This window comes from Lemur catta, chromosome 5 (assembly GCF_020740605.2).
Source record: "Lemur catta isolate mLemCat1 chromosome 5, mLemCat1.pri, whole genome shotgun sequence".
NCBI classification, from domain to species: domain Eukaryota; kingdom Metazoa; phylum Chordata; class Mammalia; order Primates; family Lemuridae; genus Lemur; species Lemur catta.
Window position 1 is genome coordinate 90,483,887 of NC_059132.1, and position 72,089 is coordinate 90,555,975.

The following is a 72,089-nucleotide window of genomic DNA, read 5'->3' on the forward strand; positions in this document are numbered from 1 at the left end:
ATGAGATCATGGGACTTCTTTCCTGGCCCTTCATAATCATTGCATGAGCCAATTTCAATAATAAATCAATCTCTCTCTCTCTCTGCACCCCATATATGTGTGTGTGTGTGTGTGTGTGTGTGTGTATACGTATGTATAAAATAGAGTTTGTGTGTGTACAGAGATGCTGGTGGCATGGACTATATATATATATAGATAGATATGTATCTCCTATTTCTTAATATAGGAGATATATATCTATATATATCTCCTACTTGTCCCGTTTGTCTGGAGAAAACTTGGTGCTTCCAAGATGACTTTCAGTTTATATATGCGTTCTTATTAACTACTCTTATTAAAGAAGAGGAAGTGCAAACACACAGGGTATAATCTCTGCCAGAATATTCCCTCTGGTAGCTTCCTTCAGAGCTTCTCTGCCAAGTGCCTGGCAAATTTATTTTGGCATCAATAACAAGATATCCTTATTTCAGAAAACATATGAGAAATATGCTACTTAGACTTTGGCAACATATTATGTAGAGTCACCACTTTTATATTATGTCCCCAGGCTGAATTTGGAAATGTTGACTTAAGTCCTGAAAGAAATTGAACGGAAAAAAAGAAGAGATAAATCTTTTGATTAGCAGCTCTTCTCACTCCTTAAGGGAAAGTGGCACTGCTATCTTCCCACTTATTCAAGCCAGAAAACTGTGTCTCATCAGACATCTGCTTTCTCATTTTTCCTGTCTCCTACACCTAATCCATCACCAAATTGTGTCAAAGCTGTCTCCTAAATATGATTCACATTGTTCTATTTCTCTTCCATTTCTCTGATATACTTTAGTCCATGCCACCAGTATCTCCGGCTTGAATTGCCCTAATAGCCTCCAACTAGTGTTTCTGCCTCCAGCCGTGTTTGCAAATCAAATCCGTTTTCCACACTATAGCCGAAATGTTCTTTTTGAAGTACAAATCTGATCTAGTCACATCTCTGGTTAAGCTATGCTATTGGCTTCCCCATGTTTCCAGAATAAATCTCTACACGGTTTACTAGGCTCTTCGTGTTCTGGGCCCTATTTGCCTTCCCAACTTAAGCTGTTAGCACTTCTCTTCTCAAAGCCAATAGTATAGTAAAGTGAAGTTGTCTCCAGGTAATTTCACGCGCCGTTGTTCTCTCCGAATGGAATGCTCTTCTGCCTTCCTCCTCTATCAAGCCCCAACTGGTCCTTCTAGCCCTCAACCAAGATGCCATTGCTTCAGGAAAGCCTTCCCCAACTCTCCCAAATTTGACTCCATGCATGACCCTAATTGTATTGCTTGTTTTATTAATACTAACTTATTTTTCCCTATAGTATCTCTGGGGTCTGACAGAATGTTGTGGAAAGACTTACATTCTGTAGCCTTTAATTTATTTTAAATACTCTCCATCTTAATGCCATTAGTTGGGCAGATTTCCCACAATCTTCACCACTGTGTTTCTCCTTTTCCATGAGAGGTTTGTCTGTTTTAGTTTAGTTTTGTTTTTAATTTGTAAGACTTTATTATTTATTTTGGATGTATGTAGATATAAAGGGAAATGATCCTTTGTTGGTTGTTTATGTTGCAAATATATTTCACTCCATGGCTGGCCTTCTACCACCATAATCTATGAATTGGTGATCATATAATTCTTAATTTTAATTTTGAAATTATATTTTTAATGCCTTTTTTCTTGCTTAATGACACTTTCTAAAGTCATGAAGACATTCTCTTATAATATTATCTTTATTATTATGCCTTTAATAGTTGAGATTTTGCCTTTGACAATATATCACATTTTGCCTTTGTGATTTGCCATTGATATCTACAATCCCCATGGGACTGGTTTTGTTTATGGTAGGAGATATAGGTCAAGTTACATATTCTTAACTGTAGATAGTGAATTCACCCAGCACAGTTGACTACAAACACTGTCCTTTACCCAGTGCACTTGTCATAAATTAACTATACAAGTGTATAGTATATGTATGAGTTTTCTACCTCTGTAGTCTGTCCTGCTCTGGTATTTGTCTGTCTTTGAATCAAAATCACCATGTTTTTTATCACTGTAGCATTTTAATAAGTTTTGATAACTGATTAGAACAATTTCCTCAACCTTGTAATTATTCTTCCAGAGTGTCTTGAATATTTTTGTTTCTTTGAGTGTCTATATAAGTTTTAGAATCAGCTTGATTAATTAAAACTATAGATAATTTTGGACAGATTTGATATCTTAACAATATCTGATTTTTCAGTTCATGATAATTTTGTATTTCTCCACTTAGGCATCCTTTAATTTCTCTCAAAAAAGATGTATATTAATAGAGTCATAAGACTTGTTTTTTATTGTTCCATAGATATGTTGTATTTTGATACTGTTCATATTACATATAAAATACAACTTCATTTTATTACTGGCTTGTATGAAATTACTACTAAATTGACTTGTTAAAGAGATAATTTTTTTGAAAATTGTTTTATGTTGTTTTTATATACAATTATGTATCTGCACATAACAATTGTTTCTTTATTTTATTACACTCCCTAAGAACTATAGTACAGTTCAGAAAATAAGTGGTGATAGGAGACATTCTTTTTATTTCTGATTTCTGGTGAAGTTTTTATTCTATAGTTTTTTGTAGCTACCCTTATCAGATTTTATACATTCTTTATTATTTTTAGATTGTTCAAGCTATTTATCAAAATTTTTAGAATTTTATCAAAATTTTGGATGTTTTTAACTGCAATTATTTTTATGCTGTATTACATTAATATGTTGAATTACATTGATTTAATTTAAATGTTAAATCAACTTTACATTTCTAGAGTAACTAAATTTAGTTGTAATATATTTCTCTTTTTATTATTGGATTTTTTATTATTTATTTGCTAATATTTTGTTAAAGATTTTTGAAAACATGTTTATGAATAAGATTAGTCTGCATATTCTTTGACAACTTACTATCAAGGCTATTCTAACCTCATAAAATAAATTTAAAAGTGTTCCCTCTTTTTTTATACTCTGGCCAACTTTGAGAAAAATTGGTATTATTTCTTTAAATGTGACAGTGAATAAACCTTGTTATGAACTATATGTTTGTTTCTGATGAGAAGATTTTTAAATATTCTATTTTTAAAAATATATATATATAGGATTAATGTAGTGTTCTATTTATTTCTGGCTCAATTATAAGTTACATTTTCCAGGAGATTATCTATTTCATCTAGAATTTCAAATTTATTGATGTATTATTATTCATGATATCCTATTTTAATAGCTGAAAATAACTTTTTATTGTTAAATATAACACAAATAGAAAAAAAATAAGTAAGACAAATATAGAGTTTGTATATTACTATTAAGCAAACACCATTATGGCCATCACAGTTTTTAACATTTCTCAACACCTTTGATCATGGCATGGGGATATTAATATCAATTTGTCAGGATATCTACAAAGGAGTACAAAGTCCATCTCCAGAAAGCGTAGCAGAAAGGTACAGCGGTCAGAGTGACCAAGATTGGTGGCTATATACATGGAGGAAATTATGGAGATTTCAATAAGAGGCGGTTTTTGACACTGCTTGAAAGAAAATTCAGCTATATAAATTGGCGAGAGAGTTTAGAAAGCAATGAAGATCTAGAATTATTTTGAAGGCATTGTTTGATTTTCAGTTATATAGGATATTTAGTATTTTTAATCTTTTGTTCTAACAAAGTTCTTATGAAGATAGCTCTTTCTACCTTTTACTATGGATTCCCTTTTGTAACATGATTTCTAGTTGGAAATACAATGGAAAACGTGCAAAATCAATATATTATTTATTTCTAACAGTGTTTCTACCCTAGTGAGGCTTCCTTGATTGGAATTTTTTAACCAAAGAAACTATTTAGGCTAATTCAAGTTATGCTATGTGAATTATATACATCATTACTAAACAATGACATAAACTCTGGTAAACAGATGTTTACCTGGAACAGACATATTTTGGCTACTAATCCCTCTAGGCTTGCAAGATCCATCTGGTCAAATGCTTTTACAGTATTTTATATTAGTTAGATGATGTTAGTCTGTGAGAACTGACAGGTACAGATGAAAATCTTATTTCTGTCACTACCAGTGGTACCTCAAATGTATCATCTGCCTCTGTTTGTTCATATGTAACATCCAGATAATATTATGTCATAGTTTTGTGGTAAAATGAATAACAATATCTATCATTTATTGATTTCTTACTATGTGTGCAAAGCTCTGCTAAGTTACTTACATATGCTAATCCTCACGAAGTATATTATGATTTAGGCTGTCACTCTAGAAAGAAGAGAAGAAATTAGACATAGGATGATATATGTCTGTTTTCATTTTGGTTCTTCTATTTCTCATTGGTCTATTTAGTGGACAGGAAAAAAATTACTGGCAAGAGAAGGTGTTTTAGCCTTCTGAAGATGGTGGGCAAGTGCAAAGAATGTAAATCATGCAAATTACCTTTAACTTATTTGAGAAAGGAAAAGCAGCTGAAATCAGAGGTGCTAATGAGCAACTTTAAAGGTATAGAAACATTTAGGGAACGGTTTTTTGATACCAAAACGTTATTATAATCTCAATTTTAAAAATTTGAGGGTTTTCATGGTATTTTATTTTATTTATGGTATTATATCAAACACATTTGCCATTCTATCCACCAAATTGATGCCGAATCCATCATGTGGCATTGCAAAATTTAAATAATGTACAATAATATATATAGGGCACCTCTTAATTTCTCTTAATGTAGAATTATAGGTGAGCATTGTGGCAACTGAATTTCTTAGAGAAAATTAGACAATTGTCATAAAATGTGGGTTTTATAGTGTTTATTTGTATTTTTTGTTTTACTGGAAAACAGGTGTTTTGGTTTTAGCAAATTTTTATTTCCTCATATTACCAGCAATTTATAAGCTACGGGTATTAATAAGGAAGGCTTTATTATCCAGAAACAGGCAATATCTTTAATATGTTATTATGGATTTAAAAAATTATGAATGTGTAGCAAATAATTTAGTGAATATTTAGGACTATATACATGAAGCACTCATAAGATCAGAATTGAACCTTCAAATAGCCAGGTTATAGAATGTACTACAACATTTTCAAAGCCTCCTTTGCTTTTCTTCCCGTGCAAAAAGGATATAAAAGCTCTTATAAGCCACGAGCCAAAGACGCTGTACCTAGGAAATTATTTTTTTAAAGCCCTATGAAAATAAAGCAGAGCTTTTCAAAGCTACGTATTCATAATATTTATTTTACTGTTAGAGAACAAATAAAGAATGATTATAAAAAAATCAAATTTTAAGCTAGTTCAGAGAAAGTACTTGCCAGTGTTTGATTTTATCCCTGTGATCCTGTAAAAGAATGATAATTAAAGAAATCTTCCCACCCTTTTGTGTTCCAGGAAACTATTTATTACAAAGAAACACCCTTCCTCTATGACTTAGATAAGATTCAAGGATGCCATTTTGTTTACTTATGACAAGGCCAGATGCAGACCTTCTAAATTCTCATTCTTTGCCTAATAAGTTATTAGCTCAACCATTTTTGTCCCCACTGATCAATGAAAACAGAATGCTTGTTAATTAAACTTCGGTTAAACTTTTCAGCTTCTCCCCAGGCCCCTAAATTTTGACCACTTCAGCTTGAGCCCAGCATACAAGCCCTCCTTAACAGACCCTCCAAGAATAAGCTGGCTTCGGGGTCAAACATGCTCTGATAAACTGTCCTATCACTGCCACCTCTAACTTTTATTCCCCTTCATCTCCATTGTCCACACCATATTCTTTCTAGACCTTTTTATCCCTCTCTATGTAAGTGATCTCAAGGATCTAAGTTACATACAAATCCAACCTAAAGATATTCTCAGGATTGTTTCTCATCCATAACCCATCGACCACCTGTATATTGAAAAGATATCTGCACTCCCATGTTTACTGCAGAACTATTCACAATAGACAAGATTTGGGAGCAATCTAAGTGTCCATCAGCAGATTAATGGATCAATAAATCATGGTACATATGCACAGTGGAATATTATACAGCCATAAAGAAGAATGAAATCCTGCCATTTGCAACAACATGGGTAGGACTCCAGAACATTAAGTGAAATAAGCCAAGCAGAGATAAACAAATCTCACATTTTCTTACTCATATGTGGGAGCTAAATATTAAAACAATTGATCTCATGGAGATACAAAGTAGAATGATGGTTACCAGAGGCTGGGAAGAGTAGCGGAGAGAGGGGATAAAGTGGGAGTGGTTAATGGGAGCAAAATAGTACAGCAAAGTGACTATAATCAACAATAAGTTAGGGTATACTTTAAAAATAACTAAAAACTTGGAATTGGAATGTTCCTAGGACAAGGAAATGATAAATGATTGAGATGATGGATACCCCAATTACTATGATTTTATTAATACACATGCCTGTATAAAATCATCACATGTACCCTATTACATGTGAAATATGTACAACTATTATATACCATCAATAATTACAAAATTAAAAAATATAATAGCTATTAATAAGAATTAATTATTTTTTTCCAGTATAATCACCTCCCTTAGCAGTCACACTAACCCTAACACCTTTGAATAGCATTAGGTTATTTATAAAATAATTTCCATATTTCTCTTTTCAACCTCTGTAAAAGTCTTAGCATGTAGCAGTTCTAGTGTTATCTGCTGTTTATCAAGAAAAAAAAGTTCAGTGAAGCTAAATGCATGTTTCAAGTTCACCTAGACATAGTGAAGTATTAATTCTTCTGATTAATATATGTTTTCTGTATTACAAAGTAAGTGAGAACATTGTATGCAATAGAACCTAGTAGTTAGATTTTTTTAAAATGGATTTTTTTTTCCTTTTTGACTGGGCTGCTAGGGAAATCTGGTTCAGCTAGCACTCTACTGGGTTGCAGCAACTGTCCTTAACCTAAACGTTTGCTACCGTCTTTACCTTGGCCTACTGCATTTTGTTCTTCCTAAAATTTTTCCTTTTTGTTTCTTTTAGGTAAGTGAAAATAGAGTAATAAACACACCAAATTATATTTACTTATAAATACTTTTTAAGTATTTTTCTTTAGTGTCCTGATAAACTTTTTCAACGTGTTACTAAGACAGTCTTTATAACGGGAATTCTTTTTCTTTCAACTTTTAATCATTCATTGATCAGAAGTCAAAAACATTTTTTTAAAGCCTCATATCAAATGTTCTTTGTAGTTAGAACATCTTATTCGGAATTCTGGTTCAATCACTCATTATCTAAGTGTCTTTTAATGAATCCTTTAATGTCTTCCTTAAACTTGATTCTCTCATCTGTGAAATGGGGCTGATAATAATCACTACTTCAGAGAGTTTTTGTGAATATAAAAATGAAAGCAGAAGCAGAAGTATTTTTTCAAATGACACGTTTTACAAACGTTACTTTTGATTGTACTTTAAAGAGCTTAAAGGACTAAGGAATTCCTCCAGCAATTTAATATGTCACTTAAAATGTATTTTAAGCATATTTTGCTTTCACAAATCAATCTGTATAATGTGAAAACAGAACTTATTGATCAGATAACAATATGAATATATTCCACTAGTGATTTTTTATATTTTTCAGGTGAGGGTAATGAGAGAGAGAGAGAGAGAGAGAGAGAGAGAGAGAGAGAGAGAGAGAGAGAGAGAGAGAGAGTGTGTGTGTGTGTGTGTGTGTGTGTGTGTGTGTGTGTGTGTGCGCGCGCGCGTCTGAGCGCGCGCCTGCGTCGAGGGGAGGAGTGGCCAACGTAAAACACTTCTCACACGCCCACATCCCACTATTTACTGTGATGTTGTCCTCTGCCACTTTGGTCATGGTACTTGGACTTATACATTGTCACTGGAATTTAAGTGGGATTATTTGCATAATAGTTAAGCTGTCAAGGCTCTGATGTGATTTCTTTCTTGAGCAATTCAGCTCCTATAACAGGTTATTGTGTTTTATAGTGGGCATCTGAAAATCTACAATTCAGCTTCATATTCTACGCCCCATGCATGTACTATATGGTTTTAACTGACTTACTTTAGAAGGATCCCAGGAGTTTCTAGGAAATCTTTCTGTGTTCTTCTTACTTTTCCTAAGCATTAGTGTTTCAAATGATAAGGCCGTACCTGTGGGTGCTGCAGGATATAAGCAGAATCAAACAATGACAGCAAGGCTATGGCATAGGTAACCACCCCCTCAAAGTTTCTTTTTCTTCATATAGCTAATAAGGGATTGTACAAGTAAAGAAAAAACATTACATGTTTCCTTTAATACAAAATATTTAGCAAATAAAAGAATTTCAAGGTTTCAAGGAAAAAAATATATAGTTATCTGCTGCTCTTATTCTTTGGATTCTGGTATTCTCTTAGATCTCTCCAGTGCTGCAAGGCAAAGGAGTGCTGAGACAAAGATGACTGAGAACTTCTAGAGCTTTAAACAGATATTCCCGTCGAAAATATCTGTCATTTATACACTTTGTATATGAACTTTATTTATATTCTTTGGTACAAAATTATTTTTTGTTATTTTGTAGGTTTCTATTTCTTAAAAAAAAAAAAGATAATATCCAAATAGCAGAATGAATAGTTCTAATTTATGAAAACTTTTTAACACAGCAGGTCAATCTGATGTTGTTACCTTTTAACATTCTTGATTATGTGATATTTTTTTTTTTACACCTCAAGTAAGTAAACACAGCAGTCATAAAAAATACTTGAAATAAAATTCACATAAAAAACAGTGATAGAAGAGGCGATTGCTGCTATATAATTTCTGTTCTTCATTAGAATAAACAACAAACTTTATTTTGTTTGTTTCACTTTCAGAAAAGTAATACTCTTCAATTTTGTGCAAAATATGGATGTGTATGCATTCTGGATAGAAAAACTAGTTCAATCAGGAATATTTTTCAGAATAACATTTCATAATGACACGTTTTTCTTAAACTACCGTATTGGTTCTTTTCAATAGCTTCAAATGTCATTTTTAAAGGTTAACTGCAAGAAGCCTGTTGAATCTATTTCAGTTTCAAGTCTTTTATTATTTTCTCATGGATGTTTCAAAGTCTTTGTAATACTGCCGAAGCTGTTCATCTGTGATTACACTGCACTGAGCTATGTTATGTGTCAACTCATTATCCCAAACAATAGTTAATATAGCAATTCTGAAACATATTGTATTACAACATTCTGGGCTTTAAAAAAATATTTATCTGCTTTTCAATAGCCTGGTATAGATACTACAACTGTCTTCTTATTTAGGGAACATTTTCACTAAAAGGTATATTTGATTTTATAATTGGTCAGTATTCCGAGTTTTTTATGTCTAAGACCTATGTTTCAATCATTTTATCGCATCTTGAATAATTAAGTACACAGTTAAGAAATCATTTAGAAGTTGAGATAAAATGAGAAGCAAAAATTCTATTCCTGTTTACCCAAAGCTGAGAAATAGAATTAAATTGCATTTCCCTGATGGTTTATGATAACACCTTTTCATACACCTATATTTGAAATTTTTATGTCTTTTTTTGAGAAATGTCTATTCAGATCTTTTGTTCATTTTTAATCTGTTTATCTGAGTTTTTTGCTACTGAGTTGTGTGATTTCCTTATATATTTGGGATATTAACCCCTTATGAAGATTCTGGCAAGAGTTGGGAAGTAATTGCTCTGTTGCTAACAATAAGAGAAAAATGTCTTAATTATTACTACTACCAAGACTACAGCATCACTGACAACTACTACTATTATTTTTATGATAATGATTATGGTAATAATTATTGCTATTAATATTATAGCAAATATTTTTAAAGTACCAAATGTTAATATTTATAACTGACAAAGCCAGGATTCCAATCCTGGATTTTTACACCAAAAATACATATTATTTGCTAAAATATGTTGCCATATGTATGAGATAGGACATTAAATAATATCAAAATATTTCAGGATGTACATTTAATAGGACTTGAGATCTATACCTAAGAAGGAATGAAGTTAATGATGCTGAAGATTCTGGCCTTTAAAGGACCAATTCCTTTTCTGTCTCACTTGTTTCATGGCTGTAGCCTTGCCTCTATTTTTTTGTGGACTTTTCTGTTCTATACTTTTAATCCAGGCAATATACCCTCCCAGAATTTGTTGACTGGCTTCCATTCTTTCTATTCCTCAGTATAATTCCTTTCCAGTCCCTGACTATTGGCTCCATATTTTGTTTGTTTTCGACACCTAGATTTTGGAGTGAATCTCAATATTTTTTTTCCTATTCTTGGCTTCCTGACAGTAACTTTATCTTGAACAGTGCTATTGGCTCTTTCCATTTGAATCTAACTCCAATAGTATATCAAATTTTACTAATAACCTTACTTCTTATTTCACTAAAGTAATAGAAGCAGATCATATCTTTATCTTCCCATTACCAAATCTACTATATTAACCGAAATTTCCCCCTAAGTTATTCTTGATAAATTGTCCTCATTCGATTTATGTCACTCTCTTCCTCTTGCACTCTTTATCTCATCTCCTTTCATGTACTTATATCTGATTCTTACCTGAATCATCATTTCCCTTCCCTACTTGATAATTCCAATCAGTACAAAAAACTGACAATATTGTGCATCAAAAATGCACACAAAATACTTTTAGAAAAAAATAGAAGGCCCTGCTGCTTTAAAATACACAACAAAACATTTTTTTAGTCTTTCAGTCCTATTTTCTCTTTGTAGAAAACTTCCCTCAATTGTGGTCTATTTTCATGTCACTCCATCTTCTCACCCTCTGTGGAAGGCAGGTTAACAGCCACCCCCAAATGTTCATGTCCTACTCCCTGGAACCTGTGGATATGTTACTTTACATGGCAAAAGGAAAATTGGCATATCTGATTAAATATTTTAAGACAGATTATTCTGTATTACCTGGATGGCAAAATGTATTCAAAAGTGTCCTTAAAACATGAAAAATGGGGGCACGAGGGTCAGAGACGGAGATGTAAGTATGGAAGCAGACGTCAGAGTGATCTGATTGTTGGCTTTAAATGAAAGAAAGAGCCATAAGAGAAGAAACATGGACAGACTCTAGAAACTAGAAGAGACAAGGAAACAGATTCTCCCTTCAATCCTCTAGAAGGAATGCAGTCCTGTCCACACTTTGATTTCAGTCCAGTCTAGCCTGTTTTGAAAATCTCACCTCCAGATCTGCAAGGTAATAAATTTGTATTGTCTGAAGCCACTAAGTTTGTGGTAATTTGTTACACTAGCAATAGGAAACTAATCCAAGCTCCATTCTATCTTGAACCGTCTCCTATAGAGTTTCCTTTCTATAACCGGACAGAAACCACTCATTTCAAGATCATCAACACTGCTGTGGCCTACCTCTCAGCAGTGTTTGAAATCAGGGCTTTTTTCCAGATATATTTAACACTTTTTGGTTGTTAGCTCATATTTCCTAAAATTGGATTTATTCTGTGTAAAATCTTTTAGGTCTCTTTAAAATTTGTGTGGTTTTGGGGGGCAGTTTTGGGGGGCTTCTCTGGGGGGAGTTGAGAAAAGATAAATGTGTTATTTCTGCCAAGTACTTGCCTAGCACCTGACAGTATAAGCAACCTATGAAAAAATGTAACGTAAATTTTCAACTTGAGATTTTTCAGCTTACAAAAGTAAGAATTCAGAAGCAGCTGAGCAAATGCATGGCTAGGATTTCTCAATGGAGGCTTTTTTATTTCCGCTACTTGACACAGAACTTGATGGCAATATGAAAGTCTTTTTGAGGAATTATTTTTTCCCCTGAGTTCAACCACTGAGGTCTTGACTACATAGGCATATCTGATCCTACTTCGCACCAGGATGTGGATCTTTGCTTTCTCTACCTTGTACATAGATGGGTCTTCAAGACCAAGTTCCAGGCCACTAGAGAGCAGAAGAATATTTTTAAGGAAACATTAGCTCAAGTGTTAGCTTATGTTTGTGGAATACAGCTTTCTTGTCATTTCTGGCATCTGGTTGTTTCCGTAACATTACCATCTGCTCTGCTTTGCCTTGAAAACAACTTTGTTTAAAATATTATTTCCATTATTTTTAAGAATGTGTGCTGGGAAGATTTTCTCTGTAAATCTACTGTACTACTTCCTGGAAACAGAAGACTCTTGCTTCTTAAAACATGCATACACTTGGCTATAGAAATACCATATGCACCAATTTTCTTCCTGTCCTATTTGTCGTTCTTACTCAATGTCTTCTACTATAATAACTTCTCTCTTTCTTTTTGTAACCCCTTAATTATTTGACATTGGAATAATCTAGGATTCATTACTTGGGCATCTATTCTTCTCTGTATACATCCACTCTTTTTCTTATATGTAATTTTAAATGTCATTATTATATTGAAGACTTTGAAGTCTCCAGTACAGATATTGTTGCTATATTCTTAATTTTAATGTACAGTTACCTATTTAACAGATCTACTTGGTTAAATGATAAGTATCTCTAAATCCATATGTCTAAAAAAAAATTTTGACTCCTCTTTCCTAATACTATTGCTAACAACCACCCTGTTGCTCAGGGGAGCACACAGCATTGACTCTTCTTTTCCCTTATATTCCACATAAAATTCATTAGCAAGTTCTCCACTCTGGCCACTCTTTGCCACCTCACACTGCACCCCCTTGCCCAATTCAAACCATCACTTTCTCCCACCTGGTTTAGTGTGATATCTCAATATCACTTCCCTGTGCCAAGACAGCTGCCCAAAGCCTAACTAACAATACAACCATCCTATAAAGAAATGTTAACATTAAATGTTCAACTTGAGATTTTTAAAACATTGAAAACATAAATAATATCAGGTCACCCCTACCTGCCTCAATTTTTTCAGTAGTTTTCACCACACTTAGAGTAAAACCCAAATATACCCAAGGCCCTCCAAATGCCTAACTAAGCCATTCTTTGCTCAACTTCCAGCACTATCTTCCTCATTCCTCTAGTCACAAAAGTCCTCAAACATGCCAAACGCTCCCCCACAAAGTGATTGTTATATTTCCCATTTTCTCTCCCTGGGATACTCATTTATTTCTTATCAGTCATGTCTAATTTACTCACTACCTTCGGGCACTTTTTCAAATGTTCCTTCTCCATAAAAGTTTTTGTGACACCCCTATTTAAAATGGTTTCCTTCACCCTGTGTTTCTAACCCTGTATTTCAGTTCATTATAGAGTCAGTTCATCTCCATGAAATTGCATTATTTTCTTCTAGAATTTAGTTCTATTAGGACAGAGAGTTTGTCTGTTTGTCTCTGTGTGTCTAGAACCTAGAACTTAGAACAATGGCAGGCACTGAGAAATGGCTCAGTAAATGTTCTTGAATGGGTAAATTAATAAGTGAATAAATAAATAAATGATCCAATAATGCTGATCTCCTACAAAAGGCCAGAGACAATGTTTTGTGACCTAAAGTAGCATGGTTCATTAGTTGAAATCAGAGGAGAGTTTAGTATACTTCACATGATGGACATCAAAAGGTTTAACAAAAATAATTTAGATCTGCCTCAAGTAGGATCCCAATTTGTAAGGCAATCTAAAGGGAAACTAAAATTATAGCACATATGGGTCCTCTAGGAAAGAGTTTTGAGCTCTTTAAATCCTGTTGAACAGCATACAACTTTAGTGGGAATAATTCTCATAAACTTTCTTAAAAGAAGTCAGAGATAATTACTGAGCCTGTTGAAATTGAACCCTTTTGTAGAAGTGATCCTTGCAGGGAGAAATAATGAGAGTAAAGCCTTTGGGAATAACACCTCACAGTGGGATGTGCCCAGTAAGGTATATAGTTGAGCTGAGATTTATTATGCAGCTTTTAAAAGATCTCCTTTCTACTTAGCGGCATTAACTACCCTCAATATATCTTGTGTCCTCATTTCTCATCCTTTCTGTGTGTGTGTGTGTGTGTGTGTGTGTGTGTGTGTGTGTGTGTGTGTTTTCATTCATCAGTATAGTCTTGGCCAATTTTTCTTTAAATCTCTGTCCCTCTCTTTCTCTCTCCATCTTTTTCTCTCTCCTTTCTTCTTCCTTTCTCCTCTCCTCTTTCCGTCATGTTATTTAGTTGATGTTACAATACCTATCCCATTCCATATTCTGCTGTACTTTCTATTAAAACTTTGTATGGTAATCCTAAGAAGAATCGCTCACAAAAAAACGAGTGAGAAGTTCCCTTATATAGATTTTGTGTTCAGGCACAAGAGCATCTGTCATGACACAGCAATGTTAAAATGCTACTATAAAGGGAGTAGAGCATTCTCTCTCTCTCTCTCTCTCTCGTTTTTTTTTTTTTTTTTTTATAACAGAAAGAAAATGTAGGAGCTTTGGCTCAGGGTAAGGAAAGGAAACTTTTAGGATAAACCAAAAAGTGAGGTGATGAAATGTAATACATTTGGAAGAGGAAGGAAGTTTCTAATTCAATTGGGGATTGGAGTGAGGAGATGTTGAACATGATTCTTGATTCAAGAATAAAAACTCGGTTAAATTTGTGACAGGTTTTAGGGACATTTTGTTACATTAAAGCATATTTTGGTACTGCAAGAATAGGATCTGCAAGACAGCAAAAAGGAAGATTATATTTAACCTCAAAAAATTATAGGTACTTTTGGAGCAGCATATCCTGGTAGATGTTTGGGTGAAAAATAACTTTGCATCATAGTAACACTTCTACAAGAAAGGAAAATATACTCTAATGATCATTTTTCATCAAGCAACATTACCAGCAATGTAAATAATAAAATGAAGTATCCCTAAGATAGTGTTGGTATTTGGGGGTTTTTCTGCTTCATTGTGTTGATGTGTCTGTCATTCACTTCCTTCTAACCAAGCTCTATTGCAGTCTGCTGAGAGCTCAGGTATAATGGGAGGACCACTCTGCTTCTCTGTGCAACTTGTACTACTGATTTGCACTGAACATAATCCTGAATCCCAAACTTCCAGGGATTTGTGCTGCAGGGATCTTGGGAATGTAAGGCACCTGATCAAGGGCACCTGATCTCTGTATGACCCCCCTGAGAGAAGCCCATCATTAACTCAATGACACTTTCTCTTCCATCCACTCCAAGGGAGATAGCCTGGCGCAATAAAAACCTGACCCAAGAATCAGAAGATGTGTGCTACGGTCCAAGCTGTGTAATACTTACTAGCATTGTGGCATTAGGCAAATCACTACTCTGAAACTGTCAAAACATTTTTACAGAACCAGCCTGTCTACAGAGGAATTTCCAGTGTGATGTCATATAAGTGAAATGGCTTTCACAGCTCTAAAACCTTAGTTTGGTGTAGGGTGATCTACTTAAACATCAGCATCTTAATACTCCAAAAACTGTCAGGCCTTAAATTCATACCTAACAGGTACAATGCTCGCTATCTGGGGGACAGGCACACTTATAACTTGGACTCGAACGGTACAAAAATAATTTATGTAACCAAAATGTTTGTACCTCCGTAATATTCTGAAAAACAAAAAAAGAGTTTCAAGCATTCTTCAAACTCTCCGTGTCCAAGTGAATATTAGAAAGTTATTGGTTATCATAAGATAATTATTATGGGTTTTCTGCTCTAAAATAATCAGGAGTATTTAACTGAAGGTACTGACCAAAAAAAAGTTTGTTCGTTTTAAAATTCTTTCTAGTAAATTTATTTATTTATTTGCTTACTTATTTTAGAGACAAAGTCTTGCTATGGTGCCCACACTGGACCTGAAGTCCTGAGTCTGAAGGATCCTCCTGCTTCAGACTCCTGAGTAGCTGGGGCTACAGCATGTCCCACCAGGCCCAACTAGCAATGTTTTGCTGACTATTTAATAAACAGTTTTTAGGTATGGTTTTAGTTGCGTGTGATATTAAGGGAAAAAAATCCTGAATGAAATTTTGTCAAACCCCACTGTCTGCTTCACCATGGGAAGGACATGCTCTTGTTTTAAGCATAAGAAATACACCCTTGCTTCTTAACCATAATGAAAACATAAGGTAGAACTGTTCATCTGGAAACCCACAGGTCAGATGGAGAGAGCTGCCTGCTGGGTGACAGACCACAAAGTCTTTGCACACTCAGCACGCCCTGGCCTCCCTCTCTGCCAGCAGCGTAGGGAGCAGGATTCTACTATCAGAGATAAATCTAGACACAAAGAAAGATGCCCGAGGTCACAGAGCCCCACTGAGTTCCCACTTTGCTGGGTGCCTGCTGAAGGTTTCTGTAAAATGTAATTTTTTTCTTTCAGTAACTTGCTACTTTTTTTCATTTAGTTATTGGCACTTTAAAAAATCTACATTAGAAAAAAATTTTAACTATACAGAAGCAGGTGAGAAAAACTAGCTGAAAACAAAAGAGAGTCTTATACTATGAAGGAAAAAAAGATGAGAATAATCTAAAATGCCCAGGTGTTAATAATTTCAGCACATATTTATATACAAATGAGAATCATAAAAAAACGAGCACATGAGTTAAATGAAAACAAGAGTTATGGAATGAGGACAAGAATGACAAACTGGCAAAAGCTGTAAGTAATCACAAATCTTGGTGAGAAAGACTTTTTAGTCACAAGAATATAACCCAGGAATAATATTAGAAAATTATAATTAGGCCTTAGAAAATTGTAATTGTGCTTCCCTTAAGCCTTTTAGTGTTTTCTTTTACTTTTGGGGGAAAAATGCCTGGGGAGTTTACTGGCAAAAACAAACCAACCAATACACAAACAAGATAAGACTGGATTCAGGGCAAATCTACCTTCAAAATCTGACTGCTACTTGTTGGCTGTCTATTGGATATTAGGTACTATAATCACTATTTAAATCTTCCAAGCCTCAGCTTGTGACCTTACTCTTACTGTTGTTTGAAGAGTTAAATCATCAACTTATGTAAAGCAATCTAGGACATATCTATGTCCAACAAATGTTAAAAATGCATTCTTTAAGCTTTATTCATTTTGCAGTCCCTAATTCCTACTCAGGGCCTAGAGCACAATAACTATTTATTAATGAATTGTGATACTAATGAGAAAAAAACTTTATGAACATACGAAAATTGGTACAAGTATGGCGGCTCAAAAGTTAAATATGTAACTTTTGAAAGATTTTATAATGGCAGAAGAGATAGTCATATTCAGTATTTTTTAAAATAAAATTGTTTAAATATCTTTATTTCTGTTGATCTAAAGAATAGCAATATCAGATTGCTTAAAAATCTAGGCATTTAAAACAAAAAATTAACAAGTGTGTTTTATTTGAAGGTGGTAACTTTTCATTAATTGACAAAATTTCCATGATATTTAAGTACATTTCTGAGCAGCATATAATCTCTTAACAGCAATGATAATTTTAATGCATAATTCCACTGTTTCATATATAGTCGTCCTGTCCTTTGTTACCTGTAGGACTCACAAGGTTTAATGTTTTTTTCTTTTAACAATAATTTTTCCTCACTCCACAAAATATCTAAGACTGATCAACCTTTACCTTTCAGGAAGCTATAATACACACACACACACACACACACACACACACACACACACACACACACACAGATTCAAAAAGAATTAAAAATTCAAAAATTATTTTGTTGTTGCTTTTATGTTGTCAGTAAAATTGACACATTAAAAGAGATGACTTGTAGTTGCACACTGAGAAACACATGTCTGAAGTGCAGCAAGGACTATTTGAAACAGCTGCTTTGGGCATTGAGTTTAATTTAATGCTGTTTGTTTCAAGACTGCCCACTGTACCATTTCAAGTGAAAATATACACTTGGTATACTCTCCAACTTACATTAAACCCTTCCCTTCAAAATATAAGTATAGCCAAATGCTAATTTGATTTAAAATGCACTTGCGTGCTAGGAGTTATGTCTATTAATTACTTTTCTTATGTCATGAGATACAGAATTCTTTGTTACTTTAAAAATAATCATTGAAGGAATGATGTAATTTAAATTATAAAACCATCCCTTTTTATTAAATATATAAACAGTGGTTTATTTTCTTGAGCAGAAATCTGCAAATTATGACCCATGAGTCAAATCTGACCAGTGGACTTTTTAATTCTTTTTGGACCATCAGCGAGCTAACAATGGTTTTTAATCTATTTAAGAGTTGTGAAATAAAAACAAAGAAGAATTTGCAACAGAGACCACATGTGGCCTTCAAAAACTAAAATATTTACTGTCTGGCCCTGCAGAGAAAATAATTGTAGAACTGTTTTCTAGAGTAATTCTCTAACCAGTATCTCTACTTAGAGTATGCTTCAGTATTTCAAAAGAATGGAGATTTTCTCCCTTCCTTTGAGATTTTGGCAATTCTATATAGCCATAATAGATTGCAATATAGAATCTTTCCCACTAACACATTGGTCTGTCAAATTACTATGATTTATAAAATTAAAGTCTTCTTACTTAATATTATTTCTGTACCTATTTCTCTCACTTTGGGCCTAATTTTCTTGGTGCGTTTTGTTTTAAGTTTGCAAAATGAATGTTCACTTTATGTCTGCACTAGGATTAATGTATACATTTTAAAAGGCTGAATTTAAGCTATAATTTTGCCATGGGGATTCTAAATAGACATACCAGTCTTCTGATAGATCTGAGGAAATGCTGAATTTTTATTTATGTCTTCAGGTGACAAGCTGTGATAGATGGCCTGACAAGGTCCCCTAGTCTAGCTTTGCACTGCCAGGGAAATGATGGTGGCATCAGCCTGCCAGTTTAGTTATCAACAGCTAACAGCCTTAAGGCAGCAGTTTAAAAGTCATTTGTTTGCACTTCTAACAAGTACATTCTATTGTGTAGTTTATTCAAGTAAGCATAATTTTATAACAAGTTGTTAAAGCCCTTTTGTCATCAATAAAATTCTCTTTTCCTGGTATGAACAGTCCTAATAATAAATGAATATCTTAAAAATTGTATCACTCTATTTAAAATCAAAGCAAACATTTCACTAAATATTGCTAAAGCAATTAGTGTGGCACTATTTTTCGTTATTCTGCCATCAAATCCTTGTTAAGAAACACTTTTTTGCCTTCATCACAGAAATTGCTTATTTAAAGATGAATTATTACTCTCTCTCTTATCATGAGGTGAAGGCTGTCATCCTGCGCTGCTGTCAGGGAATGTATATTTTCAAGAGGAAAGTATCTAATTTTAGCAGTCATAGCTAAAAATGATGTTACTGTTAGTTGTCAGAGAAGTGATCATTAAAGAGTCTATTTTCTCTTTGAAGCAAGCAATTCAGATCAACTTTTCAAGGCACTTAGAATTGCCATGAATATTCCTCCAATTTTCACCTCATTTTTGTTACTCTCTTATCAATGTCATTTGTTATGAATGTAATACAAATAATAAAAACATTTTTCTTGTTCACTTTTCCAGATATATCACTATTTAAGTCAATTATATTTTAAAACCATTTGTAACAACTTACTATTTAAAGATTATTATTTGTAAAAGGAAATCCTATTTCCATTTTTTGTTATCAAAATTCTTTGTATTACATAAAGACTTGGGAATAAAAAATACTTCTAGCGTTTAATGTACATAAGTCTTATTGAAGGTAACTTTTTGCCTCATTTCTGTGAGGAATATGGTGGAAAAATCTTTGGATTATTTTGGTGCTTCCTAAAATTATACTTTCATATGCTAAATATGGGATACAAACAATTGTATCTTTCTTTTTATTTCTTCCTCAGGAGTCTCAATCATTGGGAGAATATAATTAAATTATAATCAAATTATAAATCATATTTTTATTATTCATAAAACATTAATAACAACTTTTATATAAAAGAAACACACACTATATAAAGTAAGAAGAAAATCCAATTGAAATATTTCATAAAGATATAAAAAGTATTTAAAAAATTTTGATAGAACCTGAGGTGTATAGCAAATAAAAATAATATTGAACTTAGGACTGAGAACAGCTGTTTTCTCTTTGGCACCTTTATGTGGGCCACTAGTAATATATTTCTAAGCCTAATATGAAGAATGAACTTTGTTCTCACTGCGCTTCAAATGACATTTAGCTGTATGAAAGGCTCTGCACTATTTGCCAACTCCGTGCACGGGAGCAGCTTCTGTTTCCCTGGGTGATGGGGTCCACTGGAGATGCTTTTGATCTGAAGATTACACTAGTCTTTTGTGAAGACCAGCTTGGTAGCTGTGGAGCTGCAGAGTTGAGAAGGCAGAATGGATTCAGTTTAGTATTTGGCTATTGTGTCCCCTGTGACCTCCTGACATACTCTGGGTTACATCCTGTAGTGGCAGTACACATTCTTTGAAGCACACGAGCAAAGAGTCGCCTCTGTTATGTTTCCTTGTGCAGGCTCACATGGAGACTGATCCTGACATTCTACATATTTTCTGCATCTTCCTTACTGTCTCCCCATATTATTGCAATCTATTTGCAATTTTATGAAGAGTCTCCACCTATTGCAGCAAAAATGTCTCTATGGGCTTGAACTAAGCTGCCAGATAGTTAAAAGTCAGTTCCAGTTTCTGACTCATCTGCAACTATTGAAAAGAGCAAAAGTGTCAAACAAAACTTATTTTTATTAATAGAAAAGCCTATGACTAGTTAGAAGATAAAGTGTTCTTTATCTTGAATAAACTATTAGAGAGCATTCCGACTTGGAGAAAGCCTTTTCTTGACAGCAATTTTAAAACGGGTACCACATAGGCAGCAGCGCAATTTTATAGGTGGGTAGCAAAAAGATAACAGAAGTCAGAGAAGATATGTGTAAAAGCAAATGTGCTTCCAGACGGTGTGGAAATACCACGGCAAGAAAAGCTACTGGGACCTCAGGGAAATCACTTGAGGATAGGCAAGCACAATGTGGGGTTCTATCATACATAATCGTCCTACCTTATTTGGGGCATAAACCCATTTTTTTAGATTTAAGATGTCTGATTGCTCATTGAGGCAAAGGGTAACACTGTTTTTGCACTAAAAAGCATGCAAATAAGAAAGTTCTTTGCCAAAACACTGTATGTGAAGCTTATCATATGTAACATGCTCATACTGCTCAGGATGCCCTGGAAAGGGTAGGAGTCAGAGGAATGGTGAAGAAGAGAGGCTCCAAGGGAGACTGGAAATAATTCTCAGATGGAAGAAAAACTAAAGAAAATGAAAGAGAGAAATTGGTGATCCCAGTAAGTAAAAGAAAAATTCTTCTCCTCTCAGAATTGTCTGAGGTTCAACATCAGGGATTTATTAAGGAAGAGGAATACCCAGATGAGACAAACAGCTCAGGAGGCTTAACAGAAGGTTAGAACTACACCTGTTTTAGGGTTTGCAGCATAAGCATCAGATAGGAGCAACAGGGAAACCAAAATTAAGGACTCCTCACATGTAATTCCATCTAAAACTAGAGATTCTCATGAAGCCAGGAATGTGGCAGTATGTGGGAGGGAATTTGTTTGCTTTCTGCTTTCAGTTAAGCAAATATTTGAAACTGTTTTTTGCTTAGTTGAAAGCCTTTTCAGCTTATGTATTGCTGAATAGCAAAGTACCCCAAAACACAATCACTTAAAATAATGACGATAATTTTATTCTTTCTCACTGCATCTGTGGGTCAAGAAAACAGGCACAACTCGGCTGTTCTAGCTTGGAGTCTTTCGCAGTCACAGTCAGAAGTTGGCTGAATCTTGAGATGCAAGGGAAAGGAGCAAAAAGTCAAACATCTCTTTCTCTTCCTGTAGTCTCAAGTCTCTTCAGAGAGACATTCTCATGGGATATGCCCACGTGAGATAATTTGGGCTTCCTCAAAAGTGGTGGCCTCAGAAGAGACAGACTCCTCACATGGCGGCCGAAGGGTTTCAAGAGTGAGAATCTGATTGGATAAGGCGGAAGCAGCACTGCTTTTTATGGTCTAGCCTCAGAAATCACACAGCACCCCCTCCATCCCGATATATTAGTTAAAGACAAGTCAAGAAACTCCTCTGATGAAGGTCCAGCTAGGTCACATTCTAGAAGAGCATGTGGGATGAAGATATTGTTGTGGTTATATTTGGAAAATCTGCCACACAAGAAAATGAAAATTGTATACACCATAAAGGGTTCTTTATATACATATCACTGCTATATATTATTACAATAATATATACTACTAATAAATATAATATTATTTGGAAATACCTGTATGTATTACTCTCATTACTGCCAGTAGGCTTCTGTTATTTCTATGTTGCTGTGTGGCTGCCACAAAAATCAATTCTCTACATCACTTACATTTTGCATAACTACCTCCCAATTCAAAGGTTGGGTTGAATTCATCAGCTTCATTTCAGATGCTCACATACTAGTGTAAGAAAAGCCAAACCTGGTCTTTACCTTTCAGTGGTGTAGAATGATTTATCACTCCCACCAATCCTCAAGACTCCCAGTATAAGGTGGGTAATTTACTAAATAATCTGGGTGATTCTTAGGGCAGCCAAAAAACACTTTCTAACATGTAAACTAACTTTACTTATTAATTTAGTCCTATATGAAATGGACATGAAAAAAGAAGGAATGTATAAATCCCACAATGATCTATGAAAATGCAAGTATAACATTTCTATAAGGTAGATATGAACAAAAAATACATACAGATTTGATTAATTTAACATAATCTTTAAAAATACTGATTATTAAGAATCTTTGATTTTTCTAAATGATTTAAAGAATCAATAGGGAAAATCTATGCTCCAACATAGCCATAATCAGTGAATTTGTCTAAATTAGTATAATAGTATAAAATCATGTTTAATTTTTAAAAACTTACTAATTTTTCCTCTTTTCTTAATTATGTGGTACATACACATACACTAATATATAAACATATGTTTGTGCCTGTATAAATGTAGAATATTTTTATAGACTATTAACTACTTTTAAAATAGATATTCTTATTAGGATGTCTCAAAGACATGTAAATAAAATATCATGTGCAACAGTACATGTATTAATACAGACAGATCATTTCTTTTATTTCTAGATTTTTTTATGAATGTTGTTTCAGCTACTTATGCCATTATTTTAAAAACAAATTTTAGTAAATATGTTTCTAACCACATTGAATTTATAACTGTTAAGAAAAAAACAAACTGAGAAGTAACATTGCTTCCTGAATTGAGGGTTTTTAGGTCTTTATATTCCAATAAAACATTTTTTAAAAAAATTATTGCTATCTTGTGAATATCCTTTAGGTTAGCTCATGTTTAAGTGGTCCTAAGTTACTATTTGGTGGTTGTCCCTTTGAAGTATTTTCATAAATCTTGAGATTAATGATGGATTCTGTAATGTAAGCTTGTAAATGTAACATTATGTTCCTCACTTTCTATGAAAAATCATTTCCACTACACTTTCAAAATCTATTTTTAATATTCCCCATTGTACATCCACATAGCTAATCAGTTATAATGATGAATGTTACTGAACAGTTAACCTGCTGACATACTGATGGATTTTAACACAGAAAGATGGCAAAATTCCTTGACCTAGAATTATTTTAACAATTTACACACACACACACACACACACACACACATATGCACATACATATCCCCAATGAGCTATGTAAACTCCAATAAAGGTAGAGACCATAGTTGTTTTGTTTATTACTATATGCAAATCCTTTTCACACTGCCAAGAAAAAGAAGGCACTCCAAAATTATTTCTTGAATGAATAACCAAATAAATTAAAATTCAATTAAATGATGAGGCTAAAGAATTAGGGAATGATTGCTTTCCCAAGATTTTTTCAATTTATGAAATTCTGCTTTTCATTTTATGAAGCTGCATCAAAGCTTTGGAGCTAAAATCTCAACTCATCACTTCTGAAGTTTAGACAACTTGGGAAGGGAAAGTACACAAAGCATGTTTCTTCCTGGGTGAGGATTCTGATCTCTTTATTCTCATCCTCATCCTAATCATTGCCCATTCCACTCATCCATCCTGCTCTTCCCTCAGGTTTCCCCAATTCAGTAAATGGCACACCTATCCTGAAAGATGTCCTTTCTAACTCTTTAGTCTCTCAGAAGTCCAACCTGGTGTATCTGTAAAATACATAATTATACATTTTTATGACATTTTTTACTGCTACCACCCTCACATGAGCCAATCAGGGTGGCTCCCAGATTGCTGCAGTGTGCATTCACCGTGTCTCCCAGTTGTATCCTTAACCCTAAACAGTCTATTTTCCACAATGCAGCTAGGATGATCCTTTCAGAACATGAATCAGAACATGTCTATCCTCTAATTATCTCACTAATTAATTCTCCATATCATACTAACAATAAAGCAAAAACCTTTATGACTGCCTACCAGACCCTCTGTGATCTGGCCCCTCCCATGCCCCACTTCCTTCCTCAATTTCTTCCAATGCCTTTTTTCTGTGAGGACTTTCCTAGCTATGCTGTTGAACATGGCATATTCTGCCGGATATATCTTTGATTTATTTTTCTCATAGAACTACTACCAACTTGGCATATACTATATTTTACTTGTTTACTTTTTTTATCACTGCACTAGAATCTAAGCTGCCTGAGGCAGGGATTTTTGTCTATTTTCCTGACTGAATTCAGTGCCTAAAAGAGGAGACACTCAATAAGTATTTGATATATAAATGACTGAATGCTCTCATTCACCAATATCCCTCTTGGCCCTCATTACCTTCTTTTATGTCATCCTTTCATGAGTCTATGGAGTTTAAAATGGACAAGAACTCAATCTTCTGAGAACACAAGCCATATCTTTTTTTCTCTTTTACTCTTATTTATATTATATCCATGAGAGGGATTTGGAGGCTAAATTAATAATGATCAATAGTGATTAAGTACTTGTTAGGTGGAGGCAGTTGTGTAGACACATCACTTACGTTATCTTAAGATATGCTCACAAAACTCTATGTGGTAGCTGTCTCAATTATCCATGTTTTGTAAGTAAAGAAACCAAGGAAGGCTGAGAAGCCTTGAACAAAGTCATATACCTGAGTGTTTGAACCCAAAGAGTCTAAGTGCAAAATTTATATTCTTGAATCTGATGGTGTAGCACACCCCTCCCCACAAGGGTCCACCCTGTTGTGCTGGAGTCATTAGGCAAACACTCTTGTTTGGTATTCAGGGTTATGTTGTCTCTTTTTCTTATGGGTACTAGGGTTTCCTTGGCATCCACTTGCTTCCACTACTTAAGAGATGCAATTCTATCTGGGCTTATAGTAAGTAGATGAGGGGTGGAGATCTTCCAACTGATTTGAATCTAAGTTACTTAATTCTGCCTAATTTAGGCAAAAAAGACTTTTCTTGTGGTCCGTTCAAACTCAACTGAATTTGACATCAGGGTTTGACTGAGAAGCTTGAGCCACCAGTAAAGTGTTGCTGTTGGATTTATACTTTGTGCCTACATTGCCCTCCAGAATTCATGGGCAAAAGTGATTGAGTATAGGCAAAAGGTTTAAGATTATTTGGGATTCCAAATACTTGCTTTATTTGTTCTCCTTTTTGTGAGGTCTGTTCAAAAGTTCATAAGTACTGCCGGGCACCGTGGCTCACGCCTGTAATCCTAACTCTGGGAGGCTGAGACAGAAGAATCGCTTGAGGTCAGGAGTTCAAGACCAGCCTGAGCAAGAGCGAGACCCCATCTCTACTAAAAATAAAAAGAAATTGGCCAGACAACTAAAAATAGAAAAAATTAGCTGGGCTTGGCAGCACATGCTTGTAGTCCCAGCTACTCGGAAGTCTGAGGCAGGAGGATCACTTGAGCCCAGGAGTTTGAGGTTGCTGTGAGCTAGGCTGACACCACAGCACTCTAGCCTGGGCAACAAAGCAAGACTCTGTATCAAAAAAAAAAAAAATAGTTCATAAGTACAAAATTAGATGCCCTGAAAAAAACAAAAGCAAACAAAGAACGCCATTTGTAATGGTTATAAACTTATTCTTCCTATTTTGGAATGTACACCATATTATGGATTTTACCTCCATTGCTTATTTGAAAAGAAGCCATTGCTTTTTTCATGAGCCATTATATAAAAATCATAATAAAAATGAAATGAAATGGAAATGCATTGCATTTTACTTATTTTTAATTGCTGAACTTGAATTACAGAGTAAATATCTTGGCATCTTTTTCTCTGAAATAGATTATTTGATTAGATATATACATGTTAACTTTTTATATATTATTTTGGCAAAAATACTAAACTCTCAAATCTCAAAACAGTCTTTGCAGAAGTTACACAAACTTAAATTATTTAAATCATGATTAAAATGGCAGCATAATACAGCATAACTTTCCTTGGCTCTCAAAATAGCTGTAATTTTATAACCCACCAACATTTTTCCTATTTTTAAGCTAACATATTTCCAGTCCCTTGTTTTACATCTTTCTCTCCCAATTCAGACACATTACTGTTTTGTAAATCTATGAGAATTACTCTTGATCTTTCCTCCCACAAAAAAAAATGTTACTAATATCTTGAGAAACATCACTGTCATTGTTAGATGGTTTTAAATAAGCCTCTGGTGAACACCCCTGTGATCACATCTCTCTTTCCTTTATTGTTCATGTGGTTTCCAATACATTTATTATATATATTTTTCAAAATCTAAAGAACTCCAAACAAAATAAATAAGTAATCGTCATAAATTTTCTGTAATCAAAATGTAAAGTATATCTTTCAAAAATACTAGTAATTAATAACAATTTCCTATTTTTGTATCACAGCTTTGAGTACAACACAAGTCAAACATCAAGAGTATCACTGAGTTTTTATTTCTTGTGCATAAGCACATATTTTCTATTTTATAAAGACATTCTATACTCTGATAATTTTCCAAGATCAATAAATATTGTTTCCAGTTTTCTTTCTCTAGTTCATTAATCCATTCAGCAATTCTTGAGTGCCAACTGTATGACAAGCTCAAAGCTCAGCAAGGGTGATTTTTTTTTTTTTAAAAAAAGGCCCCTGATATCAACAAGTTCAAAATATAATGGGAAAACATATATGAAAATGATTATGTCATTATAGTAAGTCAATTGATACCTGATATTATAAGATACCGAAAATATACCTAAAGCAGCCTGAATGTGAGCAAAAGCATTGTGCTACCTGGGAGGGAAAAAAAAAAAAACACCTAATTTGATTTTTTAAAGGACAGTCATGACCTAGGAAAGGTGAAAGGTACATAGGTGGAGAGAATCATCCCAAGAAATGAAATCAGCATAAACAGTATATGGCAGAGAAATGGTTATTTGGTTCATGGCTAGGAAATCAAAGAGAGCAAGAATGAATAGGTGATTATTAACTGTTTGACTTTGCAAGCTCATTATTTTATTTTCTCAAGAATCTCTGCTAAGTTCTACTCTTCAATTTTGGAAGGTCTTGGTCACTTTTTTCTCTCTCTCCCTTTGTATTCTAGTTAAATTATCCTAGGTCAAATTAGGCATCCTACAGGAAAAAAAAAAAAAAAAGATGCAGACGCCCTTTTCTTTAAGAAGATTTATTCCACTCCTAAGAAACACTATATCTTCCCTATATCTCAACTCATAAACCAGAAATAAAAGTCTCATTCTGTGACAGTAAATGTAGAGTGAACAATTTCTCACAGAAACTATGTCCCTTCCAAACTTCTAACAAATTGATATAATGACAATTTTACCTTCATTCCTATGTATTTTGGCTTCTTTTTAAAAACCCATAGTTCTTCTTCTGGGTGGTTTCCATCAATTCAAAAATCAGCCAGTAAGAACAGACATTTATTTATGCAACTGATTTTTCTTTAAATGTATGTATTTTGCCTGTTCTCTGATTTCTGTCTGGGAAGACAGTACTCCCTTCAACAGCCAGTGCATGTCCCCCACATATAGCCATCTGCCTACTTTCTGGTGAATATAACCACTCATCATGGTTTATTTCTCCATCTATTGTTACTAATAGGTTTTATTGCCTGGTGTAAATGGGCTTTGACATGAAATAACTATTAATAAATGTCAAACACCTGGGTAATAGTAGCGAGTTTTACCCAAATGAAACAGTGCAGGGATTATTACAGTACTAACGTCTTCTATTGAGTGCTGGGTAATTTGTAAATTTTAACAAGAACCTTAAGGTTGACTGTGTATATTAGGGTTCTCCAGAAAAACAAAACCAATAGGCTGTGTGTGTATGTGTGTGAGTGTGTGTGTGTGTGTGTGTGTGTGTGAGACTTATTTTGGATGACTAGCTGACATGATTATGGAGGCCGAGGAGCCTCACGATCTGTCACCATCTGCCATCTGCAAGCTGCAGAACTGGAAAAGCTAGAGGTGTGGTTCCTGTACAAGCCTGAAGGTCTGAAAACCAGTGGAACAAATGGTTTAAGTTTCAATTCAAGACCAAAGGCCTGAGAAGCAGGAGTGCTGTTATTTAGGGCAGAAAAAGATGGATAACCCTGCTCAACCAGACAGCGAAAATATGCCTTTTTTTTTTTTCTATTCAGGCCCTCAACAAATTGGATGATGCCCACCCACATTGGTGAGGATGATTTCCTTTACTCAGTCTACCAATACAAATGCTAATCTCTTCTGGATAAACCTTGGCAAACATAGACAGAAATAATGTTTTACCAGCTATCTGGCCATTCCTTAGCCAGGTCAAGTGGTTGCATAAAGTTAACCACTACATTGTGCATCTCTACCGTGACATCGTACTAATCCAGGAAATATGACACATGTAACAGATCATTCAATAGACAGAAAATATTTTAAAGGATATTATGCAGCTGGCATTTTGCATGATATGTTTCGAAAGATCAGGAATGGCAATGATATGTATGGAAGTAATAGTAGTATCAGTCTTCTTAGCAGTTGTAATAATAAAAGTAAATAGCACTTATATAGAATCTAATATATGGCAGGTACTCATGTTTCACATTGAATATCTCATATAAGCTTCAAGGTAACTTATGAGATAGGTTTTACTACTATGTCTCCTTTATAGAGATGGTAACTGAGACATAGGAAATTTAAATAACTTCTCAAGGTCATATAGCTGGTAAAAGGAGAATCCTAGTTTTAAAATGAGGCATTTAGCTCCAGAGCCTTTGGTCTTTACCATTACACAATACTATTTTTGCAGTACAAAGTCTTATCTAGAACTAAGTTATGGAATTGATGAAGATTTAGCAATTAAACTAGATACCTAGGAACAACAGTAGGTGAAGATACTAGGAATTATCTGTAAGTTATTTTTTTTTAAAAAAAGATGAAATACCAGAAACTAACATTTTCAATCTAGATTGTGCTGTTCACATAATGGCAGAGCAACCATAGTTCACATTAATACATAAGATAATAAAAAATACACATCTTTTGTACTCAAATATGGAAAGAATACCCTTTGGAAGGAATAATTAAATTAATATCAGAACTTCACAGTACTTTAATAAAGTCATCTGTAATGGATATTTTTGTTGTCATTTTACAAGAAATTGTGTCTATATCACTTTCGAGTGGGCTTAGTCATTATTATCCTTTATTAGACCCAATAGTAATATATTTCATACACCAAACATCGGTGATTAAGTGCATGAAAGAGTCCTTGAATGGATTTTTTAATGTAGAAAAAACACTGACAGACAACCAACCAAAATATACAGTGATTTTGTACTAGTCACTTGAGATAAAATGAGCAAGAACATCTATTTGCATAATTAAAAATATATTTAACTGTAGTTGTTCAATTTGTAGCTCAACAAGTAGGTAAACCAGATTAACAACACCCCTTAAAGATTTACATTTAACAGATAACCTATCCAAATACACAGCAAAAAACATTGTCATGACAGCAAGTTACCTTCTGTTTTACTTCCCATTTGTGGTTGATATTTATTATACACCTCGATAGCTTCCAGGAAACATTGATGTCTAGTCATATGATCTATTTGTCTATCTATCTATCTATCTATCTATCTATTTAAGTGCTTTTACCTTTCTCAGATGTGATAAATTTCTAACATTTTCAGCCTTATTGCTTTGATTTTGATTCTCCGTAGCTGCTTGTTGCTGTTATGAGATTCCACGTTGCTTCTTATTCATTGGAATGTCTAGATTCTCCGTGGGAGAAGAGAAACTCACAGGCTCTGAGTAGCTCCTCACTGCCAAATCTTTCTCCTCCTCTCAGTTTTACATTTCATTTTCTTCCATGTCAACTCAATTTTACAGGCCTGATAGTTTATTAGAATCATTTTCTCTTTTATATCTCTTCCTGTATATCTAGAAACTCTTTATCTGCTCTGATATACAGAATGTTGAACATTTTCCCACAAGTCCTTTTATGCTTTTATCAAGCATAGCAAAGAATGTTGGACCTAGTACATGCACAGCTTCCTTCAGTAAAGATGGTCAAAATAGTATATGACTATCAGGTCACAGGAAAAGATTCACTAAGACAGGTTATATTTTGACTAAGGTTCAGATACTAAGTGGTCAGATATTCCTTTGGCCCCACTCAGTAACTACCTAAGATAATGAAATCAAACATCTTCAGGTGTGGTCTACTTCATTTGGAGATGATTTAACAATCACTCTCCTTTATGGTAACTTAAGAACTTTCCTTCCACTTGCCAGAAAGTAATACTCAATTATTTTTTTTTAAATAAAAGAAGGGGGAAAAAAACTCTAAGCTATATGTAAACCATATATTCCAGACAGGCTATCCATATATAAAAAGTTGCTATAAATCATTAAGGAAATATGGACACATCCAATTTTAAATCAAGAAGTAAACAGAAACAGGGAGATGAATAAATAAATAAGTAAATGGAAAATTTAATAAAATAAGGAAACAATTGAAAGCAAAATATAACATCTTGTGTAGCCAGTAATATGCAAAATAAAACAAATGTAATATCATTTTTACCTACAAAATTGGTGTGAAATTAATTGCTAATACATAGTGATATAGAACATATGGTGAAATAAGTGTTTTCAAACATTAATGTGGCATAAACTTTCTGAAGGCAAACTGTTACTAGTTATCAAAACATTTAAAAGTCTCATATGTCAACTCAATAAAAGAAACTCAAGAAATTTACCCCCAGAAAATCATCACAAATCCTTGGGTAAAGATTTTTTCCAAACCTAACATTACTTATTTTTATATATTCTTGGTAGTGTCCTACCAGAGGACACTGCATAAATAAATGTTGATAAATCCTTACCAGATGATACTATGCTCTTATTAAAAATAATGTAAAAAATACTTATTGACACCAGGAAAAATAATGATCTAATTGAATAAAGCTGGTTACAAAATTTTATCCAAATTTGTAAACTAGAAAAAAGAAATCAAGAAAGAAATAGACTGAGATATTAAAAGTGTTTATCCCAGAGAAATGTTATTGTTGGTGGCTTTAATTTCATTCTTTCAAGATGACTGGAATTTACAACTTTCAAAATTAAATATATATTCATTTTATAATCAGAAATAATTCAATGTGTAAATAATATAGCTCTCTACAAAAAAGAAAAGTAAAATTATTAATACTTATAATGGTAGTGAAAAAAACTCTAGTTTTGCAGAAGATCTAAATAGAAAAGAGGGATTATTTTGAACACTCATTACCTTTTTTCCTAATATTTAGCTATTTTCACTAGTATTCTTAAATCAGATCATAGCACATATAAAGTGAACACACATAACACACAAAATAATTTTTGAATTTTCTTTTGTACAGAATTATCAGATTACATGAAACAAAGGCATTCATTTGCAATTTTGTTCCATTTATCTCTACATTTTTTAATAAAATTTGTGGCTAAGTTAATATAAAAATGATTTCCTAAATCAATTAATAGATTTCAATAACTAATTAGAAATTCCATGAGTTATGGATAATTTATGCAGTTTCTAATTATGATCATAAGCAATACATATAACATTCCCATGATCCTTGAAATTTTCTTCTTACCCCTCTGTACTTGATCCCTTCTCCCCAGAGTTTACTCTTGGCAACTGCTGATCTAATTACCATCCTATTGCCTTTTCTAAAATCACACACAAATGAAATCAGACAACATGTAGTCTGCTGTGGCTAGCTTCTTTAACTTAACATAATGGTTGGGATATTCATTCATGTTGTCTTGTGTATTGATAGCTGGTTCCCTTTTACTGCAGAGTAGAATTCTATTATATGAGTATACCACAATTTGTTTATACATTTATCTGCTGATGGGCATTTGAATTATCTCAAGTTTTTAGCCATTGCAAATAAAACCGCAGTGAACATTCATTTACAAACCTTTGAGTGGACAAGTACATGTACTTTTTCATTTCTTTGAACTAAATATCATGAGTGAGACCTGGGATTCCGGAGTTGCATAGTATGGAAATGTTTACCCCTTATAAAAAGAACTGAAACATTAATCTTCAAAGTGTTTGTATCATTTTGTGTTACTAATAGCAATATATGAAAATTTAAGTTTTCATCTGGCATTGTCAGTCTTTAATTTTATCCATTCTAATAGGTGTGTTGTGATATGTTATTATGGTTTTAATGTACATTTCCTTAATGACTAATGTTTTGAGCACCTTTTAAAATAGCTGTTTGTCATTGATTGGTATATTTTTCTGTGAATTCATTATTCTAAAATTATACCCATTTTTAAAACTGGATGTTACTTTCTTAAATTAAATTGGAAAACTTTAAAAAATGTTATAGATTGCAGTCTTTTATGAGATTTATGTTTCACAAATACGTTTTCTCAGTTTATGTCTTGCTTTTTGATGTTCTTAACATTGTATTTTAAATAGTTTTAAATTTGTCTTTGTCTTTTTTTTCTTACCTTTCCATTCCCTAATTCAAACTTGTACAGTCAAGCATAGATTACAGACATGTATTCTTCAAGAAAGACGTTAAACAAGAAAAGCACAGTTTTAAGAAACAAAAGATATAAACAAGAAATATAGAAATTCCCCCCCACCTCAAATTTTCTAAACATCTTTACTAGGTGAGAGAGCAAAAAGTAGAGCAGAAATAAGATCTTTCTCCCCTCAGTCACATTAATTAACTACAGGTCATCCTTCAGAGCTCAGGTCACATGTGCTTTCTTCAGAGAAATAGTCTGTGTCTTCCCCAACTCCTCCTGCCTTCCAACTTCAAGGCATGCTATTTTCTTAAAAACTTTATAGTTCTTTGCTCCCATACTTTTAAAAAGAATAATTATCTGCTTTTAATTTTGCATTTATTATTGTGTTTCTTTGATTAATATCTGTCCTCCCCCACTAAGGTGTAATACTCATAAGGGCAGGAATAATACTGATTTTTATTCATTTTACCCTCTGTGACTAAATAGTACCTGGTATGTTGTATCTGTTTGAATATATCTAGATAGCAAATACATGGTTAGATCTGCTGTGAGGCTGTGTCATCTTGTGTGAACTAATATATATGTGGCATGACATGAATTCTATGTGCACTATAAATTATATGTGCAATAAAACAGAAGCTCCTTATCTATTTCTGATCTTTCTTGTTCTTGGGCCACCGCAGCTGCTTACTATGGGATAAGTCTGAGGTTTAGAGTTAACAACATCTCTGACTTTAGAAGAGTCTTGATTGGTAAATGTTTAGTCAATTCGAAGTTCTGACTCCCTCTCTTGGCTGCCTCTGAATTTAAAATAATCTTGGTAACATTTAATAATATGAAATCGTCAATGAACATAATATTCTGTGTAAATGTAAGATAGAAATGGTAAAAAGAAAAAAATTTCTCCTTTTGCTTTTGAATATTCTAGGACTTGTAAAAGTGGTGATCTGGATATAGATTTGTTTTTAATGAGTTATTCTGGAAAATAATTGTGACTAGCTTGTATATTTTGTATTGTCTTTTAATAGGATAATTAGAACATTGTGATTGTAATACAAGATGATTTTGGGAGATCATGATAAAAACAGGTAAGGTTTAGATAAGTTATACTTCTTATACAACTTGAGAGAACATAATTTTCATTGCATTCTATGGGAATGCTTTCCCAGGGCACAATTCCAGGATACAAAGTGAATGGTACCCTTCCAAGTTATGCAAGTCAGAAGCTCTAGAGGAAATAAGCTTGGTAAATCTTTCTTGATATTGCAATGTATTGATTCTTATGGGAAAAGTTGTTTTCCAAATAACCCATCTCATCTCCTAGGTCCCCTTCAAGAATCAAGGAGAGAACTGACATGTTCTAAGATTAGTATACAAGGAAAACAGCAAAGAATGACAAGTAAAAAGTTTTACAAAGGGGTTTAAGATTATTGCCCAGAAAACGTTTTCCTAAACTTAAAAAAAAAAAGGCATAGAGGGCTATAAATTTATAAAGATATAGAGGTCAATAGCTAATAAAAATAAATGTCAGAGCATAACCATTTCCTGTCATGAGAAGTCAAGCTCAGAAAAATGTAGTCAAATATTTGGAAAAATGGTCTTAAAGGTTTTCCCTCTTTTAAAACTCCAGCTAAATTACTTGCGTTACCAGAAAGAGCAATGTGAAAATAAAGGAACTTATAAAGACCCTGAAATTTATTTCTATAATTAAGTAGATTAACATATTTTAATTACATTATAGTTGCAGTAATAGTCAAGAACAATGTGTTATTTTTTCAACTTATCTCGTTTAATGAAAATAGAAATTGTATAATCACCCCTGATTCTATGTCTTCTCCAAAAGCAACTCTGGGATCATGTTTAAAGTATACATTTCTACAGAAACCATCATCTTCTTTTTTAAAGTTTTATTTTTTTGAGTTAAGCCAATTTTATTGCTGAGTTTTATGTTTTCTTTCTTTATTATTTTTATTTTTTTTTGCAGTATTCTAAGTGAACCCCAGCTAAGTCTAAATTACATCAGAAAAGCACTTGATTGTCTTTAATAAGTGACAAATACAATTACAATCAAATAATTCAGGTATCCTTTGAAGAACATAATAGTTTAATTTTCAGAATATTTAACTCTAGTTGTTGGAAGGTGACCAAGCACCTTCATAATTAGTACCCAACTCTAAAATCACTATTTGCAATAAATTTTATCATCAGTAGTAATGATGGACAGCTTCGGTTTCATGCTATTATTTAGAAGACGGTTAATTACAGTTGCTGATAATAAAATAGGGATGAGGATGCTAATGAACATCTTTCAGAAAAGCATGCTGCACTCTGAGTAGATAAATGTAGAATCCCACACTGATAATAATCTCTTCCTGCTCTAAGGTTTTTGTAAGCAAGTCCAGAAACTAAAGGGGTTGTTTAGAATGTCTATCTTCAATGCTCTATTTTCCTTAAATTATTTTCCTTTAAATAGGATCATCATGAAATCATTCATTGAAAATATTTACATGATAAATGATAGCTAATAATTATTGCATATACCTGTGTGCTAGGCTCTATTTGAAGTACTTTAGAGCCATTAACTATTTTAAGTTTTTCAAGAAGACTTTGAGAGAAATTACTATTGTTATTACTATTTTATAGATGAAGACACAGACATAGAGAAGTTAAATAAGGTACTCTTAAACTCTGTACCATACTGCTTCTTAAACTGATAAAATATCTTCAATATTATAATATAAATAATTTAATTACAATTAGAAATAACTGGTGATTTTAGACATTAATTTGAGAGAAATTTAAATAATGGTGGTTTTCATTTGTTTCTATGGTTTAATCCTTCTGCTATCCAGCTATAACATTATGGTTATCTAGACAACCAAAAGATAAAATCCCTGAACAAAAAACAATACTAAAATCATTTTTTAAAAAACAGCATTAAACCAGAGGACAAATCACATTTTAAATTCTTAATTATGGTAGCACTGTTTGATAATACCACTAGAGACAAGGGGCTAGAACAAGGTACTGAAAGTCTTCCAATCAAGTTCTTTTGCAATTAGTTCAATTATACCCCTTACTCTTTCAGATAAATATTAACCACAATTAAGCCAAGTGGAGGGTGGCCGGGACTTCACCATGGATAGTGCCAAGCTAATATAATCATAACCATTTTCAAACTCTACATCAGAGATTCTGCAACACTTTGTTGTAAAAATCAGTTGAGAATGTAATTCTATTTCTAGAAAAATATGCATACATATGTTAAAGCACACACTTATAAAATATTTCAAAGGGCTCATATATTTTCTGAAGGCCATGTGCTCTTGAATCACAAAAGAAGAGTTCCTTTCCTAAGCTTTTGAACAGAATATCTTATTTTCCTTTATTTATCTCATTAATTCATGATGGCATATATTTATACATCTTGCTGGTATTCCTTTCAATTCAATATATTGAGAAAATGCAATATACTTGGCACTGTTAATTAATGGCATAATAAATTGAAATGTAATTTAGAAGACAGAGACCTATATTGAGTTGATCAGAGACTTGTGGGAAGGAGAAGCAAAAAGTCCCCAACCTGACTGTGATGGTGACCAACACAGTATCCATTTATTAGTTTTGTGAACTCAACCCCCAATTGCTTTGGATATTGTTACCAACAGCATACACCTTCTTAGAAGGATTGCCCGTTGGTGAGTCAACCCACATACTATGCATGAACCACCTATAATTATATTTTATACTGATTTTCTCTTATCCCTGTTAAATGGTTGATAACTAATGGATTACAGGCTCAGGCAACAAAAATTCAGTTCCCTTGGAATTAAAAAAAAAAAAATCAGGATAAACTCTGCAGTTTGATCTGTGTTCCAGAGCTCTCCTGAGATGAGGCTGAGTCTACTTTTCCTTATCATATTGTACTCACTCCCACAGAAGTTTCTTTCCAGCACACATTTTCTTAACAAATAACTTGCACGTGATTCAGGAAACCTAACCTACGCTAGTTCCAATGCTGTGAAATAAATAGTAATACTACTATTACTACTACTAATAGGTAAATAGATTAACTACTTGCTATATATCAGGCATTCTTCTAAAAGGCATTTTGGATAATTTAATTTTTCTAAATTTGAAATATTTATTCTGATGATAATAATTAAAGTGTAGTAATTATCACCTATTGAGTTCCTACAATGTGATTAGATCAGTTAATCCGCATTTCAAATGAATGTGGGAGTTATTGTTGTTTTCCCAATTTCAGAGATTAAGAATCTAAAGCAAAGTGAGTTTGACTGCAGAAGTTCTTTAAAAGAGAACATTCAATAATTTAATGAATCAACGATATCTGGTTTGAAAGTTCTTAAGGAAAAATCAAAGGCAAAGTAAAAAGTCAGGCAGTTCTTTCTCTGCTTTTTTTCTATAAGTAACTTAGAATAGGAAATATTATAATAAAGGGACATTTTTGAAAACCCAATTAAATTATAAACAAGAATTGGCTTAAAAATTATTTCATTTTAATTAAATTTATTTTTAACATGTGGGATTCTACTAATGTTACTATAAGAACAAGAATAATTAGTTGTTATTTAATAATATTTAATTCTGTAAATAAATTAGGTATTTAAGGGTAAATCTATCCATTAAATATTATTAAGCAGAAATAAATATGGTATCCAGCCTAGTGACTAGTATTGAGTGGGCACTGCAAAAACACAGGTCAAGCAAGTCTGACTTTTGGGCACAGAGAGAAGAAAGAAGAAAATAAACCTTGATGAAGGCCTCCTACTTAAATTCCATCTAGTCAAGATTTAGGTGAACATAGGTTTTTATTTGGTGATGGTGATTTTATTTAGTTTCATTCTAGTGCTATAGTGAATATTCAATATGATGTTATTCACAATATCCTATTCAATAATTATACTTAATTATATGTTTATATCTGGGTTCCTAAAACTTGAGGAATGGAAGACAATGAACTGAGGAGGGAAAAACAATAAAGAATTAAGAGTGGATTGAAAGTACAGAAGAAATTTTAATTAATCCCCCTACAGAAAAAGATGCTTCCTTCTACAAGAGAACAACAACAAAAAAAATTATGAAATTTTCTTAAAATTTTATAACCCTCAATACCCTTAAACCAAAATTATTCCTTGTACCCTTTTAAATGTGGCACAGGCAACCAATTTCTTTAGCACAATAAAAAGACCAATTTTACCATCGGATAAGAAAGCCTCTGCAGACAGGGAATACACAAAAGTTCTCTCACTACCACCTTCAGTCAAAAAGGAATCTCAAAAAAGAAAAAAAAAAATGTTAAGAAATCTATTATAAGTATACCTAAAAGGATCCAGAAATAAGGGAGGCCGGAGTTCCTGAAGGGTAGTAATAGTTTTATGTTTAAAATGAGAGTACAGTCTTTTCACTCCATTTTTATGGTAGATGAAGGAATTCTAGGATGAAAGGCGTGACTCAGCTCTGTAGGAGACAAAAGGGCATATCTTCAGAGCATTGACTTGGTATTCTGTGAAAATGCGTCAGTAGAGGAAGCAAAATAGGTGCTGATAGAATATGATTGAAATAAAAGTAACAAATGAGTTTAAGATGTATATTCAGGTGATTCAAATGAAAGAGAATAAAGGGGTGAAATATTTATATGTTAGTATTAAGTCAAATGCTGAAAAAGGAAACATACTTGTCAAGAAGTTTTTAAGTTCTTAAAACCATATGTTACAAGTAGATAAAAAATGAAGTACATTATTCTGCTTGAAATTACCTCAAGCATTTTGATTTCTATCGTTTTATGAGTCTTTTCGACATTGAAGCTCTGAGATTGCATGTTCATGACTCAGCATTTTATACTGATTTGGTGTCATTTGAAGGTGCATTTAAGCTATGGAGCAGATGTCTTCAAATTATAACAAAATATTTGTATTCAGAAACAGTGTTACTCATATTTTCTTTTTTCTTTTTCAATAAATAATTAATATTCAAATTGTTTTCTTATTGTTTATTTCCATAAGCTACTTATGTACTGTCCAACCAGAAAAGATATTCTACATTTTCTCATTATGATCAAAGCAAAAATAGCATTCCATTTCTACAGTGCTGCATTATGATACGTTATATTCGTATGTTAAGTAAAACACATATTTTACAGTTTGTAGTGTTTTTTACAAATCATAGTTGTTTTGCAATTGGGAAAAATACATAGATATTCATAAATATTGGAATGTCTATTAACAGAAATTTTAAAATCATAAAATAATACAGCCAGTTAATATATCTTTATATAAGTTAATAAGGGAGCAATGATCTATTTTGACATATTTTATACTGAACTTCTGGTAGCTTTTAAAAGTTTCAAATATGAATTACACTTCATTGTGACAAGAATTATAATTTTGTATCCAGACAGTCAGATGCTTTTTCCATACTCTTTTAGTTTTTTTTGTTTATATATATGTATATTTTAATTTGATATGAGTACAAAGGTCACATCAGAAGATTATATTAAGAACAATTACCATAAGAATTTTTTTCTATGGTCTTTTTGGACTATATCAAATATTATTTTTATAGCCCATATTTTTATTTCATGAGGATAGTCATAATAGTACTGTGGAACTATTGTTCCACTCCTGGGATACATTTCTTTGGATTGATTTTACATGAAAAAACAAATCTTTGTATGCTTAAGCAACTACATTTTTTATTTTGTTTTATATACAGCTCCATGCATTAGTAACTAATATAGATCCTTCAGAATAAAATCTTGAGTTATTTGAAAATATCAGAGAGTTATATAAATGCCACCAATATCTCTTGCTTTTAATATTTTTACTACTTTGTAATATACTTTCTTTAGTAAGATTTTATTCATATTATATGCTAAACAAAATAACAAATCTATTGTACACGATAGAATATGCACTTTTCCAACTTGTTATCCTCTATGAAATGTACCTCATTGAAAACACCACAGCATATGTTATTCAGGACTTGACATTTTAATACTTGAACAATTTTTTGAGAAAGTAGATACATGAAATAGTTTTTATGCAGGTATTTTAATCATAGTATTATATTAAAAAATCAACTTTATTGTATCTTACTGTTTTTAGGATCATGTATTAATTAGAGGTCTAGAAAACTGTCTCCTAGTAATGTTTATTCTTGATAGTGTGTATGTAGAAGTATCATCTTTACACCTGGAGTAGGAATTTTTAGAATGACATCAGAGTTTCCCTACAGTGACATAATCTGCTTTTATATTCTGTTTTGAAGTTAACTGGAAGAAAACAATATGCAAAAAGAGAACCATCATAGTCTACAAGGCCAGGTATGATAAGGAGAGGCCTCTCTCCCTACTTCCCTACCTCCATTTGCACCACTACCCCTGTGCACGTTAAGCTTTAGCCACACTGGCCTCTTTGTTTCCCTCGAACACCACAAACTATTTCTCTCTTCTGAATCTGAATCATTGTGTATTTTTCTCTATAGAAAATTATGTTTTTTGTCATTTTTGAGAGCTGGCTAATTTTATTTCTTTAACGTCACTTCAATTATCACCCACTCAGACACATCGTGCTTGATCACTCATTGAAAATAACTCCCTTCCTCCAGTCACACTGGTCACTATCACGTCTCCTTCTTTATTTCCTTCATAGCATTGATCACTAATATGTAAATATTTATTTGTTCATTTACTTACATTTTGTGTTTCCACTTAGTATATAAGTTCCATAACAAGAAAACCCTGTGTAATTTACAGTAGTCTCCCACTTAGATCAATAGCTATAAGAAAAAATATTTGATAATATCTATAGTAAAAATAAAATATCTCCTCAAAGATAAAATTTTAGAAATGATTGATCCTGTTTTTATTTCTCTAAATAATTTATTTTTATAATTCAAAGTAAATGTCATATAAGGAATAACCTATTTGTACTTAAAATTTATGTATTAGCATTGTTATTCTAATTTAATTTTATAAGGAAGCATGTGACCAGAAATTTAGCCCCAATTAATACAATTTCAAAACATCAAGCTTTAGAAAATAATTAAAATAATGTTATAGTCTTTAACATCTACATACACAGTTAATATTCACAACTGGAACTTCTATGAAATATAACTGATAATAACATTATAGAAATTAGTCATTAAGAAATTATTAATAAAGCAAATATTCCATGTTAAAGAAAACTGTGTAAATTTAATTAAAATAAAGTAAAAATCTATTTTATTTTATGTTAATCCTTCACTTTTCTAGAATTGAACTATCCAGAAGGATGCATACACCTGATTGTCAAGTTTTTCTGTATTCACCATGGTCTCTGTAGGAAGAGTTGTCTATCTTATATATTGGTACTTAACCCAAGTTTCAAAATATTCTTTTGCTAAGGAAAGTAGGTAGTAAATATCTCCTTAAAAAAAACCTTCTAAAGGATATGTTTATCCTAGTTTTTATCTATCTCACTACATTTTATAATAGTAAATGGTAAAATACTTAGAAAATCTAACAGATTAGGCCTAGTCTGTTTCTTATTTGAAGGGAAGAGAAATGTCTTGTTTAGGCTGATAAATGGCAGCCTTTAATGAATTAATTGCTTCAAAAGTCCTAACTAAACTATTTTGCAAAAAAATTTAGCTCTGCAAATAGCTGTCTTAAGTGCACCATGACCTCTCATTTTTATGTGATAAATTATGTCCCATCCAAACTTAGTGTCAGCAGTTATTTATTGTCCTGGTTACAAATTAGCTATTATGCAACTGAATTAATTTTGATCAGAGACATTTTCCATTTGTGCTCCCATACAGTTGAGTGCTTTAAAAAACCTATACTTTCTTTTAAAGAAGCATGCTATTGAGAACTTTCAACATGAGTATCTATCTGAACTAAATCAAGTTCCTGCAGTCATAAAAATTAGAGAATGGAAATGATAACTACTTTAATCCTCAAGCATCTTGATTATTAAAAACATTTTCTTTTAAACAATAATGTAAGAGAACAGGTACCCTAGAATCACTCAGGAATGTGACGATTTACCCATCTAGATTTAGTGTGGCTAAGAACTTATACACATGTATTACTTAGGTCAGCTATCTACCTAATAAAAGCCATCCACAGTCCAGGAATTTGAAGGAGAATAAAATTGTTCAATAAATTTAGTGAGTCAACACAATTTATGTGAACTGGTAACTTATGAACAAATATAATACGCAAAATATGAAAATAAATACTTTTTGAAAGTAATTGGCCTAATACCAGTCTATATCTTTTAAGAGAATTCCTGAAATTAACAGGAAAATAAATGATTACTGTGGAACCCCGAGAGCCCCACGGTGAACCCTGCTAGGTACAGTAGTGTTGTGAAAAAAGTACCCACAAGTTTGGGTGTCAAGGTAGCCTACCTGAAGGAACCTCTGTATATTCAGAAGATAATGCCAGGTTTTAGTCTGAAAACATCAGTTCTTGGTGAACGCATGGCAAAAGAATGACCAGACACGCCAAAGTTAGGCCCACACGAAAATGAGGTTTATTGAGGAGAGAAAGATAGGATTATAGGGCAGGAGCAAGATATAGGTTTACAGAGCATGATACATACGCCACAGATGACAACTGGAGCCATTGTCGCAGCAAAGGGAGAGCAAAAGGAAGGGTGCAAAAAAGGGTTGGTTATGGTCTGCATCTTGTTTTATAGGGCCTGGATTGGGACCTCCCTAGTGGCTCAGATGTCACCAGGGAACCACTTTGAAAGAACAGTTGTGAACTGCGTGACCTGAATCTTACTGAACATACAGATCTCCCCTGAGCCTCTCTGAAAGCCCATTTGTGGGGGGTGAATCACAGCAACACACACTTTCATCCCTACGACACCCAGAATCCCTCTCTATCTACCTAAATATAATGCCTGATCTGTAGGGTTGTTAGAAGCATTAAGTGGTGTGGCATGATGCAAACACTGTGTGAAAGTATGATCTATTTCTTAAAATTATAGCACCCCTCTTTATGTTTTGCAAAATGAAGTATGGCAACCAATGATCCACAGATAGTCAAAAACAATGGTTATGTGTGAATACAAATGAGTGTTTTTTTCTCCCAAATATTTTGGAAGGACTCTATCATTAAAAACAAAATCCAATTGTAATTTTCTTGAACCTAAGTGCTGACTCAACCACTTCTCATTCTGTGATCCTACAAGTGCCATTTAATCAGTCTAAACTTGTTTTTGTAGCTGGATAATTAGGAAAAAATATCTCACATACTTATTATTATGATTCAATGAGGTAATACCCCCCAATATTTTACAAATCTTGTAGCAATAATGAATAACATTACAATCTCTGTTATTACCACTATTATGAAAACAAGTCTGATTTCCAGATAAATCAATGATGTTCTAAAAGTTTAGTAATAGCAGAGATCTTCAATGACCTTTTGCTATTGAATATTATTTGATATATTTTAGAACAACTGATCAATAAGGACACTATGATTATTTGGAAGAGATACTAGGAGGACAGAAATACTTTATTTTTCTACTCTAGGAGAGCAAAAAATTTTTTTTCCTACTACACTCCCAGGATCTATGCCTGGGCCCTGTAAATAGGACTGACAAAAGATTAACAAGAGAAAAACAAACAGCAGTTTATTAAGATGTGCATAGCATTTACACAGGGGAGTACCCAGCGACGAGTAATTCAAAGAGTTGATTAGAACCTGGGCTTATCTGGCATCTCAGCAAAGGAACAATAAATTTTTAGAGCAGTGAAAAAACAAAGGAAAAGGACTTTTAAGCTTCTACGGGCAGCAAATTGTGGAAAAGTAAATATATAGGGAAATTAATGAAGGGTAAGAGTTAGTAGTCAAGTTTGTTATATAGATTTCTCTGGTGCCATTTCGGGGTTAATACAGATCTAGTGTAGTCTCTAGTGATTAACATTTGTCTTTCTGGATAAAGAGGGGAGGGGGACACTTTTGCAATTTTATGTCCTGCTTTTAGGTGAAGGGCAGAAAACTTTTCTTGTATCTGCTTCTCAACAGTCTTCAGCTCAGAATAATTCTCATGCCAAAGTGACATATTTTTGGGTGGCATATTCTGTCACCATCCACTAAAAATACTTTGTTTTGGATCAAAAGTATTCACATTTTTATTTGTAGAAGTTGAGGTTGAAGTGAGAAGAATTAAAGTATGTACATCAATATGAAATGAAAACATAGTTCAAGGTATTCTGAACACTTCAATAATGAAATTGTTAGGTAGACAGTGAGGGATTCTGGGTCTTCTAGGGATGAAAGTGGGTGCTGTTGTGCCCATCTTGGTCCTGCCCCACCCTAATCCTGCCCTGAGCTACTGCTGTACCTGGAGAAGGAGGGAATACCTTATGAATCTGCCAATCATAACTTAGTGTGCCAGCTGCAAAAGAATGCAGAGGACTCTCTAGCCCACTGGCCAAGTGGCGTAGGTACCACAGAGTCCGGAAATAGACCTAGAACAAACCACATGCCCAGTAAGACAGGTCATGCAGCTCCCAACTGTCCAATCAAAGTGGTTCTATGGTGACCTCTGAACCATAAGGTAGGTCCCAATCTGGACACTATTAAACAAGGTGCAGACCATCACCAAGCCCTTTTTGCCCCCTTCCTTTTGCTTTCCCTTTTCTGCAACAATAGGTCCAGTCATCACATGTGGCATATGTATTGTGCTCTGTAAACCTATATCTTGTATCTTGCGCTATAATCCTAACTTTCTCTCCTCAATAAACCTCATTTTCATGCTTGCCTTACTTTGGAGTGTCTGGTCATTCTTCAGCCATGAGCACACTAAGAACTCACATTTTTCACACTAAAACCTGACAAAGTAGCTATAAAAGATACCATGGCTTATTTTTGTAATAGACTTTGTATTTCAGCAAGGTAAAATGACTTCTAATATAAGAGTGAAGATAAACCTAGAAGAACAAAATTATATACCGAATGCTTATGATATAATAGAAACTTTTTCATTGTGCTATCTTATATCTGAGAAAATTTCTGAAAAGAATTTAGATAAAAAATGAATCAGTTAATTACTCCAGTTTTAAGTATAACTTTTTGTATTTATAGAATTTAATCCAAATATTTTAGCATCTGTTTAGTTAGTACAGAATGTAATTTGCTTAAGGATGGTCACATCTTATCCAAAAATCAAAAAAAATTAAATCAAATTGAATGGTCACTTAATTTGCCCTTGTGGGAAATCATTACCATTTTTTTAATATAAAAGAAAAATATGACTAATTTTTGATAAATATAGTTTATACTTATTACCAGTAAAATCACAGTAACACTCGTGACACTCTAATAAAACAGCAGTTTAAGAGATTAGGAATAAAGATACAAAATCTGATACATGAAGAAAAATATAGTAGAGCAAGGATGGTGATTTCTGATATAAACTGGAAGTGATTAAAAAGAACTGCATTTCTCCTCAGTACAATTGATAGATCAATATGGATTATAACACTTAATCTACTTCAGATGAAGTACAACTTTTTTTTCTTCTTCTAATTTCTGGTTCCCTAATTCAGTACATCTGGATTTCCTCATGATTTAAAGGACTATCATTCTCATTTGTGTTGATTTCATAAATGCAAACACAAAGACACAAATCAAAATTGTGTTTGATCCTTTGTACATCAAAAATTTTGAAACATAAAATGACTTCCTTTCCTTTGGTTAAATACCCAGTAATGGGATGGCTGGATCAAATGGTAGGTCAGCTTTTAGTTCTTTGAGGAATCTCCATACTGTTTTCCATAAAGGTTGTGCAAATTTGCAATCCCACCAACAGTGTATAAGCATTCGTTTCTCTCTGTGTCCATGCCAGCATCCGAACAAATGTTTATTGCAGCACAATTCAAAATTGCAAAGATGTGGAATCAACTCAAATCCCCACCAATTCGAGTGGATTAACAAAATGTGGTATAGGTGTACCATGGAATACTACACAGCCATTAAGAATGAAGACTATGCCTTTTGCAACAATCTGTAAGGAACTGGAGACCATTATCCTAAGTGAAGTATCCATGAATGGAGAAACAAACACATGTTCTCATTATTAAATTGGAACTAACTGATGAGCACACATATGCATACAGGTAAGTAAATCTCAGTGGAAATCAAGCAGTGGGGAGTGAGGAGGAGGGGATGGGTGAAAACCTACCTACAGTGTACAATGAACACTATCTGGGTGACAGGCATACTTATAACCATGACTCAAGCATTATAAAAGCAATATATGTAACCAAAAATATTTGTATATTCATAATAACTTTATTTGTATATATTTTTTTAATTTCAGCATATTACGGGGGTACAAATGTTTAAGTTACATATATTGCCTTTGCCCCACCAGAGTTGGAGCTTCAAGAGTGTCCATCCCCCAGGCAGTGTGCAACGCACCCATTAGGTGTGTATATACCCATCTCCTCCTCCCTCCTCCCACCTGCCCGACACCCAATAAATGTTATTACTATATATGCACTTAAGTGTTGATCAGTTAATAGCAATTTGATGGTGAGTATATGTGGTAATACTTTGAAATTTAAAAAAAAGGAAAAAATTGAAAGAATTTTGTCTGTTTTTATAATAATTTTTGTATTTAAAACATTCTTAATGGAAGATTATTATTTTAAAATTTAAAAAGTAGAAATAAGCAAAAAGTAAATTACTCAAATTAAAATCATGTAAAAACTACTGCTTATATAAAATAAATACTACTTTTTTGGCACATAGCATTTAGAAATTCTGCTACATATACTTTATATTATATAGATAGAGATATAGATACTTTATATTATATAGATATAGATATCTATGGATATAGATATAGATACATATCTTTTATATAAAATTTCTGAATTATGATAATATATACAAGTCTCCCCAAATGTTGAGAGATATGATTAATTTTGATCACATAATACATGATTCTTACTATAAGGATAATTACCTTTTAAAAATCAAAGCTAATCCATCACCTTTTTATTCAACATCTTCATTAATAAATTTTAATAGTAGGTTTCATTTATCTTCATATAGACCTTGTGCATTTCATACTTGTTGAAAATTATATACATATACATAGAGAAAGAAAGTGGAAGAGACAAACATCAATGTGAATGGCTCAATTTTGAAATTTATTTTGAAATATTTTTAATTTATGAAATTTACTGATGTTTTGTTTATAATATGAACCGAAAACTTATGAATTCTCTAGTCAATTTTGATAGTTTTTTTCCAGTTAAACATATTATTTTAAGGTTAAGGAGAGAAAAACTTTCTTATCTTCTTTTCTAACATACTATGTATAGTATGTTTTCTTAACTATATTTCTGTGTTTGTATATATGTTAAAACTATTGGTAAAAGTGGGACTCTTTTTTATTATTCTAATTTTAATTTCAATGCTTTTTGATTTTTACCAATAAGTAGATTGCTCCTTTTTAATTTTATTATTTGAAATATATGTATGCTTATAATAAATGTGCATATATGTTGATAATTTTAGAAGTATTATTATTTTATATTACAAAGATGTCATGAAACATAGAATAGCATATTTAATTTCCTGATGTTAGTATTGGAAAACTCTGAATTTTGTTCAAACCGAAATTCAGACTGAGTTTGTCACTTTAAAAACTTAAGAGTCTCTGTCAGGGCCAAGTTGAAGTGGCCAGCAGAACAGGATATGAAGAGTGGTAATTACGCTTACTTTGATGTTGTAATTCTATGGTTTAAAGGAGTTTGGTTTGTATTTCTGTTTGTCTGGCAATTTTCCCAGCCACTAAATTCACTTCAGTGGTTTGCTAAAGGACAACAGCAGCTTTTCAATATAGAAATCTCAGTGAGCTATGTTTAGAATTGAATTGTTTCCTATATTGAAACACTGGCCTGCTTCCATTCGATATGAGTATCAAATCAGCTATTTTATAAATGAGTACATTGAAAAGCACATGCAGTGCAATTTGTTGCACAACATCAGAAATATAAAATCTTAAGCCTGCACTACAGATGAATTTTGGCATGTAGAGACACACGTAGAAGAATCTTATCAAATTATTTAACATTATCTTTTCTGCAATAAACTTTCTTTGTGGATATAAGAATGAAACTCCGGCAATTAAAAGTTTAAGAAAATTGTCTTAAAGATTTTCAGATAATTATTGCAAACTATATATATACTGTACATACCCACACATGTACATGCATATATCTATTTAAATTAGAAGTTTAACAACTGAAGATTATTTCATAAATGCTATGTTAATTTTTAGTTACACATACTTGAAAGTGGTTCTCTTTAGTCAATGAAGTTCCAATCTTTCTTAATAATAATGTAATTAACATTATAAAATATATTCCGTTTTATTATATAAAATACATTTTCCTACCTTTCATATTATGTATGCAATTATTTTGTATAATATATTATTTAAAATACATTTTCCTGTCACTTTTTCTTTATAGTTTAAATATTGTAATTTTTCAGTCATTTATACAATAAAGCAAATTTCTTAGACACTACTATGAATCATAAATGAAATAGTGGACTGAGATCCTATTCTTTAAGTATTATCTAAGCATAAATGTAGATGGTATGCTCCCTTTTTCTCTCATGACACAAATCATAGTTCTGTCCCTGAACCCAGACATACCCTCCTTGTCTGCAGATTGGAGCTCGCCAGGCAGTCACTGTTCATTAATTGAGTGCACATGTGAAATAAAATTTATTTGTCATCCCTGTATTGAAGGGTACAGAAGAGCTAAAAAATACTGCTAAGTAGTTTGGGCTAGGACACCATAGTTATATAAAGGTGGGCCAAAGTGGAAAAGTGGAAAGGAAAAAAATTCCACCATAAAAAATAATTTATGTCCTACCTTTTTAATCAATGTGTGTTTGAATACATGTTTTTCAAAATTATATTTCCACTTTATGAAAGGCCTTTAAATATTTGTGCAAATTCTATTTCCCCTCTCAAACCACTGCCCATCATTTTCCTTTTTCCTGTTCTCAGCTGTTGTAATACTAAGTCCCAGACAGCTAATACTACATTTTAGCAAACTATACAAAACTGTTTCAAGTATTCAACTGCAAACAGATCCTCTTTGACTTGAAGAAACCTCCTGCTTCCTTTGCACATGGAGCCAATTGAAGATTTTTAAGGTGTGTTGCTTTATTTAAGGATTACCTTCCCGGTAGCACTGCCAGCTATGTGGTCCTTTATCACTACAATAAAAAGGTTTTTGCAGGAAAATAAATAGGCTTTCCTAATAGGGGAGATGAAAGCAAGGAAATGAGAATTAAAAATGAAAATTTCAGAAATCTGACTGTGTCTCAAAATAAAATGAAGAGAGACATTGGAAAGAAGTGAAATTTTAGAAAATAATGAGAGGAGAAAAGGTAATAAGTAACTTAGAGAAAAAAATGAATCCAAAAAAACAGAGTCAATAAATAAAAAGCAACAAGGATCAGCATGAATTACTCATATATATTAAGCATCAAATATTTAACAACTGGGAATAAAGTCATCTACATCAGGAGACTATGAGCTCCTAGTAAGCATAGCAAAAAAAAAAAAAAAAAAAAAAACCAGTAATATTTTGTGGTGCTGACATTTGAGATTGGTGATACTTCAGTTAGATAGACCCTGAATGTTGGTAGAGAAGAGGTAACATCATTTCTAAACTTAGCCTCCTCTTATACTAGACATATAACAAATATTTGAAAATATAAATTTTCCAGGGAAAATTAACTTTGGATATAAGCTAATGTTTATCTTCTCACCAAAGTGAAAGGCAGGTGGGAATAACAGCCCTTAATTGAGTACAGATACATTTCTGCTTTCTGAGGGAATGAAGTCAGGGGAAAGATACAACGGCAAACCTTTAGCATCTTATAACAATGTGCTCAATAATATAGCACAATCAGAGTTCTGAAGAAAAATGTGTGTGGCCTTAATTTTATGGTTAATTGTAGAGATTATTGACATAAAATTTATTAAATATAACCTTTGCTTTGTGCCTAACCTGTGTGTCTCACATCTCCATAGATGCACGTATAAATAAAGGGTGTTTTTCCTTCTCTATTAAGAAGGGAAGGGCTTCCTAAAAACATATGAAAAGTCTGTACCTTGTGGAGTTTGCCTTTCATGGTCTTGTAAAGAAAATAATTAGAAACACAAAAAAATAAATTGGGACAAGAACTGTAATAAATTTTGAATGGGAAGGATTTTCCTAGGAAGCACGTTACTGTATTATATTCTCCTTTTCTTCTCTGCTCCTGGAGATGCTCCTGTGCTTACTGGTCCTCAGAGTTTGCTTCCTCACTCAAAGATGTACTGTGATGAAAAGATGCGTAACATAGCTCATCGTGATAAACACAACAGAAATGAGAAGTGATGCCTTCATTTCTCCTTGTATGGACAGTGTATACAATTCTATGGCGGAAAACCATGATGAAATACAATAATAATCAGATCATGGTGAAGCAGCTTTTATCTCGGGCAAGGCTAAAGATGTGGGAACTACCAACTCTGTATTACTAAGCCAACAAGTTAAAAAGGGAGGGCGACTAAATCAATCATTCTGCATAAATAGGAAAGCCACTCATCCAAAGTTTATGGCTGTTTTTCACTTCCTACATGAGAGCCCGGAAGCAGTCTTTTAGTCAAATTATGTGTGTCTTTTCCACATGATAGTCAGAATCCTCATGAATGTATTTCTTCCTGTTTCTTCAGAGTTGCCAAAGTTTATTCATGTAGTTCATGATTCACTGTTTTCCTATGCATGCTTAATGGTTAAGATATGACATGAAATAGAAAAAAAAGTTCTGTCCTTATTGTACAGGGAAAATGTATATACACTATGAAGCACTCAGTACCTCTACGAAATACTTTGAATATGTGGGGGGGGGGCAGTTGTGTGTATATGTTTCTCAAAGTTTGGATGTGTCCCTGCCACTGCATCTATTGTGTTTTCTGTACTGAGACCACAGATTCAGATGCAAAATTCTAAAATCAGAGAAGAGGAAAAAACAAAAAGAATCCTATGATGGTTGATTTTATGTATCAATATGGCTAGGCCATGGTACCCAGATATTTGGTCAAACATTATTCTAGGTATTTCTTTGAAATATTTTTGCTTGTTTTTTGTTCATCTTTTAATTTACTCCATTCTTACCGAATGCCCAGGACCACTCAGCAAGTATTTATTAAGCATTTTCTGTATGCCACACCCTATGCTGTGTCTGATTCCGTGGTGAAGACAGATGGACGCCTTGCCCTGGAGTGCAGGTACAACATGGTACTCCTGCTGTGATGGGCACACAGGGGAAACACCTGAGCCAGAGTGGGTTGGCGGGTGGGACAAGGTAGGTTTCCCAGAGGAAGTAAATTCTATCTAAAATCCAAGGTATTATTAGGAGCTGGCCTCCTAATAAGAAGAGAGGGAGGAAGTGACCTATCTCCTATTCCTTCTGTGTGGAATTTTCATACTTCAAGTAGTATGTTTTCTAAGAAAATACTCAGCAGTGCCTGGAGGAATGGTTAAGCAGGAGGAGGCAGGAGGCATACTGCTTCCCTCAGTAGCACATTTTCTTCAAAATGTTTCCCAGGGCTTCACCATCACAGCCCTGAATTCTGGGTACTCTCTGCTGAGGTTTGCCTGTCTTTTAAAGGGAGCAGGCCCAATAGGTAAATGGTCGGGCCCCCTCCCAATGCCCAGCTGGGCTCTCTTGAGTTCTCCCTCTGTATAGCTGCTGCTCCAGTCAGCTCAGTTCCAGAGGGTTGTCTGGAACTAGAATCATTTTTAGGAGCAAGGAAGTGATTTTTTCATTCCCTGTCTGTCTTAACTACCCTTTTCTCCCCCATTATTCAGCTTGTCCTCTGGATCAGGCCCCATTCCCTGGAGTTAGAGATATGAATAAGATCCAAGCCTTGCCTTCCAGAACCTCGCAGCCCAGTGCAGCCTCTGTTCTCATCCCTCTATTCCTACCACAGGCTCCTGCAGTCCATGATCCTTATCCAGATGGTCAACTTCCCCAAAGGAATAGGGAGTAGCATGTCAAGAGAGCTGGGGGGAAGCCACAGGACAGAGAGTGGGCCCACCAGGCATAGCCTCAGAAGACAAAAACAGAAGGCCATCATTTGGCTCCAGCATGAATGACTTGGTACATTGACAGAAAACCACAAGCAAACTCTACAGACCTCTCATACTTGTCTTCATGCTAGTTGCCATCTTCCTCCACAGGATGAAGACATCTGACACCATTATTGTAAATAGGACAGAAGACTTTTGAGGGTGACTGAACTGGACTGAAAGCTGCCCAAAGAGAAAATGGTGGAGTGAGGCAGAAGCAGCCCCTGAAGAAGACCCTCGGTAAGGCTGAGATCAGAGGCCTCCCAGGACTAAGTAGAAGCTTCACCCCACAGCTGAGGGGCACCTTGATGGGTTCCACTGTGGGCACCTGCTTCAGCTACTGGCTAGGCGTGTTGTCCTTCATTTATTTTCTCGCCTACCTGGGCAACACCCAGATCATCTTGCTCTAGATGTTGGCACTGCTGGTAAAGAGCCAGGCATGGTGGTAGGCAATGGTGGGTGATCTTAAAAGGAGTAGCCAGGGCGTGATCTGCACTTGTCCTGGGGGCCCAGAGCCTGGGTTTAATGGGTTTATATCCTGTGGCATATTGAATATAAGTTAAATAATTTCCTGTTAGAAAAAAACTGGGAAGGTTTCACACTTAAATTTACTGCAGCAGCAGTTATAGCCCTTTAGCGTTATGATAGAGTGAAAGCAAATTCTGATGCTGCTTCAGGCAATTGAGAATTTCTGGTGTAAAAAATCTCTTGTTGGTAGGCAAATGTTGGATGCCTTTAGGTAACTAGGCGAAACATTTCCAAACAATACTACACTGTTGATCCCAAACCATTTTTTACCTCCACTTTGCTATAATTATGGCTAGAGATAGAGTGAAATATGACTTTCCTGAGCGTGTGTCATTGACAGTCATGGAAATTTTGTCCAGAAAGGTTGCTTGGACATAGGCAGAGTAGTAGTTTGAAATTACTGCTTCAAATGTCATGTATCAAAATAAATGAGTCAGAATGTTAAAATGACAATGTCCATATTTAAGTGTTCTGATTAATTTTTCCTCATTTTTTTTGGGAGGCATATTTCTTGTTATGTCAATGCAATGAGCTCTGAAATATTCTATATCTTCGAAACCAATTCAAAACTATTTTCCATTAGTTTTATCAAGGAAGTCATTAACTGTGCAGAAAACTCTCTTTTCCTTGACAGAACATGACTGTTATTGATAACTGTGAGATTATACATAATGGATATATTCACTAAAATTATGCTATTAAAAAATACTATAAAACTTAGATTTAGAACTGCCATAGGACATTGAACAAGTAGCCCCCAAAGAACAGAATATGTGTTCAATTTATTTTTGAATCTTTGGAGATTAGTAGCTTATAGTAGAAACTCCAAAAATTGTTTGCTAAATAATTGAATGAACTGTATTATTTTGTTTGTTCAATAAAATGCTAGGTGCAAGTGGGATATATATATATCATACATCATATATATGTATATCATACATCATATGTGTATATATCGTACATCATACATCATATGTGTATATATCGTACATCATACATCATATGTGTATATATCGTACATCATACATATATGTATATATGTTAAGCACTAATGGTAAAACACCTACAATGAATAAGACTAATGTTTTATATTTCAATTTCTTTAAGTGAACAATGTGTAAATTAAGAATAGGCATAAAGAATATAATTACAGGACAAAACCAACCTAAGGAGAAAAACATAATGTTAGGGCATTAGAAAGTATAAATTGAGGTCATTTCTCAAGATACTTGAAATGAAAATGTGGTGATAAGAAAAACAGTAAGTATATATATTTTGGTTTCAGACCACATCACAAAATTATCAGTTAAGGAAAAGAGAAAAATCACTGCAATGAATTGCTTTCCTTATGTAGAAATACGCAGGTTGCTTGCAGATTTCAAGAGTTTCTGTTTGAAATTGTAGTAAAATGGACATTTAATGAGTTTATTTAAGAACCTAAAGTATACAGATTTGTATTTGAAAATTATCTCGCAACATTTTTCAATATTTCTATTTTCACTTGGCAAAGAACTCACAAAACCATATATAATTTAAAAAATTTGTAACAACTTTATTGAGGTATGATTGACGTAATAAATAGCAATTTGAAAGTTTCCAATTTGATAGATTTGGAATATGAACACATCCTTAAGACAATCATTATCACCAAGAGAGTTATAATGATTGTTAAATTTCTGTCAAATGTAAACAGAATTTTATTGTAAGTCTTGAAATACAGTTATAATTAATTCCATGCCTCAAAACCTTCCTCACATCTCTATGAAATCTACTCTGGCTTCCCTCTCCCCTCATCTTCTTTCCCAGGTAACCACTGTTGTACCTCCTTTCATTACTGATTAATTGTTCTTTTCTGGAGTTTTAAATCAATGGAATCATAGAATACGATCTTTTTGTGTGCGCTTTTCTCATACAGCATAATTATTATTTATATGAGTATCATCCATGTTGTATGCATCAATAGTTCACTTATTTTTTTAGTTCTTAGTAGCATACCATTATATTGACATACAACCATTTGTTTATGCATTCTTCTATGGACAGAAATTTGAGTTGTTTTTAGTTTGGAGTAATTAGACATATGGCCCCTTTAAACATGCATGTACAAGCCTTTGTATGAACATTTGCTTTCTTTTGTTCTGGGTAAACACCTAGAAATAAAATGACTGGATCATAAGATATGTCTATATTTAATATTTAAACTGTTTTCCAAAGTGGTTGTAATACTTTATATTCAAACTGGCAAAGTATGAGACTACCAGTTTCTCCACATTCTCATCAAAATTTGATATGGTCAGCTTTATTTTGTTTTGTTTAGCTTATTTTTAACTTTAGCCATTCTAATAATTATATAATGGTATCTCATTGTATATTTAATTTACATTTTCCTAATGACTATTGACATTGAGCTCTTCATATGCTTATTTATTATTAATATACACTCATTGGTCTTTTTTTAATTAGATGATTTGTTTTCATATTATTTCGTTAGAGAGTTTTTTACATTTTTCCAAATGCAAGTACTTTATCAGACACATAATTTGCAAGTATTTTTGCTAATCTGTGGAGAGCCTTTCCATAGTATCACTTGAACAATTAAACTTTTAATTTTTATAAAGTCCTACTTATCAATTCATTATTTTATGGATTCAGTTATTGTGGTTCTATCTAAGAATTCTTTGCTTAAGTTATTGAAATTGTAGCTAAGATTTCTTTGCAAAGTCACTAATATTTTATCCTATTTTTTACTAGAACTTTCATAGTTTTAGCTTTTACATTTAATTCTGTGATATATTTTGAGTTAATGTTTGTATATAATGTGAGGTACTCTTCAAAGTTCATTGTTTTGTAATGGATACTCAATTGTTTCAGTACTATTGGATGAAAAGATATTTTTCCACCTGAAATGCCTTTACAACTTTGTCAAAAATAAGTTTCCATATATGTGTGAATCTATTTCTGGACTCTATGGTGTTCATTAGTCTACTTGTTCATCTTTGTGTCAATACCACCCTAATTTGAGAACATTAAATTTATTGTAAGTCTTAAAATAAAACGAGTTATTTCTAGTATTCTAACTTTGTTTCTTTCTTCACATTACTTTGGCTGCTTTATATCCTTAGATTTTTCCTATGAATTTTGGAATCATGATGACAATTTGTACAAAAACATATGCTGGGATTTGTATTGTGTTGCATTGAATTTATAAGTAAATTTGTGTAGAATTAACAACAATATTGAGTCTCAAGATTCATGAATAAGATATATCACTCCACTTATTTAGATCTTCTTTATCTCAGCAATGTTTTATAAATTTCAATTTTGTAAATTTCAAAAAAAAAAAAAAAATACAGGCATTTTACATATTTTGTCAGATTTATTTTTAAATAAATGGAATTTTAAAGCTGTTTTAATTTTTGATTGCTCATTGCTAGTATTTAGAAATATCATAAATTTTTATATACTGACTTCATGTCCTGCTGCCTTACTAAATTTATTAGTTCTGTTAACTTATTTTTTACATTCCATTGGATCATATACATAGACAATGATGTTATCTGCAAATTGGGAATTTCACTGCCTCTTTTCTAATCTGGATGTGTTTTCTTTATTTTTCTTACTGGATTGCATTGGCCAGAAATTTCAGTCCAATGTTGAATAGAAGGGGTGTGAGTAGGTATCTTTGTTGTGTTCCAGTCCATTTAATTTATATAGATGCACTTTATCACTTTAAGTAAGTTCCTTTTTATTTCAGTTTATTTTTTTATCAGTTTCCTGAAAGTTTTAGTAAGGAATAAAGGTTGTATTTTTTTCAAATGCTTTTTCTGTTTTAGGTGATTATTTAATAGGAATAAAACTTAAACACCATCTATTATATTATAATTCCTAAAGAAGAGGAGTAATGGAAACAAGGCAAAGACAGAAAAAATATTAGAAAAAATAATGGCTGAAAACTCTCCAATTTTGATTTAAAAAACTATGAAATGACAGATCCATGAGGCTCAACAAACTTCAAGCACAAGAAACTTTAGGCAAAATATGGTAAGTACATTATAATCAAATTGATAAACAGAAAATGTTAAAAGTAGTCAAAGAAAAAGAACACATTATATAGGGAAGAACAAAGATATGGATGAAAGCAGATATCTCATTAAAAATAACATAAACAAGATAACAATGGCATGGCATATTTAAAACACTTGAGTAACCAAAAAAAAAAAAAAAAACCAACCTATCAATCTTGTATTCTATACCCACTGAAAATCTTTTTTAAAAATAAGAGAAATAGAGACCTTTCACTATACAAAAAATTAAAAAGTTTATCACCAGCAGATCCATATTATGAGAAACATCAAAGGAAGTTTTCAGGCAGAAGAAAATGATACCAGATTGAAATCTGGTAGAACAAAAGGAGTGAAGATCATTGGAAGTATAACTTAAAGGGGACATTTTATTTTTATTTTGTATCTTTTAGAAAGACAGTGGACTAAACAAACAATAACAATGAATCATAGGCTTTATAACATATGTGTAAGTAAAATGTATAATAAAAATAGTATAAAGACTGGGAGAGAAGAAATAGAAGTATGCTACTGAAAGGTGCTTTTACTCTATTCAAAATGGCATAATATCATTTGAAGATAGACTTTGATAAGAAATATTCATGATTTTATGATCTGAGGGCATACAGGATTCCAGATTTATAGTGATGAAATCCTGTATAAATGACGATTGAACGCTTAGCTAGAGTGCCAGTTTTGAATGATACTCTAAGGAGCTGTAATGCTGTGCTCCAAGATGCTGTTTATAAATTAAAACATCAAATGATATATTGTGTCATTTAACAGTGCCTAGCAGGAAAGGACATAATTCATGGACTGGAGAGGCTAATCTACTCTGATTATCATGTGTAGCTAGCAGAAACATATGAGTATGCCTAGAACTTGGGGGATTTACTGGGCTTTCTCTTGTTATTTCCACGTCTGGTAAATACAGGGGTCCCCAACTTATGATGAGTTGCATAATTATTTGATTATATATTACGATGTAATAATGATAGAAATAAAGTGCACAATAAATGTAATGTACTTGAATCATCCCGAAACCATCCCTACTCTCTCCCTGGTCCGTGGAAAAATTGTCTTCCATGAAAACAGTCCCCGGTGCCAAAAAGTTTGGGGACCACTCACATGGCCTGACCAAGGCAAGGAAACTAGGGACTCTGTTTCCTCAGACATTGACATCTGGGTGAGCCCACCACGCACGCATGCTACCTAGGGAAGCCGAAGTGCCTGAGGCTGATGCAAATATTAGTATTGGTGGTAGACAGAATTGACAAGGTATGGTCTCAAGACTAGTTACAGGGTTTGGACAATATTTCTTTCACTAACCCTCCTGTCTTCAATCTTTTTAAAGTGTAACAAGGCGCCACATTGAGTGCACTTAATGTGAGGGCAGGAGCTAATTTGGGTGTAAAAAGGAGTTATTTGGGTCAGGTGCTTCGAATGCCCTGGTCCGGATACTCTGAGTCCATTACTGATTCTAGCTGCAGCTATGGTTAACAATGCTGTGTAACCCAGCAGCATTTGAATTCAAGGCCTTGACACTATTTTCAGATTTTTTGCTGGAAGTTTTTTTCAAAACTACAAAAACAGGGGATAACCCAGAAGTGTGAGGGATTAAACGGTCAAGGAAACTTTTCCTCTACTGGGGTTCAGAAGTTAGTGGATAAAGGCACTAACTAATTGAGTAAGATATAGTTACTATAATTAGAGGATAATCAATTCTTATTATTATATGTAGCCAATATTGCTGCTTCATATTTGGATTATGTAATTTATTTTTTATTTATATTTTGCTAGATAATTAATGAAGAGGAGGCTTTTCTTTTACTGGGATTTTTTTCTAAATCATTTTAAATATGTAAACTTAAAAATATTAAAGCATAAGTTATCATTTAATAAAATTAAGGATTATTGCAATGATTTGTGTATTACACAATGATACACATGACTAGGATTTAGTTGGCTGATAGAAATGTGAACTGTCAGTTATTTATTCTAATATACCAATAATAGACACCCTGCCATGATAAAAGAAGATTTTTGTTTGATCTCTACTTTGAGATTGTCTTGTTATAACTAGTACAGATATACTTTTTAAATAAATAAATTAATATTCACCTGTGTCCTTATTACATGTGCTTATAGTTCTATCTTGCCTTTATTTTAGATGTGTTCAGTTTTTCTTCTTTTTAGACTGTAAGTAACTTAAGGGAGCTATATATTAGGAATCTCCCAATACAGTGTATAATAAACATAAATGTGTACTGAATTTAAAACAAGCATATTGGTCAATGTTTCTCAATCAAACTATTTTTAAAATGTGTTTTCTATTTCGGGTTGAATAATATCAAATGCTTTTAAAAATGGTAAACTTTTTATATTAAGAGCTTCAGAAGTGAAAATTCTTTCTTTCTTTTTTTTTTTTTTGAGACAGAGTCTTGCTCTGTTGCCCGGCCTAGAGTGCGCCAGCATAAGCCTAGCTCACAGCAACCTCAAACTCCTGGGCTCAAGGGATCCTCCTGCCTCAGCCTCCCAAGTAGCTGGGACTACAGGCACATACCATCACACCCAGCTAATTTTTTTTTCCTATTTTTAGTAGAGACAGGGTCTCACTCTTAATCAGGCTGGTCTCGAACTCCTGAACTCAGGCAATCCTCCCACCTCGGCCTCCCAGAGTGCTGGGATTACAGGTGTGAGCCACCACGACCTGTAGAAGTGAAAATTCTTAACCAACATATTTTTTAAAATGAATATATAATTTATTAAATGTTCTGTTCACTACTGAGTATGTTCTAGTAATCAACTTTTAAATTATTTTTCAAAGAAATTCATCTAAAAACTCAATAATTAAACTAATATGTAGTATTAGTGTATATCTGTGCTGAGAGGAGTCAAAGACTATTGGCTCTTATTTAAATTAATAAAATGAAACTTCTTTTGCTGAAGAACAGAATTTGCATTTTTATATCTAATTGAGAATGTTGAAAATAAATGATTAGTTTTTAATAATAATCATCTGTTATTAATATTTATATAATTGAATTAGTTAAACATTGTTATGAACAATTATCATTTGTTATTAATGAAGATTAAGATGAAAATGTTAATTATTGCTTAAAATCAGCTTAATATTCTTTAGTTTATAACACTATCCCTGAAAACACTTATTTGGGTGGTCACTAGCATAATACTAATAGTGTTATAAGTTGCTACAAGTTAGGCCACTAGTATAATATGAAATTAAATAAATTAAATATAAAGTTAAATTAAATAAAATTAATATTAAAATAAAATTAGAACTCATATTGTCTTTGCACAGTAATTACATATAAATATACTGATATTTAAACTATAATATATGTTGTGCTTTTTATATTAACCTCATGCTGCAAAGGAACACTCTCAAGAGTTACAAAAATAAGCCGAAATATAATAATCTGATGATACTTTTGTCTCTAATTTGAAGCAACATGATGATACATAGGTACTGAAAAACACAATGAACCAACTTAAAGCAACTTAAAATAAACCTTACCTCAAAGAATCTCAAATTAGTAAATTAACTTGTGTTAATTTTAATAGACCTTTTAACTAGGAATATTCTGATCAATTTCAAAGAACCAAGTTGTCATAGAGACATCAGCAAATAAAAATAGTAAAGAGAAAAACGCTAGTTTAGTCTGAGGTATTTTCCCCCTAACTCTTTAGTACTGTATTGCATTAAAAAACTAGAAAGGCACTCAAAAATATTATGGCACATGTCTGATAAATAATTTATTAATAACTTCAAGCAGATAAAACCACATAAGCATTTGTTTGGGAAGCAGACAACTAATTTGAACATGTGCCTTGGAAATGGTTGAGTTGGTTTGAGCCTTAGAGCAAGGGAAGAAAATTGAAGCCATTTCTGCTACCAAATTACATTATCTGCTCTAGAAATACTGAAATATCTTTTAATATTTTGAAATGAATATTTTGAAGAAAATGGTAGCTTTGCCATTTCCAATCAGTGTGCAATTGAAGTGAAAATACTGCCTTCCCTCCAGGCTATAAGACACTGCTTTTCTTTTGTTATATGCATACTAATTCCATTAAATAGGAAAATTACTAATTTGTGAGTAGCTTCCTGAAAACTGAAAATATATATGGTATCTTTAAAAGTTTAGACATAGCTCTGTCTAAAAAGGAAATTTTAGATTTACAATATGAGTGAAACACATACAACTCATGGCCACACATCTTGTTTTGCTGTTTGGTCAAGAAATTGCACACAAAATTGTGACTCTCTAATTTTTACATTGACAAGGGCTGCAATATTTATTTTGGTGTTATTGCAGCAGTCTTGTCTAACATGATGAAAATCTTTGTCAGCATCAGAGCTACAGCCTTGATTCATCCTCCTTTTAAGTTTTTTAAACTTAATCCTATGAGAATAAAACATGAAGTTCTTCTCTACCACTCAGATAATTTGCTTGATTTACAGAGAATTAGTCTTGAAGCATTTGATAAAATTTTTATTGGGAAAAAACACTTTCTTCTCACAGAAAATGAAGTGCCCGAAAACAATTTGACAAAAACTAGGAAGGCTTTTCCTCCTGAGTAGATATTTGGGGCCATTCAAATGAACACATTCTATTTATTGGGGCTGTATGGTCACAAACATTCATACTGATAAAGAGCACGTAATTTGTCAACATGCCCATCTGGCAATACCAGTTGAAGGTCAGCAACCCCAGCAGGATATGCTTCTGAAAACTTGTCAACTTTACTGCAGGTGAAAATCTTTGGACTTCTATAATCAATACATAATTTTTGACAGGCACATTTGTTCTCCTACCACTTAAAATAGGATGTATATTAATTGTAACTGCCTTATCGAGGACTAGTAGAATTTACCAAAATTAACTTCATTGACTTGTGACAAAGTAGAAATTAAAGAATATGACTTGAATGCAAAGAGTTTGGAGTAATTTTGTGCCTCTTGATTTAAGCATTTCTTCTGTGGAAGAGACTGCTACTTTTATACTCAATACTGATTCTCTTCATTTCTTAGATTCTCTCTAATATTGGAGGTCAAAATAGGTGCAACCACCAATAAAAAGACTTCACTTCCCAGCCTTCATCCCAGACAGGAAATAGGCAATGAGATGTAAGCAAAGGTAATTAAACTTTTACTCTTTCCTCTTCATTTTTCTTTTTTATTAAGAACATTTACCTAATGGATAGTGCTGGTGTAGTCATATTATTACCATGAGCCACATGTTAAGGACAATGAAGATGAAAAGCAGAAGTGTGTATTATTGATGATACAAATGAAAAAAAGGTAAACCTCTATTTTGTTTAAACAATGTTTGTCTTAGGTCTTTGTAACTAGCTTTATGTAAATTAATATTTTTAGCTATGGAAATACTGATCCCGTTTGATAAAACATATTTTTTGAATCAGTGTTTCAGCATGGTTGTGACTAAACTGAGTGGTCAAGACTGAATAGATTACACAGATTACACACCAATTTCCATTATAAATTACACTGCATACTTTCATCTTTTTAATTTAAGTGTTATAAAAATACTTTCATTATACTTTGCATTAGAATTGAAGTAAATGTGTGGTTTTTTTTATAACATCAATTTCCAAAAATTGATCCTTCACTTTTGTATTGAAACTTAAGAATGAGAGAAATATATATTTCTTTGTTGTTGAGATGAGCTTTCCTCAGAAGCAGACGTTTTAGTGTGGAGGTGGTTGACTGGGGAGTACTCTTTGGACGATGTCCTATGAAGGGAAAGAGAAGGAAGCAGGATGGCCAATGGGAGAAGTTGAGCTGTGATGCAGTCCTAATTTTAGTCTTTGTTGACCCTACATGGACCTTGTATGTTAAGATGGAACATCAGAATGGTCTGTAGTCAAGGCAATTAAGGCAGATTTGTATTACTCTGGCATTGATAAGTCCTTGGATGGGCCACCCAAGGTACGGGGTGTTTGGCTTTGTGTGAAGCAACTCTGAGTAATCCCTGTAGAGGCTGAAAGCTGGAGGCTATGTGAGCCCAGCTGGGGTTACAAGTCCTCTATGTCTGAACGGGAACCTGGGCAGCACATTGCAAAATGAGAAAATATATAATGATTTTGTTTAGGATATTACTTTCCCATACAAAAAAGTGGCATGCATGTGCATTGTTCTAAAGAAAAATAATCCCATTGCTACGTATATATCCAAAAGAAATGAAATCAGTATATGGAAAAGATATCTGCACTCCATGTTTACTGTGGCACTATTCACAATAGCCAATGTTGGGAATCAGTGTAAGTATCCATCGACGGATGAATGGATAAAGAAACTGTGATATATATACACAATGGAATATTATTTGGCCATAAAAAGGAATGAAATCCTGCCATTTGCAATAACATGGATGGAATTGGAGAACATTATGTTAAGTGGAATACACTAAGCACAGAAAGATAAATCTCTCATGTTCTTTCTCATATATGGGAGCTAAATATTAAAAACAATTGATCTCATGGAGTCAGAGAATAGAAAGATGGTTACCAGGGACTGGGAAGGGTAACCGGGACAGGGGGGATAAAATGGGGATAGTTAGTGGGTACAAAAATAAAGTTAGTTAGATAAATTGAACAATATTTGATAATACAACAAAGTGACATAGTCAACAATAAGTTATGGTATGCTTTAAAATAACTAAAAGAGTGGAATTGGAATGTTCATAGAGCAAAGAAATGATAATGCTTAAAGTGATGAATATCCCAATTACCCTGATTTGATTACTTTACATTGTATGCCTACATCAAAACATTATGTACCCTATAAAGATATACAATTATGTACCCATAATAATTAAAAATTAAACCTTTTTGAAACTAAGGAAAAATAAAGTTGTGATCAAATCATCAATTTTTTAAAACTTTTGCCTTAGACAAAATGTTTAAAGAGCACTTAAATCTTTTAAAACAGATAAAAAATATTATTTAATTAAAATTCTAGTGTATAAAATTTTAAAAAATTAAAACATTTAAACAGGATTGAATATTAGGCAACCTTGTCTTAGGTAAATTAATCTTTAGGTGAAGTACCTTGAGACATGCTGGAAAGATGAACAGCAATATTTTTGCTGATTGCAAATTTCCAGGTAAGTGTAACCAATTAATATTTTATCCTCAAAAAGGTGAGCATCTAGAACAAGTAATTCTTCCTTTTGATGATTCTCTCTTTAGAAAATGTGTTACAGTAAATCAAAATAAACATACAAATAATGACAAAAGGATTATAAAGTCATGATGTACTATATACTTGAATATGTCATTCACCTTTTTATTTCTTCCATTTCTTACTTTGCAAAAAATGTTTCTTCAAAAAAGTCATTTAATGAATGTTCTAAAAGCACTCTAGAGCCCACAAATGAAGAACACTGAACAAAGCACCATTATGCTTTTCATACTTGTCACTTAACTACCCATTTCTCCCGATTATTTAATCAAAAAAAGAAAAATAAGTATCATTCATATCACTTCTACCACTTTAGAAAGAAATAATCATAGTGAACCCTTTCGATTGGAGTGTTATCTTGCCAAATCCATTATTTACTGGCTAATAAATCCATGATGCATCTCATTAGGATTGCTAATAAAATTACTATAATCTGAGTCTTAAGAATGTACAGATTGGAAGCAGTCATTTTCCACTTAATTTTTACGTAATATTGAAAAAGAAAAATAATTAAAAAGAAAAAACAAAAATATTTTTCCTTTTCAGTTTAAAATTTTTATGACAAATGTCATTGTACATTCTAATTGTAAAAATGCTAGAAAGGCATCTATTTCATTCAGACATGTGATTGTCACAACCACCTACATGTCCCTCCTAGCCACTTATATTTGTCAATTTGTCTTCAAGAACAGTCCATTTCAATGATTTGACATGAGATTTCTATGGCAAATTGAGAACTACTCATTTTTCCTACGCATTGCTTTTCTAGTTCTATTTCCCTCAGGGCAGTAGAAAGAAAATCAGGACACTAATCTTTGACATGGGGGAGGAAAACCTGAATTATTTTTCCCTAGTCAATCATACTCAGCAAAATTCCTTTAGCAATGTCTTACTGCTATTATATATGGAATATTCATTAAATATATTCTAAATTTGGTAGATAGGAAAAAAATTAGATCTGTGCTCCATTTCTGACTTCATTTATCCAGGTTAATCAAGTAACCAAAGTTTGGGTTTTACATACTAACTTACAGGAGGAGAGCAAACATCTTCAGGTGGCTTTTGTACTTTTTAGAAATAATTACTCTGACTTATATCTGTATCTTGTGGAAGTTTGGCCACTTTAACCCTTTAATGGTCTTGAATCACAATGAGAAGAACATCTTTTCAAAATATATCCTATTTAAATTTTCATTATGGAAAATTTCAAACACATGCAAAATATAAGAGAATAGTATCATGAAGTACTATGTACTAATTACCCTGTTGCTACAATTATCATTTCAAGATATATCTTGCTTTGAAGAAAATCCCAGGCCGGGCGCGGTGGCTCACGCCTGTAATCCTAGCACTCTGGGAGGCCGAGACGGGTGGATTGCTTGAGGTCAGGAGTTGGAGACCAGCCTGAGCAAGAGCGAGACCCCGTCTCTACTAAAAATAGAAAGAAATTATATGGCCAACTAAAAATCTATATAGAAAAAATTAGCCAGGCATAGTGGCGCATGCCTGTAGTCCCAGCTACTCGGGAGGCTGAGGCAGGAGAATTGCTTAAGCCGAGGAGTCTGAGGTTGCTGTGAGCTAGGCTGACGCCACGGCACTCATTCTAGCCTGGGCAACAAAGCGAGACTCTGTCTCAAAAAACAAAACAAAACATAAAAAAAAAAAAAAAAAAAAGAAAATCCCAGATACTATCTCCTTTAATCCATTTCAATATATATCTAAAAAATAAGAATGCAAAAAAACACAGTAATGCTAGTGCATCTTTAAATTTTAACAATTGTACTTTAATATCATCAGTAATTTTGTCAGTATTCATATTTCCAAAACCTTACTTTAGAAACATTACTCTTTTTTGTTTGCATTAAGAGCTAAGTAAGTTCTATATATTATGATTGGCTGATATTTTTAAGTCTCTTTTTCATTTATAGGTTTTTCTTGATTATCCCGTATCCACTTGTAACTTTGTCATAGATGAAACTATATTCCTTATTTTCTAGAGTTTCCTATAATTTAGATTTTGTTGATTGTAGTCTAGACCCTTTGTCCATGAATTTCTTATAAAATGGTAGTCAGGTCTGAATGCTTGATCAGATTTTAACTACTTAATTGGTGCTGTCTGCAACTTCATCAGGTGACACATAGTGTCTTGTCTTTCGTTAGAGAATGGTAGTTTCTCTAATGATCATTACAAAGATCCATAAACCATTAGAGGTTGTAAAATTATGACATCTAATTCTATCATTGTCTGGCCATCTGTCAGCCAAATAACTTCTGTAAAGAGAAACTTCCCTTCATAAACTTGTCATTACTTGAAGTATGTAAACTAAAGTTACTTCACAGGTGGAGCTAGATTTTTCCCATTAATTTACAAATTTCAAAATGCAGATTTTGTGTGCTAGCATCCTCCAAATGTGACCAATGAGGTTTTCTTTATTGTATTATGGTTTCATAGAGTTAAACATTGGCTATGTTCCAGTTCATTTTTATTATGCTTATTTTTTATTTATTTATTTTTTATAGAGGCAGGATCTCATTATGTTGCGCAGGCTGGACTCAAACTCCTGGGCTCAGGAAATCTTCCCTACCTCAGCCACTAGAATAACCAGGACTATAGGCACTCACCACCATGCCTGGAAATATCAATTATGCTTACTGATACTTAAATTTTTGATATTTTTTCCCAGTGATACTCCATTAGTCATTGAGAATTTCCTTTCTTTCTTGTATGACAAGATGTTCTAGGCTTATAATTTTCTGCTCCACATCTGGAATCTGCTGTTTCTCCTTATGGTGATAAATGATATTCAGAAATAACGGTTTAGGTACGAGGTTCTGTGTAACATTGTTACTGATAACAAAAATAAAGACATGAAAATATTTATCAGATATCCAACAAAGAAAATTTGGGAAGGCCAACATCTGATGGAGAATTACCTCAGAAGCTGAAATGATGAGGCACAACTAACAATATTAAGTTTTATTACAGATGGAAAAAACCCTGAACTCATGTCTAAGAAATTACACATGGAAAAGCTCTAATATCACTTCATACCTAAAAGATTAAGGAAGTCTATTTGACTGTTTACTTAGAAAGAGTTATCAGAGTGATATGGCTGCCAGCAAAGCCAATGGGATCATTGGATGCAGTGAATTCACAACCAATATTCAGATCAGATGTTGATCCTTATCTATCTATGCTCCTTCCATATCTGCACACTGAGCCCTCTTCATTGTCATGCATATCTTAATCTTCAGACATATTCTCTTGCCTAGAATTGTCCTTTGTCTTCAGCCACCCATTAGATACCAGCTTACATGCAATTTTTGCAGAGAAACTTTCCTTGATCTGTCTATTCAAGTCTGTTCCTAGATTATTTGCTCTCATAGCAACATGTATCTACCACTTAATAGCATTTGTTACAGGTGCTTTTTCATGTTTGTGAATATTTAATTAATCATATCACTTTTGATCATAAGTATTACACATACTTTCCAAGTGTTGACTAGGGACAATATACAGGTTTTCCCCACTTCTGAAAAATTTGTAACACTTTGTAACTCCAATCTCAGCAATACCAACCACCTTCCCTCATGTTGGGCTATCTCTGCCTTCTTCAATTTTTAGAACCTTTGTTTTCAATGGAATTCCACCTTCCAGAATGTTCTGGGTGCCAGTCTTCATGAAGTCTTCTAAGGAAATACTAAAACACTGATAGTATTAGCCAGGGTTCTCCAGAGAAACAGAACCAACAGGAGATAGATGAAAGAGAAAGAGAGATATAAGAAGAGCTTTATTTTAGGAATTTGGCTCACACAGTTATAATCTACCATCTGCAAGTTGGTGAACCAGGAAAGTCAGTGACGTAGTTCAGTCTGAGTCTGAAGATCTGAGACTGAAGGTCCTGAGAACCAGGAGCACTGATATTCGAGGACAGGAGAAGATAGATGTCTCAGCTCAAGCAGCATGAATTCATCCTTCCTCCTCCTTGTTCTAGCGAGGCCCCAGGCATTGTTCAGTGCTCACCCAATGCCCATTGGTCAGGGCAATCTTCTTTACTCAGTTCACTGATTCGAATGTTAACTTCTGGGGACACTCTCACAGACACATACAGAAATAATATTTTACCAGCTATCTAGGCACGCCCTGGTCCAGTCAATCTGGCACATAAAATTAAACATTACACTGATATTTACTGTTCAATCAGAGAAGGACCCAGGACTCAGAACTGAGGTATATTTGTATTGGAATAGAGAAGCTATTATTTTTCATTCTTAGTGAAAATAGGATGCAAATTAATTTATCAATGGATAATATTGCTCTCTTCTTATTTCTAGTTATTTTTTCAACCCCACAAACTACATATCCCCTCCCTGATCCCCAGTTAGGCAGCAGCACTGCAAGGGGCCGGTGCATGATCTGGCCCATCCTCTGCCCTGATTCTGTTCCTAGCATCTGCATTTTTTATACTGTATTCTTGCACCACACAACCTGAGTTTTAGCTGTCAGAAGTGAAAGATGAAACATTTGAAAGCTGAACCTAAACTTTGTAGTTTCAGTTTAGCTTTTCATCTTTTCATTCATTTTACTATTCATTTAGTTGAATTCTAGAACAGGTTTAATTTTCTTACACCACTTTGAAGATATCACTCTGGTGTCTTCTCTTGTGAAGTTGATGATAGTCAGTCTTGTAATTGCTCCTTTGAAAGTAATGTCTCTTTTCTCCAGCTGTTTTATGGTTTGACATTTGTTTTCAGCAGTGAGGTTATTCTACATGTAGATTTCTTCATAATTAGCATTTTTGTGAGTTTTTGAATTTCTTGAATCTTTCTAACCAGAATATAAGGTGTTCATTAAGAACTTCCTGTATAGTTGCCCCCAAAGTCTATCTTTCCACCTCAGTCTGAGGAATTACTTGAAATGTCTTTTCCATCAGTCCATTTATTAGTTGAAGTTTCTGTAAGACCCATCTGAATCTTTTCTCTGTAAGCTCCTTTGGTATCAATTTTAAGATACCGTCCCAATTATTCAATTGATTGTAGGTGGTGGCTTGATCCACAACTTCCTATTCTGTCATTCCTGGAAGTACATAATCCTTATCATGTAGTTAAGGAATAACAGAGTATTTACAAGTCTTAGATTTGATATTTTAGAAAGAATTCACAAACTGTACACTAGTTTCGGTCAAGAGCAACTAAGCAAATTGAAGTGTGATTTTCTGATGTGCTCAGGACTAGCAAGGAGGATACACATGGGGGAGGACTGTTGTGGAAGTTTACACAAGCAATGCACTGCAGCACCCTGCATAGTATCAATCACATAGATAACAATACGAATAGTATCATCACTGCACCCTGCCCACGAGGCCCATAATTTTGTAGGTTAGTAGAATATGTAGAGTTCAGCATCAGACATGTTAGATTCATACATCTGTAGATAGGTTCAATTATGTATTTTTGTCAAGAACTCAGAAGAAATATAAAAATTTTGGTAATATAAATTAGAAATTCAAAGGACTATAGTTACTTTTTAAAAATCAGTGGAAATCCATGAGCTCAACTAGAAATAGAGTGTAGAGGGCAGAGCATTGAGAAATTCAACATTTAAGAAGTAGATAGCAAAGGCAAATGCAGCTGGAAATGTCACATATTACATATGCAAACCTTAAAATTTGTTGGAAAGTACTGAAGCTATCCCAGATAGTACTGAGCTACCCCAGATGTATAAATGATAATAAAGCCAATATTCCTACAGCCAAGTCCAGCTTAATTTCAAAATAATAATAAATGCAGCTAAAATACCCTACATACCCCTCACAGATTTTGCATTCCTGAATTAGACTCTGAAGGCACTGCTATCAGAATTAGTTTTACCTTTATATTTGTACTCCAAGTGAATATACCATTAAGAAATATATAATTCATATTTCATGTTTGGATTTATATAAGTGATATAATTAAATATATAATTTTTTCTGTGATTTTTTTTCTTCTAAAATTATGTTTGTGAGGTTCATTCACTTGATATTGGTAAAGTTGAATTAACTCGCTTTTCAATATTTTACAATATTTCATTTTATGTATATACTGTAATTAATTTGTTAATTCCTCTCTTGATGCAAAATTTGGTTGTTTCCAATTTTATTCTATTAAAATATTTTGGTAAGAAACAGTATATTCTGTTGTGTCCGTATGTCCATGTGCAACTGTTTCTCTGCGAAATAACTAGGACAATTGTTGAGTCAAATAATCCTCACATGTCCAATTTTCCTTATACAGTCAAATTAATCTTCAAGATTGTTGCAATTTATACACCTGTAAGCACTGTATGGATATTTATTTCTCAACTTCATCAATACTTGAAAAGGTTGCAAACTTTTATTACATTTTTACAGATATAAAGTATTATAGTGAGTTTTAATTTACATGTCCTTGATTATATTTGTATGCTTTATACATTGTTTTATAGCTTGTTAAAACATCTGCATATCCAGCATCTGAGTTTTCTTTATGATTTATTTTCTGTAATTGATTTGTAAATATATTTTCTAAATTCTAAATATAAATCTTGTGTTGGACATACAGATTGTCAATAACTTAATATGTAGCTGGTGTTTTGACTATGTATTGAGTCTTTTGATGAACAGAGTTGCAAATTTTAATGTTGCACAGACTTAAACGTCAATCTATCCCTTTGTGGACTTTCCCTCTTTTGAAATATGTATATTTTTTCTACAATGCTGTTTTTCTGTTTGTTTTTATAAAATATTAAAATTTCAGTTTTCATATTTAGCATTTCAGAATTTATTTTACCTGACACAGATTTCAGCACAGTATGATGTGATATTGGACTATACATTTGTATATAATATTATATATATAAACACACACACATACTTTTTGTGTATACATGTGGATATTTAATTGTCCTATTGTCTTTATTGAATGATCTATGCTTTCTTCTCTAATCTGCATATTAATCTCTGTCCTACATCTCATAGTCTAACAATATCATTCAGCTGATGAATATCATTCATCTATTTCATGCAGTCGTTTAATTTTTAATTCTAATGATTATATTTTATATGTTCAAAAATTCTACCTAATCCTTGTTTGTATGTTCCTAAGTGATTTTGATAATTTCTTTTTCTTGTTCATGTTTGCAATTCCCTCTTCTTTCTATCGTTAGGTATTTGAAATATCATTATTTTATATGCAGTATTTTATGGGTTCAATATCTAAGCTTTTATGGTTATGATATCTCATTTATGGTGGTTTTCTAAATTGTCCATTTGGAAATTTTGGATTGTGACTCTGTGCATATATATATATTTATATATATATTTCTGATTTTTTCTTTAAGATTTCACAATTTATTTTTATAGAAATCTGCTTTCATTCTGACTCAGATACATCTTGACCTAACACTTAATGTAAAAATGTGTTTATTTATTTTCTTTAGTTTGTGTTTTCACTAAGAATTTACCGTAGCAGTGATATTCTAACCTGATGAGGATATAAGTAAAGTCATCTAGCTTCCCTTATTTGAGGTATGTCCTATTTATCTGAACCTTGCTTTTTCAAAATTAACATGTGCATGCATATATAAATCGAAATAAACTGTCATTATAAGCAATTCTTTAAAAAGCAAACATAAATAAAGAACAAATTCATTTCTATTCTTTGGCTTATTCAGTATGACTGCAATTTCAAATAGAATTGTATGCCCCTACATGCCTGAGAGGACTAGCTGTGATTAGCAAGGGTAAAATGTAGCTACCTGAAGAAAATGCTTCATACAAAATCAAGGACACTAGCTAAAAGGGGACCTGAACAATCCTAGAAAATATCTATCTAAAAGGATTCTAAGGCAATCAACTACAAGCAAAGAGGGGAAGGTGACATTCTCTTAAACTTTATATGGGCACCTGAACTGTAATATCAAATATGTTTCCTTTTTTTAATTAAAATCCATCTCTTTGGTACTATTTTTCTTGGAATATTATGAGGATACAAACCTTTTGGTTACATAAATTGCTTTTGTATTGTTTGGGTCAAAGTTATAAGTGTGCCCTTCCCCCAGATAGTATGCATTGTACTCGTTACGTGTGAATTCACCCATCCTCTCCTCCACACTCCCACCTGCTTGATTTCTGATGAATGTTATTTCCATATGTGCACATAAGTGTTGATCCTCTAGTTCCAATTT